General features: G+C 42.0%; 1 long non-coding RNA gene across 1 annotated transcript; it reads right to left on the bottom strand.

Moving 5' to 3' along the window:
- Window positions 1–8,558: 8,558 nt before the first annotated feature.
- On the bottom strand, window positions 8,559–47,737 carry LOC121282243. The gene is made up of 3 exons (XR_005944025.1): window positions 47,505–47,737; window positions 28,525–28,690; window positions 8,559–9,270 (listed from the first exon to the last, which is right to left on the bottom strand). It is a non-coding gene; the product is annotated as an uncharacterized LOC121282243 (long non-coding RNA).
- Window positions 47,738–72,089: the final 24,352 nt, after the last annotated feature.

Genomic DNA, 72,089 nt, shown 5'->3' on the forward strand with positions numbered 1-72,089 from the left:
GAGGGCCAATACTGATGAAGCAGTTGGGTGGGGTAGTAGAAGAGGGCGGGCATCTGCATCTGCTCAGCTGCGAGTGGGGGGGTTTAAAAACAGATGAATGAAGGGACGTGGATGAGGGACAACTGTGGGAGAGATTGGTGAACAACTTTAAAGTTACAGTTTAATCTGAAGAGTATAAGTCAGGAGGAGAGCCTGCAAGGAAAATTGCAATGTCCACAGGAGGAGCTGTTGGATACAGAGTCCTCAGGGCTCTGACAATCAGAGGATTTCTGGAAATCAGGATGATATTGAGCCCCAGACTGATGATGAGCCTCTGGAGTCGCCTATTAGGCTGCAAATGCTGGATGTCCAGTGGAATGAGCGTGAAGATCTGGCAGACAATCCTGAGGGTTTGCATGCCATGGCCAGTGTAATGGAAGAGTTCATGTGGAGTATGAGCACTGTGTTGACTCTCAGCTCTGAACACACAGCATCTTCCATAGAGAGTGTGGTGACTCTCATGGAGCAGCAGCTCCAGGAGCTCAATCAGGGGTTTCTGGGGTTGCGTTCAGACCTGCAAGCCCACACACTGGCAGTGACCTCAGCAGGTCACTGCCAATGTGAGAAGTGGATGAGGTTTAATGACTCTGCTAGCTGCTTGTCCATCTATGGTGAGCAGGGAGGTTCAAGCAAACCTCATGTTGGCAGATGACCTGCAGTTCCATGCATCTGGTGGCTCCTCTCAGGGCACTCCTGATGATGACAGCAGCTCCTCCATCCCTCTGTCAGTGACTGTCGTATCTGAGGAGACCACAATGACTGAGGAGTGTCCAGCGATCATGCAGGACTCTCCCATCCAGTTGGGATCCACAAAGGCCCGGCGACCAGAGAATGGCTGCCAAATTCATCAAGGCTGACAGGTCAACAGCCTGCCTCCAATGCAGCTGCCAGCAAGGTAGAGTATATGGACAAAGCACTTGTAAAGCAGATCATTAAATTAATATAATCACAGAAGTGCTATCACAGGTGAAATCTTTCTCATTGTCACTTGTTTCATGTTGTATATTGCAGTCACACATTACTATTAAAGTGTGATCTTATGTCAAATGCTCTTATTGTGTTTTATGTGTTGGTAAGATAGGAGGCCTGCAATACAGAGCAAGACATCGGCTGGGCAGGATAATGTATTTCAGGAGGAGGCACAGGACAAGAGGGTGCCAGGAAGGCTTCATGAGCACTGAGCAATAAAATGACTGGTTCTTTGCAATGATTTGGAGTCTTGACTTTGGAAGCCTCCTGGAGGACGCTTTGAATCAAAGCTTCCCTGGTCTCCCTGGCTCCATAAGCTGCCTCAGTGCTGGGTCATCATCACGACCCTGTGGCTGAGCAGGTTCTGCCTCAGAGTCAGCTCTAGAATCTTCCTCAGTGGATTCTGGAAGCACATCACTTTCTTCACCCTCCATCTGATCTCCCAGTGAGAGAGCCAGATTGTGCAGGATACAGAACGCAACCATAATGAGGGACACGCATTCTGGAGGATATTGCAGAGATCCTCTGGAGCAGACTGTTCTTAGCAACTGCACATCCCCACAGATCAAAACGTTAGCTCTGTTTCTCTCTCCACAGATGCTGCCAGACATGCTGAGTTTTTCCTGCATTTTTTGTTTTTATTTCAGATTTTCAGCATCTGCAGTATTTTGCTTTTATCCTCTGAGTGGTCCAGACAATGAAACCTCATTTTCTGGAAGCCTATGGGCCTCTCAATAATGGCCCTCATGGAGGCATGGTTTCTGTTGTACTTCTCCTCCACAGGCATCCTTGGATGTCTGATGGGTGTCATTAGCTACCTTTTGAGAGGATATCTTTTGTCCCACAAGCATTCAAGGACTAAGAACAGCCTATGCACTGGGAGTAACATAGAATATATGAATCATGGCAACTCCCAGGATATCTGGCATAAACCTGCAGGATTTGCTGTTGGTGATAGCACACAGTTGGATGTTCAGAGAATGGAATCCCCTGATGATTTACAAGGGGTTGGCCCTCGGCTTTCCAGCAGGTGCCTTAATGGATGCATGGGTGCAATCAATGGCTCCTTGAATCCTTGGGAAACCTGCAATAAATGTGAATCCTCTGGAGCATTCTGCCTGGCTGTCCTTGCCGGTCTTGTAACGTATAAAGGTGCTGACCCTTCTGAACAGTACATCTGTTACAAGCTTTATGAAGCTGCATGCTGCAGATTGTGACACTTTGCACAGATCCCCAGCAGACCCCAGGAACGAACCTGGGGCATACAAATTAAGGGCAACAGTTAACTTTTAGCACACTGCCATTGGGTGCCCAACTACACAATTGGAAGAATTCTTGGGGCCTATCCTGTCTGTTATGGCACAGTGGATGGTAAATGCTGAGCTGCTCAAATCCCAGGGGGAAACTTGAAACAGCTGCCACAATTGTTTTGCAACTTGTATTTCGAGATGAGTGCCTTGAATTCAAGTAATAAGTCCACTGAGACTTAGAGGCTTTTTACAAAACTAAATTAAACATTTTATTAATAAAAGAAAATATTTTAAGCACATACACAGGCCTACAAATTACTACTATAATAACCCCTAAATCCCCTAATTAATCTGGCTTCTAGTTACACCTCCAAGTAAAACAAATATAAGTTTAAACAGACCCGCCCAGGCAAAGCACAAAATACTCTGGACATAGATATTCAAAGTGAGTTTTCTTAGCTTCGGTTCCTGAAGACAGCAATTTGATGCACACAGGTTGGAGGCTTTTCATACTTGTGTTAGGTCTTAGAATGCCTTCTCCCTTACACATAACTTCATCTCCTTTATACATGTTTCTCCATTTTAATGTAATTTCCATTGTTCCAATATGTCTTTGCAACTTTATTTTTCTCATAATAAAAATCAGTAGACTTTGGGAAAAATAAGCACACTGTTTGGCTTAGCTTCTTTTAGTTAGGTGTAACATCCTACCATCTCTATGAAATTCAAACTATTCTAATTTGTCAAAAAGTGCAAATTTTCCTCACACCCCACATTCTAAAACTTCAGCCATGTTTATGCATTTAGCATTTCAAATCTAGTTTCCCTTTTGATAACTTAAAAGTTCTAGCCCAGCTGCCTCCAATTCAATCGAACCCCACCCCCATACACATCCACACAGAGAAGCTAATCAAAACCCCACTATAAACCTATCTTTACAATAAATCACAACAATATTATGAAAATTACCATATTTACATGACATATCACAGATTGAGATTATTATCTCCCTTGAGAGGCAGATCCTTCTTTGGCACTGGACTTTGGTTATCCTAAGGTAGCTGAATCTCAGCCTATAGACTCATCCAGCAGTGTATTGGCACCTCCTCCTGCCCCTTCTCCCTTGCAAGCCTTGTTGGTCTTCAATCCCTTCAGGTTGTGCTTTCCCTTCATGTCCTTCCTTCCTCACCTGAGGAGCTGCCTCCAACTGAATAAACAATGTCCATTTCTAACTTTCCACTTTGCAGAGGTTTAACCTAATTATGATGAGGCCTGTCTGTGAAAGCCACTGAAACGATTTAAGCCTCCTAACCTACATAGGAAGTGAACATGATGCTTCACTAATTAATCAGTAATGCCCAGACTTTTAACTAACTTTTGAACTCCTACCTCCTCACTTCCCCATTCCTTCTGAGTCTTATATCCTGCCTTGGATGTAGGAAGTGCGAAATGTGAGATTCTCACCTGCCCATTTTGCCTGTGCGCTGACAGTAAAAGTGAACGGGCTGCTCAAAATTGCTATTGATTTTGCCCTTTAATTGCCTTAATTGGCCTTTTAATTGATGTCTGACATTCACGCAACCCTGCCTCAGTTATGCGACGTGATGTGGCATGATGACATTGGGATCCCCTCTATTGGGAGTGCTGGGTGCCCACACAGGCAACGTTAAATTCTGGCCATGTTCTCCACTGTTAACACACAGGCTGCTATCATTGTCCCCAAGTGTAAAAACCTTGCACCTTCTTCCCAGTAAAGCAATCTGAGCTCCTTTGATCTCTAACAATCAAACCACCTAGACCTACTGTCAGGCAGACCTCAGAACAGGTCACATGACCCCCTTAATTTTACCTTAAATTAAAGACACAGTCCCAAAACATAACAACCTTATAAACCTCATAATTATAAAATTACATGCCTACTATGGGGATAAAAATCCTGTTCAATGTCTCACTTTTCACATCAACTTAAATAAACAACATAACCATACTTCTTGAAGAAATATAGATCAGCAAAGATTTCACAGAACCGACAGGAAAGTAGCCACTAGAAAAGCTATAGTTTCAATCATGGTATTGATGTTATTTTTTCAAAGTGGTTCCAGCCAGCAATTATATATCTGACCCAGCTGAACGTATAATTGTAAAAATAACAAATAACAAACATAAAAAAAGTATAATTGCCCTAAAAGCATGAATTTTTCCCATACATCTACCTCAATTCCACATTTTTATAATATTGTCATTTCTAGAGACTCATTTATGGCTAAGGGGACTTGAGAATCAATTTTCTTCCTTACCTGCATGGCTGCTTGAATTCTTCCCTGGCCATTGTTCCTGCCTTTTTCCCTTACCATGGGACCAACACGTGTGCCCAATTAAACTCAATTCTGGGCAATTTTTACTAACCTGCTCCTCCTTGCACCATAAAAATAGACCACTGCGAGGCTGGCCGCATACTCCTCCACTTTATCCACCTTATCTGTTTCCCAGTTCAGACATGTGGTTTGGCTCAGCATTAGAGATGGCCAGAATTCACTAAGTCGTGACCAGTGAGTTGCATTAGGATCTCCACTTGATACCTGGAACTTACCAGTTTAATTCAAATGAGGCTTGATTTCAAATTTAATCAGGCCTCAGGAAGACACAAAATGAGCATTTGGTTGGCTTGCTCTCTGTTTTTGCTGCAAATCCAGTTTCATGGCCTTGATCTCTCTATGCTATTTGACTCTTCCATCACCCAAAGGTTTCATTTCATTCATGGTTTTATAAAAAGCAACCTTGTAATAAAATAGTAAAGAAGCTTACTTTATACTCCTGGTTAAATGTGTCACATGGTATGCTACCCAGGTGCACAGATCAAGAAGGGTCTCAGGTTAAAATGTAGTTTTATGTTAACTCTTCACATTTGGTGAAGCAATTAGTCTGAGTCAATTGCCCTCTGATGTAAAACTCTTCTATTCTCACTAAGGGTGGAAGAGGAGCTGGCATAGCATACTTCCTTCTGATATTTCCTGTCTCTTATGTAAGAGCAAGAGGAAGAGAAAACAGGTACTAGAAGAATCAGACCACTGAGAAGAGAAGGATGGGGACAAACAGATAATGTACATGAAGTATAAGAGTGAGAAACCATACAAGAAATGGAAAGGGATATTATTCACCAGATCACAAATTAACTTTGAATAAGGTCTATGGCACTTTTGATCTAATTCTTCCAGAATAGTCATTTGGTAGTACAGATCTTGAGGATTGCTGAAAAGAGAGACATACTGCCAAAGCTTTTTGCCTTTCGGTCATCAGGACAAATGCAAGAATGCCAAATTTCAAAAGGTCACAACAAGTTATACAGGAGAAAAGTGCGCTGATTAGTTGGCAAGTTGACTCTGACTGACCAAGGTGTTACCATGGAGAAATCAATGGAGAACTATAGACTCTCTACGCTACTGTGTAATTCAAAAAAGGTGCAAGGCTTGAACATATTCCTTTTGATTGCAGAGAACAAGTCCCTGCTTATGAATGTATGCTCCTTCTAGAAATGTAAATGAGCAAGGTTATAAACTCAAATGATTATCTTAAATTAGTTGTTAGTGTAGCTATGTGTGCACTCAGGATTGCTCAGCAAGTGCCGTCCAATCATGGAATCACATCTAGCAGTGGATGTTTTGCTTTGGGTTTTGTAAGTGCAGGTCGAGCACAGTCTGTACTCTACCTATTACAAAAAGCCAAAGGAACACACTGTTTGATTCAATCAGTCAATCATTGGGATGAACACCTACACAGTGGCACAGAAATTCATACACTATATTACTAAATTGTCTGCTAGGCAAAATGTTGTTTCAGACTGATGACAGCATCCTGTTCATGGAAAATACCACTCACATAGACACTGCATAGTAGCAGCGTGAAACGGCTTGTTTAACCTGTTGTTCAAATTTTTGAGATATTTCGCCTTTCCAAGAAATTTGAGGCAGACTGGGCACTTATCATGTCTGAACATAGTAGCCTTTGGCCCATTTGCGAGTTTGCATGATACACATTGAGCAAATGATCTGACCGGGATAGCCATTGTCCCACAGGATAGCTTTGATGTGCTTTAACTGTGTGTCAAGCTTGCAAGGCACACTTGCCATTGCAAAGTGAGCTCCCCATTGCTTTCTCCATGGCAGTGCCTCAGCCAATTCAAATTGACTTAATAATCATCACCCTTTTCTCCTGTAGTATAAGTTGTTGCGCTCATTTGAAATTTGGCATTCTTGTGTTTGTCCTGAGTGCAAGACAAAAAGCTTTGGTAAATACTGCACTTTTCAGCAATTTTTCAGAATACCAATTTTACCATATTTCTATTACAGTATTGCATGGTTTCTTAAATATTGGAGACCAGTGTTTTGACCTAAATTACATGACCTGCTAACCCCATCAATCACAACAGACTAGATTCCAGTAATCATTTTTTGATAATTCACAGAATCACAGAATTTCAATGGCACAGAAGGAAGCCATTCAGTCGATTGTGTCTGTACCAGCTCTCCAATTGAGCATTATGACCTAGTGCATTGCCCTGCCTTTTCCCCATTCCCCCGCACATTGTTTCTATTCAAACAATCATCCAATGCCCTTTTGAATGCCTTAATTGAACCTACCTCCACCACACATCCAGACAGTGCGTTTCAGACCCGAACTACTCGTTGTGTGGAAAAGCTTTCTCTCGTGTCACATTTGCTTCTTTTGCAATTGTCACTTTGTATTTGAGATCAAAGTGACAGTGGTACAATGGAGGGCTGCGATTATAGCAGGCTTGCAAGCTGGTACTGCAGGAAGACAGGAAAGATTTTACATTTAGAGATTTCACTATGGAGTTTTGAAGATAGTGGGTAAAGCTCATGCCCTATTTTAACTGCTCTGCGTACATAAATGAGGCTTAGCTGAGAGCCCAGATATCTATCAGAATAAAAGAGGAAAGGTTTTCTGATTGACACCTCGGACACTCTGGCCTCTGTGGTAAATTTCACAATGCTTGTTTACATAACTCACTGGTTTCAAGTGTTTGTGGTTCGTGGGTTTTGAGACTTCAAAGGGCCTAGATGAGTGACACTTTTATTAGCTTGTCTAGACTTTCTTTTCCAAGCATAGGGGAAATTGATCAAAGGATTACATTTTTCAAAACTTTTTTTTTACACACAACTTTACACTGTGGTGTTCATTGGTTCTAGAAAGAATGATGGGTATGGAAGGGCAGAACCTGGCACAGGCAGCATGAGGTGATATGGGGTGGGTTGACGGGCAGAGCTTGGCATGAGGAGCATGAGTAGATGTGTGGAAGGGCAGAGCCATGCATAGGGAGCTTGAGGGGTTTGAGGGGGTGGGTGGGGCATTAGGTGGCATGGATGAGGCAGGGGGAGTGCCTGGAGGGGAAGGAGGTGTGAGGGGTGAGGGCTGAAGGGTCTTTGTATTTTTTCTCACTGGAATAAAGCCCCACAGCATTGAGGTGAGCCTTTTAAACAGACCGCCTCGGCTCCTGGCAACTCCTGTGGCTACCTCCACACTTCTTCCCTAGTCATCCGGCCTGATTCCAGCTCGCCACCCTCCGTCCCCCCACGCACACCCCCGAACCCCCCCCGCATCCTGACCTCGCCACCACCCCCATCCCCCAGCAATGAAGATCCCACCTTGGTGGGTGCTTGATCTCAAAGCGGGTGGGTCAAGCCAGGAATGTCCCTGACTCCCCCAAGCCCCACGAAGATGAAAATCCAGACCACTATGTTAAAACATTGCCTTTTAGTTGTGTAACCTGGAATCAAATCCAGTCTTGAGTTAAGTGAAAGATTCCCTTTCTCTCCCTTGGATTACATACAAAGGGGAACAGTTGATGGAACACTGTCTTTTGTAACCTGGAATTGCATTCAGCCTAGCAATAGAAGTTCCCTTGTCTTTCTGTTATACTTATTTTTGGGGACTAAGCTGTATCCTTGTTATAAAATACTTTTTTTGCCTCTGTGAATTGTGATCTGCTCTAGCTCAAACAGAAGGGAATGAAGATTTCCCTCTATCTGACCTCTGACAGTGGTTGACAGACATAAGCTAATGGAAATTGGCAACCTGATCTGCATGCGGTTTATTTGTTTCACTGCTCCACACACATTCATCAATTTAAATCCCTGAACTGTTGCCCATACTCAGTCCAGCATGGAGAAGAATGGCTGTTAAGTGAAAAGCCTCTAGAATATGAAGTGTGAGAACATCTAACTGTTGAAAGAAAGTTGAAAAAAAAAATTCAGGTACATGCAATCAGGCACCGAGGCTTTCTTTCATTTTCTTAAATAATTATATTCTTGTTTTATTTTCACAGGACTTGGGAGCCTCCCCTTCAATGACAATATATTAGCAGCACAACTCCTTAATATAATAAAGTGAAGCATTTTATTTTAATAATTATTTCTAAGCATTTTTTTTATAATTAGGATTAATTAGCACAACACAATCTTTATAAGAATAGACAAAACAGCTTATGCCACAAGCTACAGAAGTAATGTAATGCTCCAAAGAGCTAAGCATAAATTTATAATTTAGTAACAAAAATTAAAGTATTTACAGAATATCTTCTGAAGAATTAAAATCTTCCTTGGCCCTACAGAACAATAATAAGTTTTCCAAATTTAATACATAGGTATCAGCACAACTTTTTTGCATGTTGTTTTGTTAAACACCCTGAGATAGATGTGCTCTCCCAAAGGAGACAGCTGTGTTGTGTTAAGATAAAATCAATGTGGACAGGCCCTCGAATCACATGTTGCACAGTGCAGGGAGTGTCTGACAAGGTTGCAGGTCAGCTAAGCAAACATGGTCCTGTTCCTTTTCACTTCTGGGAGACATTTGTCTTCATTGTAGACACAAAGATGCTTGTAAATGGAGACATTGCTATAGTGAGGCTTGGGTGCTCCGTTTCTGGGGGTGAACTAGGTGACCTTGAGGTTTCAAAGGTAGATGAGCTTGAAAGGAAGGAGAATTTCAGGGATTCCTGGAAGAACAAGAATCACAAGACAAAAAATAGCGTTAACAAATTGGAGGATATGGAATTTGATGGTTTTTTTAAATTACCTCTTTATGTCTGGCTTCCCTGTGCCTCATTACGCTTCCAGCCTGGCAGGATGGCCAGAGCCTCCTTTGCCAGCACCTTCCAAACCTGTAACTCTTATCACCCATAAGGACAAGGATGCATGGGGACAGCACCACCTGCAAGTTTCTCTCCAAGCCACACAACATCCTGACTTGAAATTATATCACTGCTCCTGCACTGAGGCTGGGTCAATATCCTGGAACTCCCTTCCTAACAGCATTGTAGGTGTACCTACACCACATGGACTGCATTGGTTCAAGGAGTTGGCTTGCAAAAGCCTACTCAAAGGCAATTAGGGTTTGGCAACAAATGCTGGCCATGGCAATGAATGCAAAAAAATGAAATCAGCTCTTCCCATACCTCCAATAATGCTCCTCTGTACCAGCCTCTGTACCAGCTTCACCCTTCAATTTCCCCATTTTTCTCTCTAAGTATACCTGGAATTTCATAGAATTTTATAACACAGAAACAGACCATTCGACTCAACAAGTCAATGCCAGTGTTTATGCTCTACAAGAGCCTTCTGCCACCCTTCTTCATCTAACCCTGTCATCATATCCTTTTATTCCTTTCCCCCTCTTGTAATTACATAGCTTTCCTTTAAATATGCTTATGTGATTCCCCTCAGCTACTTCATGTGATTGGGACTTCCATGTTCTAACTATTCTCTGGGGAAAGAAATTTCTCCATTACAACTTTAAGACGACAGGGAACATGAGCTTTCACACAGTCTGCTGCAAGCATGGCAGTGTTGAGCATCCAAGCTGTTCCTCCCCTCCCACGTCTGCCTGCCCTTGAAATCTGCTGTTCTCTTTTTTTGCCTAGCATATTCGCCAGGCTGGTTTCCTCATCTTCTTGCATGCAAGCACTTCAGCTTTGCTTGTAGCCTCCCCTGGCTGAGATAGAGAATGGATTGGCTACTGAACTATGTCAGGCAGCCTGAAGCCAGCCACTGTATGGCACTATCCATTCAAACATCAATGTTTGGAGCCATTGATCCATCTATAAGCAATAATAATAATACATTTTCCATTATCTCAGTTAAATAAAACTACAAAACTCTTTTTGCTAAAGAGGATAAAAAGTTTATTGACCCTTATCTCCATTAGTATAAGGTTGATACATTTTAAAAGATCCAAATCGAAACAAGGGCAGTACAGGAGGTATCAAGGCTTGAATTAGGATATTTGTTCTTTAGATAATATAAATCGTTGAAATCTTAACTATTGGGGTAGATTTTTGTCTTAATTTCATGAGCAGTGGATGTTCTGCCCTTTAAAGAACCTGCCTGATTTTGTCTTCATTTCAATAGATGGGTTTTATTAAGGACTAGTGAATTCTGTCAGTTTACTGTCCAAACGGTGAAGATGAAAATCTACCGTGAATTGAATGCCACAAAAGGCACAGGCGTAAGTGAAAGGAATGAACATCGATTTTAGAAAAGTAGATTTTTGTGGCATGATTATTTTTGTAGATATTTTCAAACATTGCACTCAAAAGTCAGATCTAAAATCAGAGAAGCCACCCCGTTGTCTCTCAGATTGATCTACTTTTATGTAATGGATACCACTATAGATTCTCCAAAAACCTCAAGATGCTGACAGTTCAGATATTTTGAAAGCTGTACAGCACTCTCTGAAACCTAAGGGTTAACATGAAAGGAACAGAACAGCAAACAACACAGGACTGACTCAAAGTATGTCACCAGCTCCTCCGCAAACTAAAATCAATTTTTGCTCTGACAGCTCAAGCAGTCAGGTGCTTGACTCTAATCCAAACGGTCCTGAGTCAAAGACTTAGAGCTGCTTGTGTTAAGCTTGACACCTTCACCCAGGTAAGTTCACCATTCCCAACCTGCTTGCAAGGTAAAGCACTTTAGGTTAGCAAGATGCTCATAGGGTAAAAGTGACAGAATCAAAATTGCCTGGCACACACTGCCTGTATCAGGTTTCTTGCCTGTTAATCAAAGAACAGCATTTAGTTTGGTCATGGGAACCATGTTATTCTCCCAGCTGAGAGTAAGGACCCTGCCAAGAAAAAAATGGAGGAAAAATACAGAACAAAGGGGTAAAAGAGAGTGAATGATATTTGGCCTTACTGTAGGGTAACAAAATAGGAATGCAAATTAATTCTTAAAACATTGACTTCTCATTAGAATAGTCTAAGGCTGCCTACTGTGATGTAGTCTCCTGTGAATGACAGGCATATATTACTATATATTTTAATAATGTGAAACCAAGTTTCCAGTCTAATTTATTTATAAATTCAAATCCATTCATTCTTCTAATTTTCTTCTACAAAGGTTTTAAATAATAAGAAATTAAAGTTGATTTATGCTTTGAATTTGGTGATTAAATAAATGGAAAATATCTTGAGGTTGTTCTTGCCGTGGTACTGTGGTAAACACTGGGAGGTCACTGTGTGAAAGACCTTGCCCTGCAGCCTCATTCCATTGTCCCACAATTCAATGTGACATTATAATCCATTAGGAGGTTGTCATAAGGAAAATATTATTATCTTCTCCTCCTGGATTGGACTTATGAAGTGATAGAACAATGATCTAACTCATTATGGTTCCCATTCCTGCATCAAAGAGGATTTCATCATTTCTGTTTCAACTGAATTTGAACCCAGCTCTTCAGTTAAAAAGGCAGTGTTATATTAGTTAGCCTCTGGCTTTCTAGTTTCCCATGTTTGGGCCGGTACCAATTTTCAGAGCTAAAAATGTAGCATTAATCACTCTGGGCCATTCGACCTAATATTTATTGGCTTTATGCAAGCTCTCATATTGCCAGTTTTAAAACAGTTCAAAACAGTTAAATTTCTCTAAGGAATATGGCGAGATTTTAATTTTTTTTTTAAAGGGCCAGCTCATTTGGTATTAGTGCCAAATTAGCAGCTGGCAGCTGTTGAACTTTGATTAGGCCAGTTTGTTTAGTCCTAGATATGTTGTGATAGTTGGCATTGTTACCCTGTAGTTTGGTCGCTTTCCAAGGCATGTGGGAAGATATTACTTGTGCATAGAGAGTGAAACCAGCAGTGCTAGAAACAGTTCTAGCTATTAAACAACAGTAAGCAATTAAGTTCATATTCCAGTCTGCCAATCAAATGGACTCCAGGTATAACAAGGAAGCATGAAGAGAGAAGCAGGGCCAATATTAATAGGATGTATCCGACCTACCAGCTAAGGAAGTGAAACAAAATTAAATTTAAAGTATAATAATTGAAAAAGGGGGAACTTAACACTATGCAGACAACAAATAAAGAACAGAAGGCTGCAAGAATGAATAAAAATGCCTGATCAGAGCTATACACATGCTAACATATTTTCAATGCAAGTGATGAGGCTATTCACCACTAGACTAAGTGATAAAAGGTTCAGGTGAATTTGTTTGCAGGTTAATGGTAGCAGGTTGGGATCTATTTATGACATTAAACTATGTTATTAGAGTAGTGTGTACATTTCAAAGGAATTAATAAAAAATGCTCCGGTGTTTTGAAATTATGATAATGATCAGGTTTCAGCGCACTACCATTATTTGTTATTTTAGAAATTGGAATTTTTGTGAATGGAGGTTGATGTTTTCCTGCAAGTGCTCATTTAAAAACAACAGCCCGCTACCAATTAGGCAATAATCTTTTAGGTGAAACCAATTAAACCAAATCAACAAAATTGGGATAAATCAGGCACAGACCAATTAGGCAATACTGGACCCCTAGTTTCTCAGTCACAAAGTGCCATATGGTTGATCTAACAGTGATTGACAGTACTGGTGATTGTTTGATGAACATAAAGCATGGATTTCAGGTCAGCTAAATGGATCAACTAATTTAAATGAAAGTATCAATGTACATTAAATGACATGATATTGATATTAAAAGAAAGTACTAAAAATTCAGGAAGATTAAGGATTATCACTAAAATTTCACAAAACCAGGAAGTCACAAGAACTGTTTTCTTCAGTAAAACTCTTAGCTTTTCTCCCTTGTAATTTGGTTTTCAGAGACTTGTGTTACATCTTGGGCATATTTCCCTGACAAATATTGCTTGGTAACCTTTCTTAATGTTCTTCCTTCTTTCCGAAAGCTCTGACTCTCAGTGGGAAATAGCTCCAAATGTGCTGGTAGCCCTCCATACCTCATTGAAGTACCCATTATTTACATGTGAGTATAGATAGTGAGAATCACCCATTCCTTTGACAAATTGATTCAGCTGCAGCCAAGCCCAATTCAGTTCTCTTTCCAGCAGAAATCCCTGCATTACAATTAGAAATGAGAAATTTGGCTATTTTCTTTCCCTTCTTCCTTAGCCTAGAGGTGCTGAAGCTAATTGTAGTGACCCATTTGTTGCCTCAGCTGGGAATGGCTAAGTCAGCACTACGTAAGATCTATTGGGATAGACTGTCAGGGCGACCTGAAGTATTAAATAAAATGGGATGTTATGAAGACACAAATTCATCCTATCAAGCCATATTAATGATTTGAACCCTTTGGGACTCCAGCAGATTTGTATGTGCATGTCCAAGAATAACACAAGATTAAAATACTTAATATTTTTGCTTCCACAGGGTTCTGTTATACAGGACATGCTGGGCTTTTCAGAATGCCCTTATAGAAAAGAAAGAATGATGGACAGCACAGCTGTTTGTGAATGTTAACAAGTTGCCAGTGTCGGAGACGTGTTGTTTGAAACATATCCCTGCTAGCCATAGGTCTGGAAACATTTATTTTCCATAAAATGGAATGTATGTCATTTTGATTTGTGTTTGATGCACGTTATCCCCTGAAGATGTACAGACCCCTGGCAGATAAGTGAAAAGTCACTTTAGTTAAATTTTCTTTATTTTTTTTATAGGCAAGCATATAATAAAGAAACAAATTTTGGCCTATGCGGGGGATTAGTTGGGAATAGTTCTTCATAGCAGCTAACCAAGCTGGATAAGAGCCAGACTGCAGTTAGGCCCGCAAGTAAGCTGTTGATCTAATAATAGGCAATTACCTGACACACAGCTAGTGTTAGAAGAGCTCCCTATGCATGAATTTGTAATGGGTTTGGACATGTCAAAAGAACTGTTATATGTATGTGCGCAAATGACTGTATTCCAAAAACAAATGGATTTACTTGGATTGTTCCCAATGTCTAAGTTCTGGCATTCAGGTTGTACTTTTTTTGTTGTTGGCTGTCATTTACTGAATTTCATCTGTGTGAAAGAGCTACTGTCCACATGTTCTTACACAGATATACATTGTGCTAGTGAACTTACAAGGCCTTTGTTCACATAAAGGCATTTATATCTCCAATGCATTCTCAAATTGTCGCTTATGGGGAGAATTTTCTCCCCGTCGGGGGGTGCTGGGTGGGAGCGGGCGGGCGCGCAGCCGATCGCCGCCCGCAATCAGCTACGTGCCGCCATTTTACGTGGGCAGGCCAATTAACGCCCACCCATTGTGACGCGCACCTGGAAGCACTGAGCGCTCCCTGTGTGGGCGGGGGGAGTTGGCTGAGTCAGGGCCTGCGCTCTTTCATGCATGTGCTTGAAAGAGCGCAGAAATCTCCCTAGAGCAAAGAGCTACCTCAGGGAGATCAACTTGATGTTTAAAAATTTTAATAAAGGCAAAAAAAAATTAAGACATGTCCCCTCATGTGACAGTGTCACATGAGCTGGGACATGTCAATGAATTTTATTTAAAAATTTTATTAAACTTTAAAATCCTTCATGAAACCTCATCCTGCCCATGGATTAGGTTTCATGAAAAATGCAAAGGCCACCTGGGCTCTTCGCCTGCCCGCCAACCGGACGGACAGCTCAGTTAAGTGTGTTAATTGATTTTTAAATTGCCTTAATAGGCCTTTGACAGTTCGGTGGGTGTGCAGCCAACTCTGGTGCGTGCCCACTGAACATCTGATGGACGTGTGGTGATGTCGGGATGCACGCCCGCATCATCGCGTGTCACTTTACACGTCGGTGAGCAGGCTGCACCCCTGCTCGCCGACCTGAAGATTCTGCCCTATTCTAATACCTTGTGAATTCACATAATGCCCTTTTAATATTTGCCCAGTCTACATCCTCTGTAAGAATGGAATTTGAGGTTAATTAATAATGCAAAGTAGGAGTGGGCAGCTGTGGTATGGAGCAGAAGCATTAAACAGATGCTGGTTATTTTTGTTCTAGGTTTTTAATTATTATCAAAATGTATTTGAAAAATATTGGAATTTTGAAACTTTATTTCTTTCAGGAGGTTTAACTCCAGCATCTTGCAAGGATTTTAACTTCGCCAAGTGTTTTCATGTTATTAAAATGATTAGAGAGATGCTTGTTCAAATGAACGTGATCGATCTCATATTGCCCTATTCCAAAGAAAATGCAAGATTCACCTGATCTGATAGCCAATATTTCACATGCAAGAAGAATAGATTAAACAGTCATTCATCCCGCAGCAGCTTGTGTGTTTTGCCTACAGCAACCATTGCACTTTAAAATAATTCAGTGTGTGAAGCACTTTGAGAGGTTTCAATTCAAGTGCTACAGAAGTTCATTTTTTGTGTATTTAAAAGGTCATTGTTTTTTTGTGTGTTTTTTTCTTTTATTTAATGACTATTAAACACTATCCTAGTTCTCTCCAGTGCATTATATAAACCTTTCTTCTCCATTACTTCTGAACCTTGATGGAACATATGACAGCTGCTTTGACATGTTAGCTGAAGCTAGGCCTTGGGGCCAATTACTTTGAATCAAACCACTGTGGGTTCAATATCCAGCTCATCCAAGACAGGCAGGCTTTCTATGGTGTCTAGATCTTCCTTGGTGACGGTGTTCTCTCTAGAGTACAACTCAAGGTAGTGTTCCACCCATGTGTCTAACCATTCCTACAGTCAGTGATGACCTCCCCTGCCTTTGTTTTCAACTGAGCCATTTTCTTTGCTGATGAGCCTGTTGCCTTTTTGATCCCTTCATACATGCCCCTAGCATCCCTGTGTCGAAGGACACCTGATATTCTGGAAAAGCTGCAGCCAGTAGTCACTGGCAGATTGCCTAGCAGTCTATTAGACTTTGCTTCAGACGACTCTTAGTGCGTTCAGAGTCATCTCACTCAGATCCCTCTTGCAATTGGGGCCAAGCGGTCATTGTCATTAATGACAGGTTCCATCACAGCGATGTTAGCCTCGAAAAAGTCAGCAATTTTTCAGTTCTTGCTTCCCATATGTGGGGAGCGCTGCATCGTAGATGGTGCTCAAAATATGTTCCACTTCACTTCTACACTGTGTGGGAATTCCAGAGACCACCTGTTCAACCAAGTTGAGGAACTGTAGGCTTTTATCTGGGTAGACAGTGTGGCTGACAATGATATGAGGACGGCATTTCAGCTCTGAATGTAAAACACTTCAAGGGTTGTATCCTCACCCTCATGCATACCAGGGAGCGATCTGTATCACAGTCAGTGCTGTTACAGCTGCTTGTTTTGAGAATGCTGTTCAAAGATTCTAGTGATGATCATACTCAGTTGGTGCCAATGCCCTGATCTTGCATTTCTCCAGGACACCTTGTGGCATGGTTTGTTCTGAAAGAAGGTGCTAGTTACACAAAGCTTGTGGTAGCAACAAAGCTCAAGTGTTCTCTGTCCATTCTCACTTCTCTTTCCCAGGCCATGATGCCTTAGGCAGAAAGGACCATGCCCCATGGTCTGTGCTCACTCTTTCTTTGAAATGCCCCAGTAGACAAAGATGTTCAGATTTAGGGATTCAGCTAATAGCAGAATCAAGGTCCTCATAGAACTGGTCTTTTGCCTCTGTAGTAGAGCATAGATTTGGAGGATAGATACTCATGAGGCAGATGGAAGGAACACATGCTGAACCATTTGTGGGGGGTTCTATCATTGAGAGTAATGAGTTAATTTGCAGCAAAGCCTACAACTTGATCACACAGCTCCTCTGTATTCTTCCCCTTCCAAATGAACATGTAATGGTTTTCTTTCAGTAATCTGCTATTTCTTGTAGGGAAGCTATGTTGAAATTCAGTCTATGAAATTCCATGTCAAACACATGGCCAGCTGCAAGTTGTCTATCAATTTTGTACACATAGTCCTGATGTTCCAGTTTGCCAAAGAGTTGGCATCTTCCTTCTTTCTGTTTGTTTTGCTTGTTTGCCTGGTGTGATGGATTCCATCCACTTGTTGAGCAGTGACTCTTAACTCCAAACACCCATTGAAACAGATGGACCATGATGGGCCAGCATCTTACTAGTTGGGGGCTGCTCAACTTGAGATAGATAGTGGCTGACCAGTGGGACATGATGGTTCCTCATATTGTCGGAGACAGCCCTTAGCACCTGTTCACGTCACCAATCAAGTTGGACTTATCACTCGTAACTGCTGACCCCATGTTGTGTTAATGCTTTGCAGCAAAACTAGAATGTCCTCTCCAGGACGCAGGCCTTAGTCAAATTTATAGCAACTTCTGGGTCCCCCTGTCAACCTTGCCGGTTAAGTCCAAAGGAATGCAAAGCAGTAGATTTGGCACTGGCTTGGTTGCAGAAGTTGCTGGAAAGATGATATATTTAGACATCAGACCACCTTTGGGCTCTACTCCAGAATTTTTGTCCGATCTTAGCTTTCAATTCTCCCGAGGTATCCAAAAGGCAGTGGAGATATTCCCCTATAGCTGGGAGTTTGGTTCATGAGGACCAGGGTATGCACACTACATGTCTGGGGGCCAAACCTCACCCATGTTCCTCTGAAGCTTTAGCTTGGGCACGCTAGGGACCCACTTTCCGTGGGTCGCCTTGAGGAGGCACAGCTGATGACTTGCCGTTGAAGGAGCAGTGTACTGACAGGGAGAGACAAACATTTGGTTCAAAGCTCTTTTTCGCACTGCTCCTAGAAAGCAGTGCAGGCTGAAAGTGAGAAACAAACAAGTACACAACAGCAGAAAGCATGCTAACTCTCTTCACCCACAAACTAGACACATTACATCCACCTGTTGGACACACAGATTAAGTGAGTCGGCACTAATTTAACAAATGCAGTATAATGGGAGGAAATTAAGGTTATTCAATAGGAAGAATAGAAAAGCAGAATATGATTCAAATGGAGAAGGACCGTAGAATGCTGCGGTACAGAAGGATCTGGATGTCCTTGTACACGATTCACAAAAAAGTTAGCCTGCAGCCACAGCAGGTAATTAAGAAGGTAAATGGAATGTTGGCCTTTAATGCGGGGGGATGGAGTATAAAAGTAGGGAGATATTGCTACAGCTGTACAGGGTACTGATGAGATTACACCTCAAGTTCAGTGTAGAGTTTTGGTCTCCTTATTTAAGGAGGGATATACTTGCGTTGGAAGCACAGAATTGTTACATCTCAGAAGGAAGCCATTTGGCCTTTTGTTTCTGCAATGGTTCTCTGCATGAACAATTCACTTTATGCCATTCCCTCCTCCTCTCTTAACCCTGCACATTCTTCCTGTTCAGATAACAATCTAATTCCCTTTTGAATGCCACAATTTAACCTGCCTCCACCATATTCTCAGGCAGGGCATTCCAGACCCCAAACACTAGCTGTGTGAAAACATCTTTCCTCATATTGCTATTGCTTCTTTTGCCAATTACTTTAAATCTATGCCCTCTCATTCTCGATTCTTTCATGAGCAAGAACAGTTTTTCCCTATCTACTCTGTCCAGACCCCTCATGATTTTGAATATCTTTATAAAATTTCCTCTCAGCCTTCTTTTCCCCAAGGAAAACAGACCTAAATTCTCCAATCTATTTTTATAACTGAAGTTCCTCATCCCTGGAACCATTCTCGTACATCTTTTCTGCAAACTCTCCAATGCCTTCACATCTTTCCTAAAGAGTGCCACCAGAAATGGATGCAATACTCTGGCTGAGGCTGAACTAGTGACTTACACATGTTCAAAAGTAATCTCCGTGCCCCTTTACTCTATGCCCTATTAATAAAGCCCAGGATAATGTATGTTTTATTAACTGCCCTCTCAACCTGTCCTGCCACCTTCAATGACTTATGCACATATACGCCCAAGACCCTCTGCTCCTGTACCCCTTTTAGAGTTGCATCCTTTATTTTATATTATGGCCAGGATTTTTCCCTCGGTGATTTGGGGGCGGGGCCCGGTTGCCAAGGGGAAAATGACACAGGATGACATCGGGAGGAATCCCCGATGTCGTCCGGGCCCACTTAAATTTTTAGGAACGCGTGCGGACAGTGAAATCAGCAATTGAGGCCATTGACAGGCTATTTACAGTAATTAAAGACATGGCTGTCCAACCTTAAGCCTGGCGGGCAGGCCAGGAGCCCCAGCGGGCTCCAGATTATTGATGAAACTTCATCCACTGGCGGGATGAAGTTTCAAGACATTGTCACACGAGGGGGACATGTTAATAATTTTTTTATGTTTCTAGTTTTAATGATTTTACCACTGTCAGTATTCTCCCTGAGATAGGACTTTGCCTCAGGAAGAAGTGCGCTCTTTCGCACGCATGTGCAAAAGAGCACACTTTGACAGCTGGGGATTCCCTTCACCTCTCCCCCCCCACACGGGGAGTGCAAGGCACTTCCCATCAGGGATGCCGTTGGGTGGGCCTTAATTGGCCCGCCCACTTAAAATGGCGGTGGGCCCCATTTCAGTGGCAGAGGTTGGCTGCCCGCCCACTGCCAAACCAGTGGGGCCTGCCCGCCATCCAAGGGCAAGATTCTGCCCTATCTCTCCATGGTCTTCCTAATAAAATGAATCACTTCTCATTTCTCTGCATTGAACATCTTCTGCCACTGTCTGCCCATTCCACCAGGTTGCCTATGTCCTCTTGAAGCTCTACACTATCCTTCTCACATACACAATGCTTCCAGATTTCATATCATTTACAAATTTTGAAATTGTACCCTGCGCACTAAGGTCTAGGTTATCAGGAAAAGCAAGTGTCCCAACATTGCTCCCCCGGGGAATTCCACTACAAACCTTTCCCCAGTCCAAAAAACATCCGTTAACCACTACTTTTGTTTCCTGTCATTCAATTTCGTATCCATGTTGCTACTTTCCCTTTGATTCCATGAGCAATAATTCTGTTCACGAGTCTGTTGTGTGGCACTGTATCAAATGCCTATTGGAAGCAGCTCAGAGAAGGTTCACTAGGTTGATTTCTGGTATGAAAGGGTTGTCTTAAGAGGATAGCTTGAGCAGGTTGGGCCTATACTCATTGAAGTTTAGAAGGATGAGAGATGATCTTATTGAAACATACAAGATTATGAGGGAGTTAGAATAGGTTCTGAGAGGATGTTTCCCCTTGTGGAGGAATCTAGAACAAGGGAGCACAGTTTTAAAATAAAGGGTCTCCCTTTATTTGAGATGAGGATGAATTTCTTCTCTCAGAGGGTGGTTAGTCTTTGGAATTCTCTTCACAGAGAGCAGTGGAGGCTGGATCATTGAATATATTCAAGGCCGAGTTAGATAGATTTTTGACCTACAAGGGAATGAAGTGGAGTTAAAGCCACAATCAGATCAGCCACAATGGCGGACCAGGTTCAATGGGCTGAATTACCTAGGCCAGAATATTTTCCCCCATCACGGTAGGAGGGGGGGTGGGGGGGGCGGTTGTGCTTGGGCTGGCGGGGGCAGGCATGAACCCAATCGGCGCCCACAATTGGGTCCTTGCCACCTTTTACGTGGGCAGGCCAATTAAGGCCCGCCCATCGTGATGCATGCCCGGAAGTGCTGAGCGCTCCCTGTGCGCATGCACGCAAAAGAGCACAGAGATCTCCCTGAGGCACGGAGGTGCCTTGAGGAGATTTGTTTCAGTGTTAAACCTTTAAATAAAGGATTTTTAAACTTTTGACAGTGTCACATGAGCTGGGACATGTTAATGAAATTTTGGATAAAATTTTACTGATTTTTTAAACACTTCATGAAACCTCATCCCGCCCGTGGATGAGGTTCCTTGAAATATGCAAAGGCCGCTTGGGCTCTTTGTCTGCCCGCCAACCTTAAGGTTGGATGGGCAGCTCATGTAAATGCTTTAATTACTTTTTAATAGGCCTTTGACAGCTTGGCGGGTGCGCAGCTGACCCAGCTGCGTGCCCGCCGAACTGAAAATCTAAATGGCGCGCAAGGATGTCGGGACGCCCACCCGATGTCACTGTGCATCATTTTACATGTCGGTCCCGCCCCCCCTCCTGCTCACCAACAAGGAAATGCTGCCCCTAGCCCTACTTCTTATTTTTTATGATAATATGAAGGCTTCCATTGAGTGGCTGAGGGATTATTCCTGCTCCAGTTGGCCCACAAGAAGTGCTGGAAAAGGCATTTTGTGGAGCTGGCAGCTTCTGCCTCCCTTTCACTGCCTGGCTTTCTAGGCCCGGGAAACTAGTACAGCAATGAAATTTAAATCAGTCTTCCAATTGCACTGTGGATTCTGATTTAAATATATAAATGCAGTACCCTGACTGTCCATAATGGGTTACGCAGTCGCCTCGAAATAACTGTGAATATGGCAATGGGAGCATGCATGGCAGCTTAGGAACACAGATCACACAATTGATAGTTTAACCACCCTCTTCAACCTTCTCTCACCCATCGTGGGGCTTAATATTGAGGCCGATGATTTTTTGTGGTGTGAGCCAGTTACCAACGAAAGCAGAGTGTCAACCAAACATTTCATCCCTAAAACTGAATCCAAATGTTCCACAAAGAATGTGTTCCCTGAAACATTACATTAGATTCTATCTAAGCTGAAGAAATTCAGAGCTTATGGATGTTGGCTGTGAAACAAAGTATCTTTTGCTTCAAAGGCACTGTTCAATGGGAAGCAAAATTACTAAATACAAGCGATGTTGGAATCTGTAATGGAACTGTATGAATTCATTAAACATTCAAAATACCTAAACAGTTAGACAATACTGAACTAAATTAAACTTTGGCTGAAACATATTTCCATTATAGGTGGTATTCTCAGCATGTGTAATTTCCTTTCTGGCTGGCTTCCAATTGTTATATTGGGAGGTTTGGTGAATGGCCAAGCCAATAGTGCAGAGCAACACCAAGGTTGTAACGAATGTGAAATAAGGAGGAGGGAAATGAAGCAGTAGTGAATAAATGGTGTGAAACTTACATTTTAACAGCCTTAGATTGCTGACAGAGTTAGATTTTTGAAGATCTGGTGATGGATAAAAAAATTCCTGATCCTAATGGGAAAAATATACTTGAACAATGACATGTAATTTTTACAGAAGTAATGTTCCCGCTTGACCCATTAAGTTTGTTGGGCAGTCACAAACAGATTGAATTTGCCTTTGAACGTACCATTCTGCTTCTTTGTAAATAAGTAGAATGATGAAAGAAATCCATGCACCTTGTATCACGGAAATATTTCTAAGCACTTCACAGAATGCACTACTAATAGAGTGTGCAGTGATGTGTCATGTAGGAGTAAGGACAAAAAGCGAAACAAGTCAAAATTTCTAACATTCCATAGAAGATTTGTGGCATCAGCAAAATATATTGGTGGTTAATGCAAAATAAAAAGTGTGATTTTTTTGGCCTACTCAATTTTCATTCAGCTATTTGATGCCCAGGTTGACTTTGTATATTACTATCTGCGCAGATTGACATTATATAATAGTATAATATTAATAATATTATATAATAGTATCTGCAAAGACTGACATTGTATATTATCTGCACAAATTGAGGTTGTATATTATTGTCTGCACAGATTGACATTGCATGTTAGTATCTGTACAGATTAACATTGTATAATACATCTGAACAGATTGGCATTGTATATTATTGTCTCTAAATATTAATGTTGTATATTATTTGCACAAATTGACATTGCATATTAGTGTCTGCAACAGCTTCAGTTTAACATTGTTCAGCAAATGATTCCCAAAAAAATTATATTTCGCACCAAAGATTTGGTTTGAACTGGATTAATCATTTATCTGAAATTACCCGATGGTATAAATTTGCAAAGTTAAAAATTGCCTCAAAGAACAGATCAGCACCACCCCAGATTTAAAGCAAAGATTTTGCAGCTAAAATCTAACAGCTAAAACCTGTTAACCGGGGATAAAAAAATCTACTCAAAAATATAAAAATGCAAATTTTATAGATCCAAAAATTGGAACGCCAGAACAGATTCAGTATTCTCCTTCACAGTAATATTTACCGCCAGCAAAGTTATCTCCAAACCCTACTATGGAGCAGACCTACATGAGAGTCTATCAGAAAACCCTGGGAAAATCTCATGCTTTTACAAATATTTTCAAATGGCAGGGAGTTCTTCACACAAAACCTCCTGTGCAACACATACCTTCAGGTAAAGCGGTGGAAGCAAGAAACTCTTTGAGGAACAATTAGATACTATGATGGAGGGGGGGGGGGGGGGGCAGTGTGAAGTAACAGTTGACTGTAAATTCTATCTGGTTTAGCTTCCAAACTGGCTACTCACTTGTATGTGATATGTGATCTTGTATATTATTAGTAATAGAAAAAACTTTTAGGGTAACTCAACATGAAATGATATGCCTGAAGCCTACATATGTCCCACCTACAGGGTTGAATTTTATGCTCCCTAGGGGCGGGTTTGCAGGCAGGCAAGGGGCATAAAATTGGGTGAAATGCCATGGGCATTGTTCCCATCGCCTACCTGCCTGCCTTCCCAATGGAATTTTCAACGCAGCTGGGAAGGCGCCAGCAGCTTGCTCAACTGTGGGTCAATTGAGGTCCTTAAGTGGTAAAGAAATTAAGTGGTTTAGTGGTAAGAAGGGAGGAAAGACAAAAACTCTGGAATAGTTCAGCAAACAGTTCAATTTTGAAATGGGGACAGTAAGAAGGGTGTGTTACATATGCTTAGTTGGTTTGCTCATCTAATTTAGTGAGTAAAGACAGAAAAACTATATTTTTCAAAGTAGCAAAAAACAAAGAGGAAGATATAAGTCATTCAGACAGCCATATAGTTCAACCAGTCTTTATGGATAAAACTGGTAGCCACATTTATGATAGTGTAAATTGCTGCTGTAAAGCTTAATCCTTTCATGAATCTATTAGTACTCAAAGGTACTCAGAAAATGCTAAAATATTTGTGTGTTATGGATGTAATACCCTTTGTATTCAATCAGAATTATTATATATTCAGGATTACAATGCCTTGCTTGATCTACACTGGATGTTTTTTTCCAGGATAATAGACTTTCTTATCCTCATTTTATATATTTTTCTGTTTTGTGTAATCATTTTCTGCTCCTCCATATGAAATGCTACATATTTGTCTTTTGAAAGGAACAGTTTTGCAATCACCACCTTTCCTGATGAAGGGACATGTTGTTTCTGCCTGGAGCTCAATATCCTGCAGTCTGGCAAACAACTATCAAACCTCAATCTACTGAAGTAAGAGTTTGAGTGATGGGTTTATTCATTCCTGGCTGGGAGTCAGGACCTCAATCACTTGTGTTACTGGGGCTCCCCCACAGCGTGCCACTTGTAAAAGAAAAATAGTTAAAGAAAAAAATTGGAAGAAAAGGAACTAGAAGTTCAGTTACAAGAGCAAATTCTGTCTGGAGTCATGAGTGTTATTATATATCAAATTTATATCTAACACAAATAATAGAGCTTTGCACTCTTTATTCTTGGTGGTCACTGAGTGTGAAGGGAATTTGAATTATTTGATGTGGCTTTAAATTTTTAATATTTTAAAATTAAATTTGAATTATGTTTCAAAAAGAGATCCCTATGTTTCTTGATTAATTCTGAAAACTCTGCTGTGGGGATTAGGAGATGATAAATCTGATTACCACTGCAGATTTAGTAGTTCATCATGTCCATCTTCTTTGGATTAGATGATCTTCAAGCTCAATATCAGCCAACACACAGCATACACTCGGCAAAAAATGCATGCAAGTTCAGGGTGATTAGGCACCGCATGTTTCACACTCTGAAAACCAAAGGACTTATTTTTTATTTTTTAATGATGTCTTAGAGGCAGTGACTACCTGTGTGTGACAGCCTGCTCACATTAGCAACAGAGTCTGATAACAGCTGTAATATAGGATTTAATCTTGCAACCTTTGCACAAGAACAATGGATTGGGTTTGACATTTAAAGAATTATTTGTTTGAGTAACTTCAGATTTTTTTCCCTTGTCTTTAAAATGTAAAGAATTTGCATGAGTGGGTCATATTCTTGTGTGTATCAAAATATTTGATTTCCTACTCCTTTAATACTGAATCTTGAAAGACTCGGGTTTGTAACTGGAGGGAACTGGCACAGATCAAACATAGGTAATATTAAAATGAAGACATTGCATCACTATGCCATCAAACCTGTGGAGCCGTGCAAGTGAATCTTAGAGATCAAAGTCCTCTAAACAGCTCCCTTGATGGCCTTGTGGATAAATGCACTGTTTAGAACAGCACACAGCAATTGCTCTAAATTCAGGATTCAATCTGCTGAATTAGCTAAGCTCAGCCAGGACAGGAGCTGGGATGCTACAATAGTCCTCAGAATGCCTGGTTTGGAGATGGAGGATAATCAGTTAGCATCCCTACATCCTATTGTTATTTACTGATTGCTACTGGAAAGCTTGCCTGTCTACATATTGAATAGACTGGCAACCCTGTACCCCCCATGCTACTAATGAAGAATGGCTACTTAGACAAGGTATAGAAATGATACTGACTCAAAAATTGTCATATCCTAGGAGGAATTAATGTCTAGAGCAAATAGGAGGAAAAAATTGGAGATTTCAGAAGCCAGCAGTACTCAGGTTGAATTAGACTAGACATAGGAACAGGAATAGACCGTTCAGCCCCTTGGGCCTCTTTTGCCAATCAATCAGGTCATGGCTGATTTATATCTCAACTCCATTTAGCTGCCTTTGATCATATCCTTCAATAGTCTTACCTAATAAAAACCTGTCGACTTGAGTCCTGAACATTTCAATTAACCTAACATTTTTGCTGGGAAAGAATTCCAATTTCCCACTACCCTTTGTGTGAGAATGTGCATCCTGATTGTGTTCCTCAATGGCTTAGCTAAAATTTTAAAATTATGTCTTCTTCTCCTGGGGCAGGATCTTTAGGTTATCGAGCAGGGGGCGGGACCCACTCGCTGGCACATGAAATGACGCAGGTTGATGTAGGGCGGAACTCCCGACGTCACTCCACGTCATTTCAATTTTCCAGTCGGCAGGGGTGCAGCTGAATCATCTGTGCGCCCACCGACCTGTCAACGGCCTATTGAGGCCATTGACAAAGTCATTAACCTCATTAATGGGGTTACCCATCCAACGTTAGGGTTGGCAGGCAGGCTGGGAGTCCTGGTGGGCTTCAGAAAAAGCATGAAATCTCATCCAAGGGCGGGAGGAGGTTTCATGAGGGTTTTTAAAAATTTAATAAATGTTTGATTTAAAGTGATGGACATGTCCCAACTCATGTGATAGTGTCACATGAAGGGACATGTCAGGGAAATTTTGTTTTTATACCTTTACCATTTTTAAATTTGGAGCCAATCTCCCTGAGGCAGCACTTGGTCTCAGGGAGATCAGTGCACTTTTTCGTGTGCATGCAGGAAAGAGCGCACTCCCGGTGGAGTGAATCCCCCCACTGCCCGCACATAAGCCACATAGCGCTTCCTGGTGAACGTCAGGCTGGGTGGGCCTTAATTGGCTCACCCACGTAAAATGGCGGCACGCCTCCAATTGGATCGGAGACCAGCCCTCTGCATCCGCTCCTGCACTTCCCCCCCCACAAAAGGAGGAAAATTCTTCCCCCGGATTCCCACACTCGAGGAAATTGTTTCTCTGCAGCTACTCTGTTGAATCCTTTGATCATCTTAAACACCTCAATTAGGTCACCACCAACCATTTAACTTCAAGGGAACACAAACCAACCTGTCTTCATTGTTTCTGTTTTTAAGCCCTGGTATAACTCAAGTGAATCTGCATGTACCCTCTCGAAGGCTAACATTTTTTGTGAGATATGGTTCCCAAAATTGAACATAATACACCAGGCGGTGTCTGACTAGGGTTCTGTACACAAAGCATGATTTCCTCCCAGACTCAGTCCCTATGCCATTATTAATAGGCTATTAAAAATATGGGTGCTCTGTAAGGATTTCATTTAACAAAAGGAAACACATTGAGCCCTCTTACCAGAAACATTCTACTGATTAGATTTCTTTCCGAAAAGCAAGTTCCTTAGTCGAGGCAAAAGATTTCGAATGACATCAGTCTTTCGAGATTATCAATGTAAGGAATTGCACATTGTGGCTTAATCTATAGCATGCTAATGAATGGCAGGACATGCTTAATTCTTAGCTAGCGGAAAAACATTTAAATAAAAACAAAAAACTGCGGATGCTGGAAATCCAAAACAAGAAGGGTCATGAGGACTCGAAACGTCAACTTTGCTCTTCTCCGCCGATGCTGCCAGACCCGCTGAGTTTTTCCAGGAAAAACATTTAATGTTGGAGATTGGATTAACTCAATCAAGGACATTGCTGCTCTTGTACTTATCATTCAAACATTAGATCAATTATAACAATCTTAGACATTGTGACAACCATTTCAAAGTAATATTCCTGGTTGCAAGAGAAATTATAGCCTATAATGGAGTTCAGGCAATTAATTGCATTTTTTTAAAAAAGGCCTCCCTAATCGTTCTATGCTATTCAGAATATTCAATGGGAGGGTAGCTTTTGACATTTTCTTTGTACATTTTATGTGCCATTATGGATAGTTGCTGTGGGATTCATCTTGCAGTAACAATGGTTGGCCCCCAAACAATGTGTTCCAATTAGTGTGCAGGGTATTTGTATCAATTTAGTTCTTTCCTATTGTGTGATTGAAAAGCTTTAATGAATGCATTTGTTAAACTGCATTTTAGGCTACACTCCATTCTGTCTGGACAGCTAAGAGGGGGCACTGTGCAAACACAACTTGGACCACCCATACTGCAAGACATGTAATCATCTATTGCACTACAGCTACAGACATAAACCTTGTGATCCTTGTAATCATTACATAAAATAACTATAGATACAGAGGATGTGTGGCAAAAGATTGAAATAACATGAGCAGTTGGTAATCCTTACATGTTTCTATAAATACACAAAGCTCAGGGCACCAAGTGTTAAGCTATCTTTTCATTTACCTGACTCAGAAGGGCATAGGTCCTTTGTGTGAGAGTCGGGGTCTCAGCCTCCTGTATTTCTTCATTGGTACTTGCCTTTGACTGGGACGTCTGCCTACTTTTTGTACATAAGTTCTGATGCCACTCTCATCCAATGCTGACCCCTCCGACAGGACAGCAACCGGACCTGGGAATATGATAAGCAGGGTTAATAATGGAGCAGAGTGAAGATGCAGCAAATTGGGAGTGTGCATGGAGTTAATTGATGCAAATTGTAACAGCCAGAGCATGTTTGCAAAAATTCTTCTCCATAAACTGAAAGTGATATTTAAACCATTTTTAGCCACACAAATGGTACTTTGTAGAGCAGAAACTTTCAGCTTGAAAGCACAAATTCCTAATGGCATGGAACAGGTCAATGCTACATTCATGAACAAAAAGTTATCCACAAAATGTAGTGTTGAGCAGCAACTGGAAATCAGCATTTCCTCTGATGCCTGCTGCCTCCAGGTAAATCATCTACATATCACTTTGAAAGATCTGTTTCTCATTATTGCTTGAAATAAGATGAATGTTCATTTATAATAAGTTATCACAGTACAAGTACATTTTTGGTTTAAATTAGTACTCTTCACAATCAAAATCTGTCTATAAAATGTCTCTTTTTGAATATTTTAAAAGACACAAAGTATACTCTCAAACAATATCTGGTTCCTAACAACATACAAAAACACTGCTTCTCTTATTAGATGATCATCTCCCTGTTAACATTAAGTATTCATTCCCCACTGAGTAATGTTCTTCGCAACAGCTGTCTAGTGCTTCTTGTCCATTATATGTATTAATATTCATGCTAAGATATAAAAATGTTGCTCCTTGCCTACTAAAATCTAAAAATGTACACCTTGCTCGTTCAGCAATATTAAATGTTTTGCGTATAGGCAGCATCTCCTGTCTATTTCACAATTTCAATTTTATGTCATGACTAATTTTCATATTTAGTACACCTGCGTGCCATGTGTGTATTTTGCTTTTAATGTGTAGAATATTAAAAATGTTATATCTGTGCCAAATTCCTGTCTGTATCACTGGATGTCTTCTCGTAATGTTTTTGTGTCAGCTATAAATTCCAGTATCAGATTTATATGGGTTTTGCTGGGTAAATTTGTCACTCCAGCCCTGACAATGAAGACATCAACCTGTGGCCTAATTGGACCTCAGGCCTCACCTACATAAAACCAGTCAATTGCAGACACCAATTAGACTTTCTGACACAGCTTTTAGGTTGGAATCTAACGAATCCCAGCTGGCTCCAACACCAAACTGGCACATAGCTCAGCTCTACTCCAGCTTGTCCTGGTTCCACAAAAATAAAACTATTTACAAGTTTACTCACCTTTTCTTGCATGAACTCTAGTGGTTGGCTTATGGTTCCCCGAATTCCCAAATTCCACCCATTTGCTGACTCTGACTAATGTGTTTCTGCTGGGTGCCCTGAAAACCTTGAAGTCACTGACATCCAATGTGGCAGTTGGTGCACTCCAAGGGAAATCTGTGTCAAGAGGTCTTGACATGAAATGCAGCTTGTAGGGATAGAAATAGATCTCAGGTGGTAGCACAAAACAAGTGATATCAGAACAAAATCAGTCACCCTGTCTACAGCTCCCGATATTTGGTTCCATTGCAGTCCAAATGGGCGGCTGGTCTAATATCACCCACTTTGCACCATTGCCTGAGATGAATTTCTATCCCTCAATGTTGATTTAGCGTTCAACAAAGTGTATACAAGAACGTTGAATTTCTCCTTATAAACATCTTGGACTGAATTTTCTTTGGGGTTGAGACTCCAATGTTGGGATCAAATCTGGGTACCGACCCCACACCTTGAGGGGAATAGTCACCCAATAAGATTTTCAAAGGGTTAGCCAATTAGGTTGCTGCCCAATTAAGGATGGCGGGTGGCTCCCTGATGCTGGGTGTCAATAGGAAGTCCTCCAGCACAGAGAGTGACAGCCTGCCGATGCAGGTAATGAAGAGAGAAGTTGTCCCAACGTGGAAGAGCTGTCTCTGCACTTTTTACAAACTTTAAAAAAAGAAATGGCCAGTTGCCTGACTAGCATTTTGAAGGGGGAAACCATTGTACAGGGCAGGCTGGAGCCACAGCTGTAGCCATGTAGGTACTGTGGCTGCGGGTGGGGTTTCAAATCGATCCTGGAGTGTTGGCCGCCTCCACACCCCAACCCCTTCCCCCACCCCCCACTAACACCCTCTCCAACCGCCCCCACCCCACACTGCCCCGGTCAGCCAGCAGGAGGCCACAAGACCCCACAGGTTAACTGAAAAATTTAAGTCAGTTTCTGATCATTGGCCTTAATAGATCTTATCATTATGAATTATGTTATTGAGTTAACCACTTCTTCCAGGTAAGTAGCTGTCACTCTGCCTAAACTTCCTCCTTAAAAATGGCCCAGTGGCAGGACGATACTGGCAAACTGGCTGGCCAACTGGTGCCAGGAATTTCTGGGCCCAAATGCCTCCATCCTCACCTCCCTTAAATCTCTGCACAGTTATCGCTAACTTACTTTGTTATAAATTCTCATATTAACAAGTTGCCGCACATATATTTTATAGCTTATGGAACAAAGCAGAGCTATGCAACTTTAGTCACTATCTGGAAAGTAATATTAAATAGTATACACATTGTTTTTATATATACCATCCAGAAATAAGGGATCAGCTTAGCAAGGTTAGGAAAGTATTTGAGCAACTCATCACAACACCAAAGTCCATGAATGGCTCGTCAGCCAGATTATTCTGATGTTGTCAGCTTTGTCTGATGAGGATACAAATCTAGCAGGGTTAAACTGTTAATTTGAGCACTTTTACATGCACATCTCACAGAATGAATCAACAGTGAGTAAAATATAATGTCATTTTATAAAATCTGGTTCAAGGTCCACTGGTTTCTGTGTCATGACAAATAGCTCAGAATATATCCCCAATAGTTTTCTGTGGGAAGAATGTGGTCTTTACTTATTAGAATCCTTTCTCGCATAGCCTGGTCAAAATTAGGAACCAACTGTGTGTAAAATCACAATTTCAAACATATCTTATATGGCCCATATTTGGGACAACACCTTAATGAATGTCCTGTTTGCCAACCATACAATCAGAAAACAGAAAAATTGATTATACTTTTAATGTGTATTACTCTCTCTCAACAGACAGATGCCCAAGTACATTTACTCCATCCAAGGACAATGCTAATCCATAGTCTGCAAATTTTTGGCCAAGTAGAATCAGAATAAATGCATTTAGGAATTTACAGTAGAATGCAGTTATCAATGAGAGAAACAATCATATTAAGACGGATAAAGTTAATTGTACAATGGTCTGTCATGATTCAGTGTGAGAGTAATATATTCGTCACCTGCATTCACTAATACACTAAGATATCAATACTAATGAGCACCATATTGATTTAAGATCCACATGTGCCTTGACAATACTTTATAGAATTTGCAAAAATGAGTAGTATTGTCATTACATGGAACTCTTAATAATTGGTAGTCTACCTTATATTAATATATTACATAGAAGTGAGGGACCAGGTTAGCCAAGGTTAACTTGACATTGCTATTGTCTGTCCCATCACAATGGTACAGCCTATGAATGGCTAGTAAGAGCTATGAGTGCATCAAATCCTGATGCTTACACATTTGCCCGAAGTGGATTCAAATCCAATTGAGTAAAACTGACAATTTTGAGCACTTTACAGTTGCATCTTACAGAAAGAATTGACAGTGGAGAAAAAAAAAATGGTCTTATTACCTAATTGGGTCAATGTGCTTTATTCGAAAATCCAGTTACAACTGCAGTCCTTGATCAATTTAATTAGAAACTTCAAAAACTCCATTAAATTCGCAAACCACAGCTTGCATTCAACAAATCTGTACTTACTGTCCTTAACTTGTGTATTTCTAAGTGCTCACATATTTTATTTCAAATTATGGATTCTAAGAACCCATTTCAGACTAATTGGTCTTTGGTTACCTAGTTTATTCCTCTCTCTTCTTCAATATAGTATTTATGTTGGATAGGCTTCAGTCTCATTAAATAATTTAAGTAAGATTAAAAAATTGGCAAAAGCCTTTGTTCAGAGACAAGATAACAGAGGTAGATTGTTAATCCTCCTTAAATGTGCTAAATTCTTTCAAAAGCCTGTGGTGCATGCCATCAGGGCTGGATGACTTACCCATCTTGTATTCTGCTATTTTTTCAGAGCCATTTCTTTTTCTGCCATTAGTTCCATTAATCAACTATATTCTCCTCTAGTACACCTATGTTCTCATTTCCACAAGCATTTGAAATAACTGAAAAAAAATATTGGGCAGAACTTTCCGTTTGTTGGGCAGGCGGGCCTGACCCAATCGCGGGCGGGCATGGAGCCGATCGCCGCTAGCGATCGGGGCTGCACCGCCATTTTATGTGGGCGGGCCAATTAAGGGTCTCAATTAATGCCAAGTGGCCATTGACAGGTTAGCGGGCCCGTAGCTCATTTTGCTGCGCCCCCGCCTTCCCAAAAATTTAAATGGGGCGGGATGACGTTGGGGGTTCCGCGCAATGTCATCCTTATCATTTTAAGCGTTGGCGAGTGGCCCCCCCCTCCGCTCGCCGACGGCAAAGTTCTGCCCATTAAGTATCTCTCCCATACCTCCAACCATCACGATTTTTTCCTCTTTCTCGTCTCAGCAGTTCTACCCTCTACTTATCGATTCTTTTACTATTAATATGTTTAGAAATGTTAATGTTATTAACCCTAATGTTATCATGTGCTTCCTTTTTCCGTTTTTCTTTTTTTTTTAAACTTTGTACTTATCCATGGAAATCTACTCCTTGATGCACCCACTTATTGTCCTACAGAAATATTTATTTTGTATTTGAAGATTTCACAATACTGATCAATTGATCTGTTTGCAAAGTCTTCTGCCCAGTGACTTTGGGTCAGATCCCTTATCTCAACTAAACTTTGCCTTTTTTCAGTCCACACTCTTATCTATGGCTCTTCATTATCATTCTTTATTCTGACATTGAACCTAACTATGGGCAGAATTGTCCACTCCCATTTGAGGCAGGCGTCATAGCGGGCGGGGACAGAAAATATCAGGAGATCGCAAAAATTAGCTTCATGTTATTGTAAAACAAGTTTGCGATCGTCCGCTCCACCAGCCAATGGCAGGCAGTGTTTCCCGCCGCCGCACGTCGGGAACCTAATTTCAATACTTTATTGGCCCCACTCACCAGAATCATCCCCCCCATGCTGGATCTCCGGGCATCATGCCGATATGTCTCACAACTGTACATAAGCGACAAGCACCTGCAAGCCACACTTCACTCGGGAAATCGGGGTTTGTTTACCTACCTTGCTTCGGGCAGCACTCACGGTCATCAGCGCCAGGCTTCGCAGGCAGCACCATATCACTTTTATGGGGGCTCACAGGCAGGTCTCTATCTCCCAGACCAGCCATAAGGCAGAGGTGGCTTTTCAATGGCTGCAGAGCTAGGGCTTGCTTGGGGAGGTGGGGGGGGGGGTGGGGAAAAGAGATGGCTTCAGACAAGAGAAGAGGCTGCTGGGCAGGAGCTGGACTAGGGAAAGGGGGTATCCCAGGGTGTGTGTGGGGGCACATGTTGATCTGTGCAAGTGGCCTCAAGATGGTGAAGGCTAAGAAGGCAGTCTCCAGAGGCGATGATGCCAGATGGAGATGTGAGTGTGAGAGAGAGTGAGTGATGGTGTCCCTTGAATTGACAGTGAATGTGATGCCAGTGAACGTGTGATGGCCTTGTGAGTGTGAGTGTTTAGAGTGATGAGGTGGTTGCCTTTCCCCTGGCAGCACGGATGAGATCATTCATCCTCTTTCTGCATTGGGTGGCCAACCTCTTCTGTACAGCATTGGCACTGACCACCACTGCCATCGCCTCTCAAGCCGGAGTGGTGAGATTGCTTGACCTCTTGCGAACAGAGAGGAGGTGGAGGACATCACGGTGGGCCTCCAAAAGGAATTCCAGTGACGGGTCACTAAACTCTTCTTTGCTTTCAGGGCATGTCTTCACTGGAGCAGTCCTGGGCTGCAAGCATTGAGAACTGTGTACGTGGTTACTGTTTAGATATGGCACCCGAAATGAGGAATTGGTGAGGTAATGGTGTGGCGGGCAATTCAGAGGCCGCCCTCCAGCGAGACAGCGTGTTTCCTGTGGCTGTATAATTAATGAGACGGGAAGCAGACGATAAGGTGTGAAAACGCGCCATTGCGGCCAGAGGATAAAACATCGTTTTTCATGCCTGCTATCGCCCTTAGTGCAATTCTGGGACGATTCCACTCTATTTTCCAATTATGTTCCTACTCTCAACAGTTACTTGCTTCACTTCATTTCCCAGAATACATCAAGCACTGCTGCTTTCCTTAATAGAGTAGAGACATATTGATCTCGGAAGCAATCCTGCTTTCTAAAGTGATTCCAGACGTTGATCACATACATTATCTTTGTTTCTGTCCACATTGGAATAATTAGAGTTATCAGATACTATTGCCCTGCTGTTCTTGCATATCTCTGAACTACATGCAGATCTCCCCAACTATCCCATCTCCATCATTAGTTGGCCTGTAATGCACACATAAAAATGCATTATTTCCCTTCTTACTTCTTAACACAATCCCAAGACACACTTGAACTGCAATTGAACACTGTCATCTTATCCCCTTTATTATCATCCCTAACTCTCCTGGAAATGTTATAACTAGGAATATTATTATATTGTAGAATTTCAATTCTATTCAATCCTGAGACATGTTTCTGTTATGGCTATGAAATCATATAGGACCAGATCCTTCAATGCCAATAGCGGTGAGTGTTGAGACATTCGGCACTGTGCACATTAGAACTCTTTGGAAGTTCTGACTACATATGCAATAATTATCCAGGAAGTTTAAACTTCCAATGGGCAGATTTGCAGAGAATGTCTCTGACACAGACCTTAGTGCCTGAGACTCGAGCCTGTGGCGCAATACTTACCTGGACACTTACATCAGAAACTAACAGCAAGACAATACTAGGGTAAGTGAATGATTAACAGCTGAGCCCACCCACCAACTCCCACACCTCCTCGACTACCCAACCTCCCCAATCCAAGTACCCATCCTCCTGACTCAACTATCCACACCCTCACCTGCCCCCAGACTCACCCACACCCCGAATCACTCACCCACTAACCTCCATAATAACCCTAAAGATATTTTAACAGGTACCTGTACATGGCAGTTGGTGTCATTAAAAAGGGGGCATGGCCTATCCACTGCTCCTCTTCGCTATTGCCCTCTGTGGCTAGCTGCACTGAGGGATCGCTGCTGCAAGAAGAACCAACTACAAGTACAGATAAAGGTAAAGCCATAATTATCTTTGTCATCAGTGGCATTGCTACTGATCAGAAGATTTTTTTTTAAGCTATTCTTTCACAGGATGTGGACATCACCCTAATTGCCCTTGAGAAAGTGGCACTGAGCTGCCTTCTTGAAATGCTGCAGTCCATGTGGTGTAGGTACACCCACAGTGCTGTTAGGAAGGGAGTTCCAGGATTCTGTCCCAGCGACAGTCAAGGAATGGCGATATAGTTCCAAGTCCAGATGGTGTGTGGCTTGGAGGGGAACTTGCAGGTGGTGGCATTCCCATGTATCTGCTGCCCTTGTCCTTCTAGATGGTAGAGGTCGCATATTTGGAAGGTGCTGTCAATGGAGCCTCAGTGAGTTGCTGCAGTTCTTCTTGTGGATGGTACACACTGCTGCCAAAGTGTGTTGGTGGTAGAGGGAATCAATGTTTAAGGTGGTAGATGAGGTGCCAATAAGGTAAGCTGCTTAGTCCTGGATGGTGTCAATCTTCTTGAGTTTTATTGGAGCTGCACTCATCCAGGTACGGAGAGTATCCTATCACACTGCTAATTTGTGCCTTGTAGATGGTGGACAGGCTTTGGGGAGTCAGGAGGTGAGTTACTTGACGCAGAATTTCCAGCCTCTGGACTTTCTCTTGTAGCCACAGTATTTATATAGCTGGTCCAGTTAAGTTTCTGGTCAATGGTAACCCTGAGGATGTTGATATAGGGGGATTCAGTGATTGTAATCCTATTGAATGTCAAGGAGTGATGGTTAGATTCTCTCTTGTTGAAGATGGCCATTGCCTGGCACTTGTATGGCGTGAATGTTACTTGCTATTTCTCAGTCCAAGCCTGGAAATTGTCCAGGTCTTGCTGCATATGAACATGGATTGCTTCAGTATCTGAGGAGTCATAAATGGTGCTGAAAATTATGCAATCATCAGTGAACATCTCCACTTCTGACCTTAATGTCCTTTAGGGGAGGAAATCTGCTGTCCTTACCTGGTCTGGCCACATGTGACTCCAGGCCCACAGCAATGTGGTTGACTCTTAAATGCCCTCTGATCAAGGGCAATTATGGATAGCAATGCCCACATCCCATGAACAAATAAAAAAAAAAATGGAGGGAAGGCCATTGATGAAGCAGCTGAAGGTGGTTGGGCCTAGGACACTACCCTGAGGAACTCCTACACTGATGTCCTGGGACTGAGATGACTGACCTCCAGCAACCACAGCCGCCTTTCTTTGTGAGAATCTTCTTCTGTTGACCAATGTGCGGAACTGTAGAATTCTTTGTGTGTTCACATTTGTACCATTCGATTCTGACCCCCAACTGTTTTAAGACATTGTCTCTTGTCCTTTTCTCGTTTATATCATTTTATTTCTCTTTCTTTACTGATAATATTTTCTCACAATTTCAGTTAAAATTTTTGCTTGAACTCCCAACACTTTTAATTTCCTTCTTTCCCCCTCTCACCTTAAATGCAGGGCTCTAAGGATCTCATTCTGGTAAATTTTCCAGAATCACTCCAATGCCTTGAGAATGTGAACCCTTCCTCCTTGCACCAGCTCTGTAGCCACATGTTGGCCTTCCTAACCTTCCTCTCCTTATACTGTTCAATGCCTGGCACAGGAAACAATTTGAAAATCACCACCCTTGAGGTTTTCTTCTCAATCTAATGCCTAACTTCTTAAATCCCCCTGCATGGCCAAAAACATAGGTTGATTGATGCCACTGATTTCAACAAAAAGACTTTTGACTGCTCACCTCCTCTTCCCAGAGCTTGTTCATCCATTCCTTGATATCTTTCATTCTACTACTAGAAAAGTATCCTACTATTTGGGATTCCCAGTCATGACTGCAAAAAAGGCCATTTCCATGACTATTGAATCTCTCATCACCACCATGCCTCTCCTATCTTGTAATCTACTTGCTGCCCACTTTCTTGGGTAATCTATGTTCCACAGTTCTACAATGTCATTCAGGACCACTATGTTTTAAGTGACTGAGCATCATTATCTATCAATTAGATGGTTCCAGTAATTAAAGGTTCCCTACACCTCTGAGTCCTATCTCCTCCTCGTGGCCCTGCAGATGCTCTTTCTTTTTCTCTATCCCTCTGTCCTGAACTGTATGGTCTCTTGGACAACTACATTCTGAGTTTACAATCCAGTTTATCACTCCACTGCCGTGGACTCTGACTAATTCCTTCTCAAGAAAAGATCATCTGCTCCAGAGACTTTTCTGATACTTAAACCAAATATGCTTCCTTAGGATACACTAAGAAAAATCAAGCTCAGTCAATTTGGCAGTCTGACAAAAATACAGACCCACTCAGCCCAATTACTACTGAATTCTTCCTTTTGAAGTTTAACAGGTATTTAAATGAAAAAAATTCAGGTCATGCTTATTCTGCAAAAATGACAAAGTTGCATTCTCTTAGTCCACCAGTTGCAAATATTTTTTTAACAACCTGTAAAAATAACTAGCTGGATAGGGAAAATGCTTCAAATATTTGCATAATCCTTGGAAGACTGCAGGAACATTTATGCATAAGAGTTAGCTTATAAATTAATAATTATTTATAGCCATTTCAGTTGTTCATTTCTCTAATTATAATTCAGAATATTCATCAATAAAACATTATAGAAGATCTGTTTAACTGTAACCTGGCAAAAATTTCATCTGAAAGCTGCAAATGATACTCAGTACTCAAGAGCTGCAACACTCACCTTTCAAAAGGAACACACAGAGTCTCTGGTTCTCTTCACATTGTAAAATAGTAGAATCATATCATAATAATATCGATTGATACTGGACTACGATCTGCACAGTGCTCATGAAGGAGCTGTAAAAGAGTAAAGCACCTTCCCTAAGTCACTGTGCAGTTTAATATGGCCACCTATCCAGCTTTGAACCAGATGGTCCAAATTTGAAAGAAGATGACCATTTTGACAATCAAAAATCATAAATTGAAAATCTGCCTTTTGTTTGTCACATTAAAGAAAAGCACTATGCAACAATTTAAGCAAACTTGCCTTGCATTCAATCATGAACTCAATTCAAGTGTGCACTCATTAATTTTGAATGCCTCACTCCATCTGGTTTGGACAACATGTGACAGCTCTGGGTCAGCCCTGCTGAGTCTCAGTGACTGACTTTTGGCCCTCTTTCATTCTCTGTGACTTATACATTCTGCTCACTGGTTTGAATGGCTTATTAACTTGAAAGTTAAATGGACCTAAATCCAAAATACATTAGGAGTAATTTCAATCTTATCTGCCTGGCAGAAACTGGCCAGGTGGACAATTAAAACTGTTCCAGAGTCTTAACTGTTTCACATCCCTCTCCATATTCACTGTTTTCTATTTTAATCTGCTTTCCTAAGCAGGCAGCAAAGATGGCCACTTGGAGCTGGGCAAGTCCTTCTTTAAATATAAAGATCGGGGTCTGATGATGTCATTGGGCACTGGCTGCTAATTTAACTGGTGATCTGATTGGGGAAGACGTACTCACTTTCCCACCGTTAAAGGTGGGAAGAGGATCCAGAGGTAGAAGACCTGTTAGGTTTATTTTACTTTCCTTGTGTGGTTTGATGATCAATGCTTTGTGCTCACATGGAAAGTAGACCACCCCTGCTCTAGGCTCTTCTTTCCCAAATGCAAGATGCTTGTGAAGCCTCCTCGCCTTGACTTATCTAAGTGTTGGTGATCATTCTTTTGGTCTGGGTTGCTGCTTCCTGCTGTCCGAAAATCCTTTCCTGCCCATTAAGCTCCCATTTCCAGTGAACCACGGACTGGGGACAGGCCGATGACCGCTAGGAATTAATATTGCCCAGGCACCATGTTGCCAGGCTCAGGGGGATTTGATACCCAAAACAACCTCCACCCACCCAATTCCTGCCTTGAGTTATGACTCCTGGCTCACCCCTTCCTGTGACAGTGTTACACTATTTCACCACCACCAGCATATTGATGAGGTACAGAAGGATTGTTAATTCTGTTAGGATTCTATCTGTGCATTTGCAATTGGTTACCTGGAATAAAACACTGGCTGTAGTAAGTATTTGTAATTGAGGAATATCTTCCCAGGGGGTTGGATAGATTTCAGTCCAATTAACCCTAAACATTCTTTGTTACTTGACTGCAAAGGGCATAACAGCTGAGCTCAATCCCATCCTCCCAACAATCTCCCCAGTCAGTGCTAGCACCATTTAGTCTGCAGCTGGGTTAATATCAATTAGAACAGCTCAGACCAAAAAGGCCACATAAGGATCTCCCTAGCCATACAGTTCTGTTATTCATTGATCAACATGCTGAGCCACTGGGGAAGCCACTGATCTGGTGTAATAATGATTCAACTGCTCTCCAAATACCCATAAATAATGCTTTTGACGTTCAAACTCTCATTAAAAAATTCCAATCAGATTGCTTTGGCTGACATCAGGTTGATAAAGTCAATGCAAATGTAACCACAAGGATCATATCCCTTGTAACAAATCAGTTATCATGTACTTCATGCATTCCTTGTTTAAAACTAATTCTGTGAAAAATTAATGACTGGTCCTCACTGTGCATATGTGGTATTAAACCAAAACCATAGTGTCCATGTTCAGACCTAATGAAGTGCTTCCTATAATTAGTGAGAGGTTGTACACTTAGCACCATCCTCTGAGAAATTGCAGGTCAAAGTAGCCTCAGATTTAAGGTGAAAGAAAAAATCTAAATATAGAATATTTACCCTGTACTGAACAGTATAAAGAATATATATATATATATATATATATATATTGAGGCTGACTACACAATGGGAGTATAGCATATCATGGCTGAAAAGGTTGGGGGTGAGAGGGTATCAACTTAGTTGCCGAGTATATGCAAAAATATAGATTTTGGGGCAGGAAAATGGTGTCATTTTATACGCCGGGTTGCCTTACACACTGAGATTTACAGTCTGCATGTATTGTTGCAGTTAAGGATACTTCTCAATGTCCTTTACTCACATTCCCTGAAAAATCAGTTTCTGCAGGTAAACCTGTATCTCCTCTTTACTGAAACATGAGCATATCAACAAATATCTGGGACAGGAGGCCAGGGGCTGCACTCTTATATAATTGCATCAAGTATTCTGTAGGATACCTCCTAATCTTCTGAATTTTTGGAATTGACAGGAAAATACCATTCTGACAATCTGTGTAACTCAAATTAAACTATTAATTGGGTTTATTAAGCAGAGTATACGGAAGCACAAGTAGATCAACAGACCAAATAAGTAGCACTTGGTTTAACTTTTCTAAAGATGTGAATCTGTTCTGTGAATCTTACACACAATGGGCTGAATTTTAAAGGGGGTGCACTGCTTGACCCCCGCCCCCAGAAGAAAAGGCAGTCCCCAATTAACCGATTTTAAAGAAGGCCGTCCTGCAACCATAATGCACTCCAGGTGGCATGAATGAGGTGAGGGTTGGACATCCACCCCTCAGTGGGAGGAATTATGACCCTCAAGAATTGCCCTTGTAGTCCCAGCAGCACTGGAATCTAGTAGTAGGTGCTGCTGGGACTCCAAGGAGGCCTTGGGAAGAAAAGGACATGGCCTCCAGACTCATGAGTTTTGGACAGGGAGGGATCAGGAAGCCTAGGGATGGATGCGACAGTTGGAATTTGAAGGCCAGGCATTTAGGTACAAAATGGGGGGTTAGGTTGTAGGGGTGTGCCCCCCCCCCCCCCCAATGCACAAAAAGCACCCCCCCCCATAGGAGGTAACCTCCTTCCTTCCCACCCTTTCACCAAAGCTGGTGAAAAAACGGTCTGCCCACTCTAGTCTGTCTTCCTTCTGCTGGTTAGTGTATTATGGTGGCAGAGGTAGATTGAGGGCCTTAAGTGAGCAATAATTGGCCACATAGAGGATGCCTTACCCACCCCTTGTATAATGGGGATCGGATCGGGCGGTGGGTGGGAAGGCACTGGGCTAGCTACCCAAAATATTTTATGTGCCCCCCACCATCGAAAACACAGCTAGCTGGGAGTGGGAGGGTCATAACATCCAGTTCAATTAATAATTGAGATTTTAAGCCTCCATTCATCACTGTTCTTTTAATCACGTCAGCAATTTTCAGGCTCCAAGCATATGGGTTTACCGATGCAACAGTTGAGTTGCACAAACTAAAGCAGTTGTCAGAAGCTGTCATATTTGTTTGTGGGTTCAAGAAGTTTCTAGTTATCAAACGTTTTTTTAAAATTCATTTATGGAATGTGGGTGTCACTGGCTAGGCCAAAATTTATTGCCCATTCCTAATTGCCCTTGAGAAGGTGGTGTTGAGCTGCCATCTTGAACCGCTGCAGTCCATGTGGTGTAGGTACACCCATAGTGCAGTCAGGGACTTCCAGGATTTTGACCCAGTGACAGTGAAGGAATGGTGATGTAGTTCCAAGTCAGGATGATGAGTGGCTTGGAGGGGAACTTCCAGGTGTCAACCAAAAACTGAAAAAACAGACGATGGGTATAATAATGGCAGAAACTGGGTGGAATGGGCATTAAAAGCATGTGATACATTTTGCTGCTCAGATACCACCCTCTGCATGTCTTAATTGCCAGCCTCCTCCCATAAATAAATGCATATCAGGGTTCTGACTCAGGTAAGATTGATGAATGATTCTAACATCCTACTGGGGAGTATCCACCCTGACCATTAAAACCTACTGGAGAAGAAGCGGAAGGCCCTAAAGATGGGTGCAAAACCTACCTTTGTGGTGTCAGCTGGTCCAGGATTGCAGCTCAAATGGAAAGTTTGTCAATGCGCAATCTCACTCCCCCAACCTCTAACCTGCAAAACCTTCTTGAACCCCACCTTGCAACTTTGCTGAGTACTGGTGGGTAATCTCTGGGCCGCCTACTCTCTTGAGATATAAACTGGCACGCTCTTTACAGCTGTTCTGGACAAGGTCGCTGACTGGTAGCCATTAAAATCGACTGGGCCTCATATAGGAATTCCTAGGTAAGACGAGCAGTGCTTCTGCTCGGTTTTCTGTCCAGTAGTTTAAATCTCAACTCATGTGTGTCTGCCCCTCTCATAGTAGCACCTCCTTATTTGATCAGCTACCAAACCAAATAATCTGACCTGCAATCCCATAGTAACAAGCTTTTGTTCTCACCTGGTGGTCTTGAGAAATACATAGTGCAGAATTTTGCCCTTGGTGGGCGGGCTCCACCAGCTCGGCGGCAGGCAGACAGCCAACCCCCGCCACCCAAACGGGGCCCGCCACCATTTTGAGTGGGTGGGCCAAGTAAGGTTGCCCGACAGAAAGCGCTATGCGCTTCCTGTGCGGGGGTCGAAGGGTGGGGGGGTAGGGGGGGATGGAATCCCCAGCTGTCAAAGAGCACACTGCTCCCTCAGACTAAGTGGTATCTCAGGTAGATTAGTGACAGTGCACAAAACTTAAAAAATATAAAAATATTATTAACATGTCCCCCTCATGTGACAATGTCACAGGAGATGGGAAATGTTAATAAAAAAGGATATAACCTTTATTAAAGTTTATAACAATGGACATGAAACCTCATCCTGCCAGTGGATGAGGTTTCATGCTTTATCAAAAGCCAGCTGGGTCTCCTGGCCTGCCTGCCAGCCTTAAGGTTGGACAGGCAGGTCTTTAATTATCTTATTAGCCTGCCAATGGCCAATTAAGGCCATTGACAGGTCAGGGGGGTGGACAGCTGATTTTGCTGTCTGCCCGCCTTCCCGAAAATTTAAAGGGACCTGGATGACGCCAGGGGTTCCTCCCGATGTCATCCCGCGTCATTTTCCCATCGGCGAGCAGGCCCCGCCCCCAAATCACCGACAAAAATTATGGCCAGAATTTTCCTATTTTAACACTGGTCAGTCGAGAAAAGTTATTTGCCCATATTAGAAAACTAAAGACTAGATGAAGAAATAAATACCAGAATCTTTAATTGAAACAAAGATGGACTTTGCTCCATTATGACATCAGAACGTAAAAAATGCAATTCCCACAATAGTTCAGTAGTTACATTCACAATGTAGTGTGGTATTAAGCCAGACAGACAATTAAGGTTGCAGACTTTATTTCAAAATTATGCTGACCTCATATGAATTGGAAGTTGGAGCTGTATTAGCTTTGGAATGTCAGATCTAGATAAGTGAAACACATTACACAGGCTTCCTATTTCTGATTCCTCTTTAGTGGCTCCTCCTGGGAAGTGTGCAGGTATGAGTATTAGTTGTGAACAAGATCAGACTCTACTGTAATGCCTCAGTGTTTGAATGGTCTCTGGGATATTCTGGACTGGTGCATGAAAAATTGTCATTTGAGTGAGGTCGAGGAAGATTTCCAGTGTGTACCACATCTCAACAAGAATTAGTAAAGGCCAGGAATAAAATGGAGACTTTTAGGAAACATTATATCAAAAATGTGCAAAAATTGAAAAAGCATCACTTAGTTCCCAATTCATTCAAGAGTTACCCTGAGACCTATTGCATTGATACTATGAGCAACCAATGGGTTCATTCAGTACTGCCTATGTGGGAGTGACTGAACAGGCCGCAGCAAGGCCTTAATGGGTTAAATTAAACCTCACAACACCATAGCACTCTGCATAAATGGTGCATATTGTCCTACTGCACTGTGATTGAACTAGCATCCCTTGCTCCTATCTCGAGTGTTCTTGCTCTCTCCTTATCTAATTGCATTTTAATTTCAGATTATTTTACAAGAATTTACATTTGTTTACACAACCAAATAAGTTAACATTACTTGATGTTAGAATGCAAAGCCGTTTCTAATTACAGCAAGTTCAGGCACTAAGATATAGTGATGCCAAGAGCTTCATAGAGCAAGTGAAGCATCCAGACTTGTAAAACATCGATTCATGATGTGACAACAAAAGCGCCAAATTTTGTGAATCATTCTCATGAAAAAGGCAGTACTTGATTGATTCAGTTAATTCTTGGTTTCTCATATTTTGTACTGGCATAACCTAATTTTTACATTTGAACATAACATCTTCATGGCAACCGGGGGGATCTTATGACACAGTGGTATAGTGTCCCAACCTCTAGTCCAGCAGCTTTAGGTTCAAGTCCCATTTTGGGGCTTGATGACCATAGAAAGTGTGTTCATAACATGGCCAAACAGGTTGATTATCAGCCTGTAAATCCTTCCAATAGACCTGATGGCAGGCAGTAAGAGGAGGAGAGTTTCCCAGTCCGTCATTCAGCAGAGAGCAATGGCAAACCACTGCAGTACTTTACCAAGCATAATCATGGACCAATCTAATGGAAGTCCATGTTTACCAATGCTGTCTTGGGGCAATGTATAAGGAGGAGGATCTTCATAGCATCACTGAGCTTCAGGTTTGACATTTTCCTCAGTAATTGTTGTACCCAATGTCCACTTCATGAATAAGGGTATTCAGAAGAAATTCAATTTAGAAAAAACTTAATATAATTATTTCCAAAAATAATTATGCAAAATAAAATTGGCTCAATTTTGATGAATATTGATTTCAAACTCCTTCTCTGCTCCTCATGGGTAAATGTAATTACAGACATTCCTTGAAGTTCTTGATAAATATCATTAATCAGAATCCAAAGTTAAATTTATCACCAATGTGATTCACTCTAAAAATTAAGTACTATTAATTTATGCTCACTACTCAGTGATAACATCTAACCCCTTCCAATACTAATCACATCAAGAAACCTGCTTTAGTGTGAAAGAAATGTATCTTTTGCTCCTCTATGCCAATGAAAATGTTTCATCTAGCAACACAGCTGTGAAAAACTAGAACAACCACAGAGGCCAGTCAATAAGTCTTGGTCAAGGCTGGTTTGGAGTTGATGTTCTGAGAACAGAATCCTTCTGGTCCTGTGGAGGTGAGTTTGAATGTGGATCTAGGAGGATATTCAGATATCTTGGCTTCTAACCAGTGGGCACTCTTCCCCAAAGATGGATCACCACTGACAGAGACTACTCACCTGGCAGCAGCAGGTAGCAATATGAATAATTTACTGTACATTTGTGGGCTGATTGGGGATGCCACCAGAATCTTCCCAGCAGCAGATGACCATCCCTCCCACTACCCCCAGAGATGCCTCGAGGGCACTTGCCAGTAGTTGGCCAGGTGAGCCCGCAATGCCTCCTGCTCTTAGCTGCCTCTGAAGCAGCATTGATCAGTGGGCTGCAGTTGTGGCCACTGGCCATCCTGTGGAGGGATTTCCTCATCATAGGGGTGGCCTGGTAGCTGTAGCCAGAGTTTATTTTTAAACATTTCAAACCTCTTTAGAGTTCAGTTCCCATTCTGCAGAGATAGCGTCCACCCCTAAAGTGATGCTGCCATCCTTCCAACATTGCAGGCCCTTTGATTGGGACTGCAGACTCAGGAGCCCACTGGCTAACCTTAATTCGATCGCAAACCCACAGGCGGCTCCTTAATTGGTTGCCTCCAGGAAGATCTATCAGGTGGGCATGCTGACAACAATAGAAGTTCTCCCATTCCTTGATTATGTTTAAAGGGGTCAAGATTCTGCCCTGAATAACACTCCAGCACTGCTATTGGTAAATCTGTGTTTTATCATGCTTCATTGAGCCATTCAAACTTCAGCACAGAAGAAGGTATTTGTCCCATTGTGTCAGTACTGGTATTAGCTCCACGATGAAGCTTTCTGCTTTTATTCTATTTCCCTGCTCATACACTAATGAATAATTAACATTCAGATAAAGATCTTGGTTTGCTTTTTCTTGTTACAACTCTGGTGTATTCGTTGATTTTGTATATTTTGTTTTTATCAGATCCAATACAGCATCGGGGCAATATTGGCACATCCTGCAAAAACAACATTCGCATGATTGACAGCCATTTGAGATCCCCAGCCAGTGAATATCAGGATTTACCAAGTGAAACCAAAAATCATTAGATTTCTATTGCAGGCTGAACATTGGATTTTTTTAAAAAAATTAGGCTTAATCTCAGAAAACAAAACTGCCAGTAACAAAGCTGCATATTAGATAAGGTGCTACTTGTAAAGAACCCAGTTAAAACAACATAGTTTCTCAGTTATGAATTATACAAAAGACTACATTTTTAAAATCAAATTGAATAGTGACTATTCTCCCACAGGACAGGTTCCACAGCATGATGCAGAAAAACAGCTCAGTGAAGTCCATGATTTGAATGTGACCCAAATCAAACAACATAGTTTAAATAACTATATTCAATAACAAAATAATAATAATAACTATATTCAATATTTGTATAAATCTTTCAAGTTTTCATGTGGTCCAATAACTGTCATATCCACAAAATAATTTTGACATGCATGGTAAGCTTTGGACTTGCGTGGAGTTTGTATGCATCAAAAGCAATCTAGATTTAAATGTTATGCATTAATTACTGAGTCCCAATTATACTTTATCAAATGTTTATATTTATCCTGTGCATTTAATTACTAACAGGTGCTCTTCATTAATTCCCTTTATTGATAAAATATGTCACTGATTAACTTTATTTCAGCTTTCTGCAGAAAAGATTTGTTACTGAAACATTCAATAAATGACTTACCTCCAGCCACAAGAGTCAGAGAGACAAAGAGGACCAAGAGGACGAGTGTGTGGAACTTGACGTTCATATTCTTTGCACTGTGCCTTCAGTGTGAACTTGCAGTTGCTATAGAGTGATCAGTCGCTGTGAGAGGAGGCGTGTGTGTGCCTCAGTGCTCACTGAATGGCTGTTCAGTTCTCAGTAGCTGGGAGTCTTTGTGGGAAGCTCTGTCTTAAATGGATAAGAGCTCAGCTGATCATGTGGCTCACGTCTAATACCTCAGCACTCCGTAGGTCGTACAGGAGGGGCTAGCTTCCCCTCCACCCACACTGTGAGCTGTAAAATTGTAAAACTACCAGCCTGTCCTCTATGATAAACCAGAGGTTATTATAACAAAACAGTCAAACAAACACTTTGTGAGGGTTGGGATACTGCCAAGTTTGAGATGGAAGTCATTAACCCTCGCAGTGCCGCATTTCCTGCATGTTTGAAGGGGGAAGTCATTAACCCTTGGACTGCCTGGTTTCCTGTACAGCTGCTTTCCACCAAATTTAATCTTGGAATTTTTATTTTCTTTGGGAGTTTTTCTAGACGCTGTCTGATGAAAATTAACATGACATTACGCTGCCTTTGTCAGCTAAGATTAAAGGCTGCCTTTGGAAAAGTAAAAAGTAAACATTTAGAGATCCGGTCAACTTTGAATTTCCAACAGAAAAATTGTGAATGCTGGACATTTAAAATATTCTGCAAAAACATAGCAATTTCTCAGAATCTGAAAAAAGAAAAATAGGCTAATGGTCCATGTGGAGACTCTTTTATTTCTATTCTGATGAGGGACCTAGATTCAAAATGTTAACCTGTTCTTTCCCTCTATTAATACTGACAGCCCGGCTGTGCATTTCCAGAATGCTCTATTAGTTTTGCTAATTCTTATTTAATTTTTAAAATGTGTTAATTTTAGGGATGTAATTAAGAGAGCAGCACAATGATGAGAAGGTAAAGAAACAAACTGGTTTGAAGGAAACAAGGACTATTACAGAAATCATAAAAACAACATATCCATATAATTTAGACAGGGATAAAAATACACCTAATGACTCAATTGGTGCCTGGTAAAATTTACATTTGAAGAGGAGGTTTCAGTACTTATATTCCTTTAAAGCCTGAATTTAGTTTTGAAAATTCATGTGGACCCCTTATTAGACCAAGTGCACAATGTACCATTCAGCTTATCATTTCAAAAATTTTGATTTAGTGTAGAGTAAACTGTACCACATGATTTATTGCATGACATGGGGACACGTATGAAAATGTATGCGAGGTTAAAGAACAGAAATTAATGCCATCTTGCTCCTTGAACATTGATATAAAAAAGGCCTGTGTGCAGCTCTGTCTTAGTTAAGCTACATATTAGAATTCTTATTCCACAAAGTCAAAAAATGGTTGCAAATAAAAAGTAGATTAAACATATTTAAACTTACTATTTCTGAGTAGTAAGCCATTGAATCAACAGTAATCAATATTAAAGAAAGAAATTCCAACAGAAAATACTGCATTGACGAAAGTATATACCACCTTAGATGTGAAACTAGGTCCCCAGCATCATCCATTTTTCATACCATTCTATATTTGGCTTTTAAATTTAATACAATAAAAAAGATGCAACTGTGACAGGAACTTACTGCTAAAATATTCTTTTAACGGTATTAAATCTATTGGAGGTAGATATTGGAGATGCCAGGGCACCCTTTAACTGAAGTGACTCGAACTGCAAGCCTTTATGTTAGATTGCAGTGTCTTTACACAGATTCTGGGTAGCTGCCACTGTCTGGGGACTTTGGGGACTGCAGCAGAATTTCTGCACTACCATAACACTACAACGTCATTGCAAATGGTTCCACTTAGAAAGGAAGAATGCAAAGGACAGAGACTGGATTTTCTCCATCACCATAGTTGCTAATGTACATCAGCATTTTGTGAAGCTTGGAAGCACTAAAGAACAGCCAATACTTCAGGGTTAAAAGTTTCAAAATCAGGAGCTGGCTTTATATTAACTAACTTTTTCTGTAACTGGTTAATTTTGTGCTCTCAAATGTATAAATAAACATTTAAGATTTTCAAAGAGATTTAACAGTGATTTTGATGATTTTCTCCCTTCATTTCCCCATGGACTTTTTCAGGTTAACTCTAGCTTACTTATAAAGAAAGGACTTCTACTTAGTTAAATGAAATTGTACTGTTAGTATGCTCAAAAGAGGGAGAAGATTTTGTCTGCAATGATTTGCAATGCTGTCAGGTCAACCAGCTGGGAGGTATGTTTGAGTGGTGCAGGACTCTCCCTCACTGGTTTACTCTTAATGTGGAGACGTCATGCTGAGACCAGTCAAGCTTGTTCTCTTTAGCAAGTCTAATTGTAAACGCTAGTCAACACTGTGATTTGAACTCAGGCCTTCCAGCTTAAGAAGGCCAGCTTTCTATGATAGCAACTGCTATTTCAATTGCTTTAATGACTGATTTTAGAACATATGCTTTATGGGACACTTTTTTTGAATATTATTACTTTTCTACCCAATTGAAACCTTTTCCCATCCTCCATTAGTTTCTCCTCATGGCACACACCAGACTCTGCTAATCTGCTGTGTGACTAGAACATGAAGCACAGAACCATGGGTTGACTCATCCTTCATTTTTCTCTTCCTCCCTCTGCAGGTCCAGCCAAGATTGGAATTCCCTGCTCAAAGAATACCATCTGTCAGGCAGATATATTTCATTGTGTCAAACTACTTTGTGGCACTGCCCTTTGTGTCAAACTATTTTTTTGGCACAGCCCTTTAGTAAGCCAATATACTGCATGTCAATTTATGAAAATCAAATTTGAGTAAAATCCAACAATTTTATTTCTTTACTTTTGAAGTATCACTTCAGTTTAAATAATTTACCCATTAAAAGCATCACCTTTGAACTGCTTATTGTGAGGATGAGTGCTTCTGGAACAGCTTCCCAGCTTTCCTTATTTACTTAGCTTTGAACATAATCATTCCAAAAAAGTCAAAATGTTAATGTCCAATTATTTTGGAACCTTGTCGTAAAATAAAATGTCTTCCTTTCTCCAGTTATTTAATTTGACAGTCAATAATGAGGTTCAATTTGAGTGCCAAAGCAACAGTTCTTTACTAAGAGTAGAAAAAAACTAGTAAATCAAGGATGATGTTGTTGTATGGAACATTGCTTTTTATTATTCATTCATGGGTTGTGGGCTTCGCTGGCTGGCCCAGCATTTATTGCCCATCCCTAGTTTCCCTTGAGAAGGTGATGGTGAGCTGCTTTCTTGAACCGCTGAAGTCCATGTGGTGTAGATACACCCACAGTGCTGTTAGGGAGGGAGTTCCAGGATTTTGACCCAGCGACAGTGAAGGAATGGCGATATATTTCCAAGTCAGGATGGTGAGTGACTTGGAGGGGAACTTCAAGATGGTGATGTTCCCATCTATCTGCTGCCCTTGTCCTTCTAGGTGTAGTGGTCATGGGTTTGGAAGATGCTGTCTAAGGAGCCTTGGTGAATTCCTGCAATGCATCTTGTAGATTGTACACACTGCTCCCACTGTACGTCGATGGTGGAGGCAGTGAACATTTGTGGATGTGGTGCCAATCAAATGGGAATGCTTTGTCCTGGACGGTGTCCGGCTTCTTCAGTGTAGTAGGAGCTGCACTCATCCAGGCAAGTCGGAGTATTCCATCACACTCCTGACTTGTGCCTTGTAGATGGTGGACAGGCTTTGGGGAGTCAGGAGACGAGTTATTCGTCGCAAGGTTCCTAGATTCTGACCTGCTCTTGTAGCCACAGTATTTATATGGCTAGTCCAGTTCAGTTTCTGGTCAATGGTAACCCCCAGGATGTTGAGAGTGGGGGTTTCAGTGATGATAATGCAATTGAACATCAAGGGGTGATGATTGGATTCTCTCTAGTTGGAGATGGTCATTGCCTGACACTTGTGTGGTGAGAATGTTACTTGCTACTTGTCAGCCCAAGCCTGGATATTGTCCAGGCCTTGCTGCATTTGGACATGGGCTGCTTCAGTATCTGAGGAGTCGCGAAGGGTGCTGAACATTGTGCAATCATCAGCGAACATCCCCATTTCTGACATGATGGAAGGAAGATCATTGATAAAACAGCTGAAGATGGTTGGGCCTAGGACACTACCCTGAGGAACTCCTGCAGTGATGTCCCAGAGCTGAGATGACTGACATTCAACAACCACAACTAGCTTCCTTTGTGCTAGGTATGACTCATTGGCTTTGAAGCACTTTTAAACATCCCGTGGTCAGGAAAGGCACAATATAAACGTAAATTCCTTCTGTTGAGAGATATTTAAGAACTGTCTTACATTAGCCACACTCTGAGTCTCTCTTTACTTCTGTAGGGACAATCCTATCCTTTGCTTCTAACTCTCACCCACTCTGAAAATTTTGTGAAGCCAGGAATGTTTTCCCCCTGATTCCCATAGACTCCACTCTTGGTAGGGCTCCTTGATGCCACACTCGGTCAAATGCTGCCTTGATGTCAAGGGCAGTCACTGTCACCTCACCTCGGGAGTTCAGCTCTTTTGTCCATATTTGAGCAAAGGCTGTAACGAGGTCAGGAGCTGAGTGGCCCTGGCAGGACCCAAACTGAGCATCAGTGAGCAGGTTATTGCTAAGCAAGTGCCACTTGATAGCACTGTTGATGACTCCTTCCATTACTTTACTGATGATCGAGAGTGGACTGGTGGGGCGGTAATTGGCTGGATTGGATTTGTCCTGCTTTTTGTAGATAGGACATTCCTGCGCAATTTTCCACATAGCCGGGTAGTTGCAGCCAGTGTTGTAGCTGTACTGGAACAGCTTGGCTAGGGCCTTGTACCAATAGCCTTCATCACAAGCTGGACAAATGTGGATGTCATGCCCTATTGGCTCAAATGGTAAGCTCTTGGCTTCACAAAATTTTCAGAGTAGTTGAGAGTTAGAAGCAAAGGATAGGATTTTCCCTACTGAAGTAAAGAGAGACTCAGAGGGTGAGTCATGTAAGACAGTTCTTAAATATCTCTCAACAGAAGGAACTTAAATTTATATTGTGCCTTTCCCGACCACGGGATGTTTAAAAGTGCTTCAAAGCCAATGAAATACTTTTAACATACAGCGCCAATTATAATGTAGGGAGCACCCAATTTACCAAGAGTGAGGTCCCACAAACAGAATTGAAGTGAGTGACTTGATCACCTGTTTTTGTAATGCTGGTTGAGGAAAAATGTTGACCAGGCCACTGGAAGAACTGCCCTGCTGCTCTTCAAATAAATCCTTCTGATTTTTTAGGCCGCCTATGAGGGGAGACTCAGTATAATCTCTCATCTGCAAAATCGCACCTCCAGCAGTGCAGCACTCCCTCAGTACTGCATTAAGGTGTCAGCCCAGGTTATGTACTCATACCTCTGGACTGGAAGTTGATCTTCTGACTGAGAGGCTACAATTGAGTTGATAATAGGTGTGCAAAATATAAAAATGAAATAAAATGAGCAAATACTAATTATGGATGCGCCATGACTGGGCCAGCAATACTTTTCAAATGTTTTTTTTTAAGCTGGAGTTGTGGCTGGATGGAAATATTATAAAATTATTTTATAGTGTATTTGGGTAGGGAAGGTGAAGACTGGACCCAAGAGTATTTTAGATTTATGGTAGTCAGGACCAGAGCTTGAGGGTAAAAATCTGAGGAGCAGTGCTGTACTTGGAAGATTTTGCACACAGTGGTGGTTTAGAAACAGATGTAGGCTGGGAATATTTCAAATATTAGGACCTGTAAATGATGTTGAGAAATGATGTTTGGGAGTGGGGTAATGCTGGGGACTAGGGCTAGCTTGTGAATTACAACTTTCAATGCCCATTGCTTATGTCAATTAACATTATCTTTCTCTTGCTAATATCACACTCTGTTGCCCAAGATTTCTTTTGCTGTCACCCAGATTTGTATTGTCTGCCTGTGTCTGCAGAAAGTGATCGTCAGCCCCTTTTGGATACTTAACATCATAATTAGTGCTTGCCTAAAATTTGTTGTTCCTATAGCAAATAAAAGGGCAGCCACTTTCAAAACATTCATCTGCATTAATCATATCTTTTCTGAGTTTTTGTGTTGTCAGGTTTTTAAAACTAGAGTGGAAATTGGAGAATTTGTTATTAGAACCAGGCAAGTGAGATCGAAGATGTAAGTTTGAGAAAGAAGCAGTATAGAGTAGATTTTCATTTTCAGCATCTGAGTGATTATCTGGTGAAGTAAATTGACTTCGCTTCATAGGACCTGGCTGCTTTTTGTTAATTCAGTGGAAGTGAAAATTGTGAGGGTTGGAGTTAAAGAAAGCGGAATCTCCTACTTTCAATGGTACCGAGCTTGGAGGCGGAAAAGGCAGGTCATTAGGTGGAATGGTGGTGTACCGGGAACCTCTCGCCTTTCCCCTCCACCAGAATCAAGTTCTGGATGAGAAGGCCCATGGTCGACCTTCCCACCCCACTGCCTATTGAGGCCCTTAAGTGGTTAATTAATGACCACCTTATCCTGCCGTCACTGGTATTAGCCGAGTGGCAGAATCGCCTGTTGCCATGCGGCGTGCACAGCAACTAAAATTGTGCTGCCAGCTTGGCACCTCCTGGTGGGGCATCCCTCAATCATAGGCATTCAGTGCCTGATCAGGAAGCGGGGAGTCCTCTGAGAGCCACACCCTGGCCTTTCTGCCAAACCCCTGCACTCATTTCCCTGCGACTCGCACTCTGCAAAACCCCACCCTGTGACCTGGGATTCTGGTGCCTGTAATTCCAGCAGCAGCCACAACCTCCCCAGTGGCGATGCTGAGCACAAAAGCTGCCAGCCTCTGACTGGTCGACAGCTTTTGATGGGTGAGATTTCCGCCCCCAGGATCCTGATTCCAGGGGAAGACTGGCTGCTGGCCTTGCTATCACCTGATTGTATGTGGTTTGGTGGGCCTTCTCGAAAAAAGGCAGCATACTCTCTGCAAGCTCCAAGCCAGCAGGCAAGACCCCTAACACCTCAGCAAGATTCCACCCATAGATTGGATGATCCACCCCATGGGTTTGCTGTCCACGGGTGAAGACCAAAATCTAAAATACTCTAGATTCATTAGATTGCTGCTGGAATCAGTTTGAGAAATGTTTTAACGAATTGAACTATTTTCTTAATGATTGCCAGTTGTTAATAGGTAAATTCTTCATGCCCGCTTCTTCTTCATTGGTTGTTTTTGCAGTTTATTCATTGATAGATTTACAACCTATTTAGTCTTACAGGAGGCAATTTACCTCACTTTGTAAACAGTGATTTATTGTTGTTTGTAACTTTACTTGAATGAAAAAGGAAATATATATTTTTGTATACCTATGGTAAGTCAAAATGATTACATCAAATATGTCAAATGAGCCAAGAGAAGCAGAGAACATAAATCAAAACTAATGAAAAGGAGTTTTAGAGGAGAGTTTAAGAAAAACACCTTAATGGGAAGAATGATAAATGACTGAGAATAATCTAACTAGCAATAAAATAGAGTCAAAAACCCTGGGCTTCTTCAAATTGCAGTTAGATTCTGTGATAGCAATGTTAGCGTACGACAGCAATAAGCTTCAGTGGGCTAAATGACCGCTTTTTATCCATAAATTTTTTTGTGTTTAACAGGAAGCTTTGCAGGAGATAAAGTAGAAAATTTTACTGAGAAAGACAGTTCAAGGAGGAACAAAAGCCAGACTATACTTAGACCTGAAATTCATTCACACGCTCCACCATCCCTCACTTGGCTAAATCTCAAACCTAAATTATACACAATGATTACAACACTATATTATGGTAATCAGCTCTGCTCTCCATACAAACCATTTAAAAAGAAAAGTTTGGTCTTCCTGCTGACAAAGCTGGAAATCAGTATCACATCCACATTTGGCATTATTCTGTGTTTGTCAGAAAAGCCTTTCCTGTTGTCTATCAATGTTAGATACAGTCACAAACAGCCAAAAGTGTTCAAGATGTGGCCTGTGGGTCAACTTGGCCCACAAGTTCCTTTGATCTGGCCTGAAAAGCTCCTATTAATTCCATGGACAACGCTGTTTTCAGCTTTCAGACCCTGGGTCTGGGGGAGCTAGAAAAAGCTGCTCCCTGTTTGATGGATTTTGACCAGTTAGGGAATAGCTTTTAGAGCCCACCATGCTTGGGAATTTTAAAGAGCTGCAGCTTCTAACTTATCAGGTTTCAGAGGTTCAAAATGGTGAAAGGGATAACATTGAGGCCCGATATTTTCTGTAGATAGATCTTACATTTTTGTGTATAGGTTATTGTTCTTCATTTATATGGGGTTCTCATCACTGCATAAGCATGGGAATACTCAGTGGTTTAAATATCTGGGATGTGAAATTGGGATTGCTTGCACTTGTTTTTTTGGTACTGTCATTGAACTTAAACCTCCAAAATCGTATCTATGGCGCTCATGCACGCTTTTGGGGTTAGTCGTATCAGGTACCATATTGTTGAGGGCATCAACAAACAGGAGATACGCAGAGTAGGTAAACAGTGTCTAACACACCCAACAATATTGATTTGACACCTGCAGTGCCATTTTGAAACTCAACACTCTAGTTTACACTCTCTCTTAACTTAGTTCAGCAGCAGGAAGTCCATTCCAAGAGTGCTATTTAAAGAGATTATTAGCTGTTGATTGATTCAATTCTACAAGGGTTTGGTGCTTTCTATAGTTGTTTCAAGTTGAAAAAGTCTACAGGAGGTGGTTTGCAGGTGTTTAAAGAGTTTTTGCTGTCTTCAAGGATCTTGCACAAACCAGTTGCTCCCATCATGGGAGTATTAGTATGCATTCCTGTTTAGTACAGCATGACTTGGAGTATGAACAGAGGACATGAAGAGTAGGACAAGCTGCTGGAAGAGAGAGGAGGTGAAGTGGAAGGGTTCTAAACAGGAGGTCGTTTCCAACAAGAGAGCAATTGTACTACCTGAACCTTAGCAAAGACAATGCATCTGTGCCTCAGTAAGGGTTTCATGCTATCATGGCAGGGAAGTTTACAGGAAAATTGATAGCGGGGGGTTGCTCATTGATTAGTGATGTTTTTGTCTGGTGAATAAGACAGATGAACTGAAGGCACAGATTGACATGTGGACTATATTATAGCTATTACTGAAACATAGCTTAACGAAAGGCAGGAATCACAGCTCACCATTCCTGGTTACAGGGTTTTCAAAGGGATTAGTGAGGGGTATAAAAGAGGAGGAGGTTTGAAACATTGGTTAAATAAACAATCACAGCTGTGAAGAGAATTGATATTCTAGCGATATAAAATTCTGAGGGGGTTTGACAGGGCAGATGCTGGGAGGATGTTTCCACTCACTGGGGAATCTAGAGCTAGGGAGCACTGTTTCAAAATAGAGGGTCTCCCATTTAAGTTGGAGATGAGGAGGAACTTCTCTTAGTAGAAACATTAATTTTTGGGATTCCCTTCCACAGAGAGCATTGAATATATTCAAGTCATATCTGAGTTAGACTGACCTTCGATTGATTAGGGAGTCAAGAGTTATGGGGGGCAGAAAGTGGGATTGGGCCACAATCAAATCAGTCATGATCTTATTGGATGGTGGAGTGAGCTTGAAAGCCCAAATGGCCTACTCCTGTTCCTACTTCTTATGATTGCATGATCTTATGTACCTACACTCATCAAATTCTGTGCATTACTGATGTTAATTGCTCCATTATTGGTAGCCATGCCTTCAGTTGCCTAGGCCCTAAACTCTGGAATTCCCTTCCTGCACCATTCTGCCTCTCTACCTCTCTATCCTTTAAGACACTCCTTAAAACCTGCCCCTTTGGCCAAGCTTTTGCTCATCTAACATAATATGTGACATAATATGCCATATTTTGTTTCATAATGTTTCTGTGAAGTGCTTTGGGATGTTTTGTTAAGTTGAACGTTTTGTAATATGTCTTTAAAGGATAGCAGCATGACATCACTGGAAGGGAAATGTGTCATGCAGTCCAGTCTTCAGTTCACTTTTGCTTTTGAGCAGATACATATACACACAGCTCTGCTGCTGATATCTTCAATCTTTCTACTATGAATAAATGTTTCCACGTGCCTAGTCTAAATAAATGAACCCACAATCCCTTATGAGTTATTGGTGCTTTTATGTCATTTTAACAACATGGCTTGGTGCTCAGCTGTGGTCAAACAGCGTGGCAGCACGATTAAGTACAGGTGCGACATGGTGAACAGCCTTAGATCATGCTGTATGGCATGAAGCAACCCTTGACATTTTGGTCAGACTTCAATGGAGGCACAGTGTCAGAAAGAGTGAGAATGCAGCGGCTGACTGTGCAGGAAAGCTTTGAAGATATAGTGCAGAGATGGTGCTCAAGTAAAGAGCTGATAAGCAGATGGATTCTTTGTGGTGAGATTGAAATGAATAGGCTGTTGGTTTAGTAAGTGGAATAGCGCATTGAGAGGACTAACACCAGGTTAGCTCAGTTAGCATGTGACCAGGATGTGGGCTGGATCGATAGCGGATGAGGAGAGTCAAGCAAAAAAAAAATAAAACCATCATTAAAAATCAGGCCAGAGAAAGTTGCAATTATAATAGGCGTAGCTTCGGAAAAGTGCACAAAAGCAGCTAAAGCAACACTCGTCCCAGGTACAAATGAGAAGGAATATCAAAAGAATATTGTCAAAATTCCCCAGCTTGAACCGGGTGCAGCTGACCTACTGTCTGAACTCAAAATGTTTAAACAGCGTACAAAGCTATAGTTTCTTGATTCAGGTCAAGCAAGTCATAAAAATTCACCTAGCAATTTGGAATGAAGGTCTATAAATGCTGAACATGTCAGGATTAACAGAGATAAGCGATCCCCAGAAGATATGGGCCGGAATTCTACGGCCTCGTCACAATGTGGACTGGGCTGTAAAATGCAGTGAGCCATTCTAAACTCCATTTACTTCAGCGGGAACATTAAATCCTGCTGGCATTAAATTCAGCCCATGGACAACATTGGAAGACCAGTTCAGAATCAGGTTAAATTTCCGTATTCATCAACTGACGTTCATGTCCTTTAGACAACAGCTAAAAGAATCCATAGACCACTTTGTCAGCAGATGCAGAGAAAATGTAATTATTGTGGAATTGTCCGGTCCTGTTGGCATCGGGTGTCATGGCAGGTAGTTGGGTGGCGGGGGGGGGGGGATGGTGGGGGGAGCGTCAATTCGGCTTAAGGGGCAGAATTCATGTTGGCATGGAAGCACAGCGGGATCATCCGATGGTGTCCGCCATGACGAATCATGAAACCCAATAAAGGCCAGTGTGGACCCGATTTGCATCCCAGTAATGGGATGCAAAGTAAGAACCAACTGGAATCGCGCCCCCCCCATGCCTGATTTACCATTATGCCGGCAGGAAAACATGCCAGCCCAGAATACGTCTGGACAAGTGTGACATGCAGAAGTCACAACTTAACCATTACCATTGCTCAGATTGTGGACATACGAGGAGAACTAGATGTTGGAGCCCTACAGCTACCAGATCCTGGAAGAACATATTTATTGCAAGCTGGGTGGATTCTCATTGAAATGGCTCCACTGTGAAGCAGCTCTCGGAAGGTGGGGGTTCTCCATGATGCTTCAGTTATGCTTCGGAATATCATGGTCTTGGCCATGGGCTGCTACAAATGATCAGTGAGGGGAGGAGGAGAGGAGGTCTAGCTATGAGTGGGAGAGGAAGGTGTACCCGAGGGGTGGGGGGGGGGGGGTGAGGTTGGGGTGGGGGAAAATGAAAGTGTCAGGGGGTGAGATTGGGAGGGGAGAGGAGAGAGTATGGGGGGGTAGGAAGGTGTAATGAGGCAGAATGCAGCAAGTGGGGAGATAGGTGTAAGGGGGAAGGAAGGTGTAAGGGAGGAAGTTCAGTGTGGGGAAGGTGTCTGGTGGGAGGAGGGAATTCTGATAGGGTGGAGGTGAAAGGTGATGCCAGGGGGTAAACAGTGATGGGGGAAAAGGACATGGGTGACTGGGGGAGGAAAAAGGACAGAGGGGCTAACAGTATACTTCACTACTACCATGGTTGTCAAAATCAAAAGTGGGCTGAGCCTCGTGTTGCACAGGCACAGCTGCTGCATGGGAGTACGATCAGTGGGTGGGTGGAGATGCAGGTCAGCTCAGATGGACAACTGAAAGAGAACCCCAGCAGGCAGTAGTGAAAATGTCCTGGACAGTAAGATGAGTGTGATGGATGAAGCCTCCACGTGCGTGGGAGAGTGCTTGCATGAGGCTCCGAAGGGCCCTGCTCCACATATATTCTCTCTCCAGAATCACTCATATTCTGGCTAAGTGCAGCTGAACTGTTATTGGGGGGGTGAAGTGGGAGGACTCACAAAGCCTGTCAATGAAGCTGAAAGACAACATTACACATTATTCAATGAAAGTTAATATATTTTCAGATTATAAAGTGACAAAATGTGTTCACCGGTGCAACCACGTGTGATCAGAATTTCTTAACTTTTCTAGGTCTGCCACTTTTTCTAAGTGCTGCCCTAACATCCACAGTAGGGGTGGAGACAGCCTGTGTGGTTGGCCCTGTTGCCTCTGATGACTTCAGCATGTATCCTTGGGACATCCAAGGCCTGGAGGGACATCGAGGTGCCCTGTTTCCCTCTCATGTTGCCACTGCAGGAACTCACCCATGGCTACCATGCTGAAGCTCAGGTCTGCATGCATCTCTGCATTCTACTGGACCAGGGTCTCTATGGTGTCTACCATTCTTCCCATGGAGACCCTACTCTGTGCACATGTGGGCACCACTTCATCAGAGAGCAGATGGGTGCACTCATCTGACTCACATGCTACTCTGTTGAGCGCTTCCAACAGCTCTGCGTGATGTTCCCCATCTTCTGCTGACTCTCCACGATGAGTTGGAAGGCCGAATCCAGGGGCTCGTCATCTGACTTGGATCTCACAGATGCCTCTTTCCCAGCAGTCCTCCAAGTGTCGGGGAGCTTGACTGAATCTGCCTCCTCCTGCTTTGGACACATGTCCGTGTGTTGACCACCAGAATGTGAACCTGAGCCTGCTCTGGATCTAGGTTTCACTGAGGTGTGTGTCTTTGAGTTGGTGCAGGGTGTGGGTAAATGCTGTGATGGGTCTTTCAGGCTGCTTAATTCCAGCTCTTCAATGGAGGAGGTGCCATAGGGTCATAGAGGTATACAGCAGAGTTATACAGAAACAGGCTCTTTGGCACATCGTGTCCTCATGGCTAGAGGTGAAGACATGGACAGAGCTGAGGGACTGGCTGGCTAAGGGTATGTGTCGTTTGGCAGATCTCCTTGTGAACCAAAGTAGAGATAATTAGTGCATGGCAGTAAATTCAAAAGCAGGAGAGAGAGCACTCACCTTTGCGTTGAGAGAGGGATGATGTGGTGCAAGATCCTCATGTGAGTGTTCACTGCTGACCTCACTGTCACTGCAGGCACAGTCCACATCCTCACCAGTCAGCCCAATGGCACGCTCCTCAAAGGGAGTGAGGGGCCTTATGTTGGCCACTCCACTCCTGGTCTGGGACCTCTCGCTGCTGTTGAGCCAGCTTCTCTGCATGAAAACAGATGGAGAGAGTATGAGCAGGTCATATGGCATTGCATGGAACGTTTGTGTGGTGAGTGGAGCCATGAACGGGATGAGGACAGGAGCTCAAGAGGATTTGAGCCTGATGGCGATGTGAGGGTATGTGTGAGAGTTAGTGGTGTTGTCCTTTGAAGTGTGAGGTGCCTGCAGATGTGTGATGGGTTTGTGAATGTGTGTTGAGAGTGATGAGGTGGTTGACTTACCCTGGCGGAACAGATGAGATCCTCTTGCTGCACTGGATTATAAAGGCTGGTGCAGCTACAAAGAACCGTGTACTAATCCAAACAGGCCGTACACAATGGGTACGTTCAAGCAATAAGAATGACCATCTGATATCCTGTCAGAAACATATACACGAGGTGATTGACAAACCAAAACATGATGATGATGTGGACGACAAGACGAAGAGCAGGGAACACATGATTCACCCTGTTAATCTTGTGGAAAACATAGACGCCGTCACATCGTCCAAAGTGTTTGTCAAGATTAGAATTATCTGCCCTATGAAAGTTGGTTATTACTCATTATTGGCTAAGATTGACACGGGGGAGTGCCAAGATACTACCTCTATGAATTCTAAAAGACATGTATGCACAGACATGGAAGGCCATGGCAAAACGTATTCCTGCGCAACTTTCATTGTGCAACGGTTCACTAATTCCATGTGCAGGATCTATAGTCCTTGAGTGCAAGTACAATCAATCAATCCTCCTGGGGTCACAATGTTCTACATCATGGAAACTAAAGGCCCAGCGATTGTAGATCTACCAGCATGCCGTGACCTCACACTAGCAGTAATTCATGGAATTAGTCGGACATCACATGACAGATTAACCTCAAAAATGACTCCTATCACCTCAGTTCATGACCTAGCATTGAAATACCAGAATGTTTCGACAAAAATGGCAGTTTCTGAGAAGCTGCAGCACTACATTTGCAGGAGATTGCAAGTCTGACAATTGATCTGGTATATTTTGTGCAACGCAAATGTCAGCAGCTACAGGAAAAAATGGCAAAAGATTCTACACTACAGAAACTGTGGAAACCATCATTGATGAATGACTTGATTCAGTTCAGCATGTCCATGAATACATGAGACCATTCTGGCCTTATTGAAACGAACTTGGCATCTCCCAGGGTGTCATTTTCAAACGCAGGTGGGTCATCATATCAGAGTCTTTGTGACCTTATTTTCTTCAACAACTTCATCACTCACACATGGGCATAGATCAGATAAGAAAACTCACAAGAGAGACATGCTGTTGGTTGGATATGAACAATGACATTGAAGTCATTGTCATGGAGTGCAAGGCATGTCAAGAGCACATTTCAAGTCTGCACAAAGAACCATTGGTTCCACATGAAATTCCTACCCATCTTGGGTCTAAAATTGCATCTGACTTCTTTCATGTCCACGGCACTGATTTCATCACCATTGCTGACGACTTTACCAAGTATCCCATTATTTGACAATTGCCCAATATGTCAAGAACAACTGTCACAAAAACTCTAAATGCTTTTTTCAGTTTATTTGGTGTGCATGGAATGATCATAATGGATAACAATCTGCAATTTATTTGTAAGCCATTTTAGGATACATGTGAGAAGTGGAATATCGATCATACTACTTCTTCTCCTCATTACCCTAGATCTAACAGTCTAGCTAAATGAATGATTCGCAAGGTTAAATCCCTAATTCTCAAATGTAGACAGACCAAGCAAGATCTACACATTGCAATATTACATCTGAGAGCGACACTTTAAGTACAACAATTCCATCACCAGCAGAGCTCATGTTTGGCAGACCAGTGGGTACCAATTTATCTACTCTTATCCATACTATTTTCTCAGAAACTAGAGAGCAACTTTTCAAACTGCATGAGAAGATGACCAACAAGCATGATGAAAATGCGAGTATAGGATTGCCAAGTTTAGAGTTAGGACAACAAGTTCACATCCAAGATCCCCCAGAAAGTATGTTGCATCCAACTGAGGTGACAAAGATTGTTTGGTACCAAAGTCCGATGAAGTCATTGCACAAAAAGACGCAACGTTGAGGCGCAACCGAGGATAAATCAGACTCATTCCAGCTCCTCAAATACTGTACAGCCCAATGCAATGAGGCCAAGATCCCAAATACAACCAGGAACAACATTCAAGATTGACAATCCCACAGACCACTGTGAGCAATTAAAGAAACCTCTCGAAAAGGTTACCATTACAAGATCTGAGCGCACCAGCAGATTACCTTTATGAACATACGAACACACAAAATAGGAACAGAAGGAGGTCGTTCAGCCCCTCAAGCCTGCCTCGCCATTCAATAAGATCATGGCTGATCTGTTTGTGTTTCAAATTCCACATTTGCATCTACCTTCAATAAACTTTGATTTCCTGGCCTAACAAGAAACTATCTACTCTGCCTTAAAATATTCAATGCTCCTGCCTCCACCACCTTCAGAGGCAGATAATTCTCTGGGAGTAGAAAATTTCTCCTTGTTTCTGTCTTAAAAGTACAACACCTCATTTTAAAACAGTGGGCAGAAATTTCTCCCCATCAGGGGGGGTTGTGCGGGGGACGGTGCGAACACGATCGGCGCCCCTGATTGGGGCTGCACCGTCATCTTATGTGGGCGGGCCAATTAAGGCCCGCCCAGTGTGACGCATGCCTGGAAGTACTGAGCACTCCCTGTACAGGCAGAGGGCGGGGGGGGGAGAGATTCCTTGAGTCAGGGCCTGAGCTCTTCTGCGCATGCGCACGAAAGAGCACAGAAATTTCCCTGAGGCACAGAGCTGCCTTAGGGAGATTTTCAGAATTAAAGTTTGAATTAAAGTCAGAAAAAAATTATTTAGTCATGTCCCCTCATGTAACAGCATCATATGAGCTGGGACCTGTTTATCAAATGTTTTTAAAATTTTTTACTTAATTAGTAAACTCTTTATGAAACTCATCCCACCCGTGGATGAGGTTTCGTGAAAAATGCAAAGGCCGCCTGGGCTCTTCGCCTGCCCATCAACCTTAAGGTTGGATGGGCAGCATTCTTAACTACTTTAATTACTTTCTTAATGGCTTTAATAGGCCTTTGACAGTTCGGCGGGTGTGGAGCCGAGTCGACTGTGCATCCGCCAAACTGAAAATCTAAATGACATGCGGTGACGTCATGATGGCCTGCCCGACATCACCACGCGTCATTTTATGTGTCGGCAAGCAGGCCCCGCCCCCGCTCGCTGACCCTAAAATTCTTCCCAATGCCCCCTAGTCCTGGAATTACCTACAAGAGGAAACATCCTTTCCACGTCCATCTTATTCAAGATCATGTATACTTCAATCAAGTCACCCCTCACTCTCCTAAACTCCAGTAGAAACAAGCCCAGTCTGCCTAACCTTTCCTCATAAGACAATCCACTCATTCCAGGCATCAATCAAATAAACCTCCTCTGAACCGCCTCCAAAGCATTTACATCCTTTCTTAAAAAAGAGACCAAAACTGCACACAATATTTGAGATGTGGTCTCACCTATGCCCTGTATAACTGAAGCATAACATCCTAACTTTTAAGTTCAATTCCATTCATAATAAAGGATAGCATTCCACTAACCTTCTTAATTACTTGCTGTACTTGCATACTAACCTTTTGTAACTCATGCACTAGAACGCCTAGATCCCTCTGCATCTCAGAATTCTGCAGCTGTCGTCCATTTAAATAATGCTTTTTTTTTATTCTTCCTGCCAAAGTGAACAACTTCACATTTTCCCACATTATACTTCATCCGCCAGATTTTTGCTGACTCACTCAACCGATCTATATCCATCTGCAACCTCCTTGTATCCTCTTTACAACATACTTTCCTACCTATCTTTGTGTCATCTGCAAATTTAGCTACCGTGCCTTCATCCCCTCATCTAAGTCATTGATATAAATTGTAAAAAGTTGAGGCCCAGCACAGACCCTTACGGGACTCCAGTTGTCACATCCTACTAATCAGAAAAAGATCCATTTATGCATTCTCTCTGTTTTCTGCCAGCCAGCCAATCTTTTATCCATGCTAATATGTTACCCCCTACAGCATGAGCTTTTATTTTCCACAGTAACCTTTGATGTGGCTGGCACCTTATCAGGCGCTTTCTGGAAATCCAAGCACAGCACATCTACATGCTCCCCTTTATCCGCAGATCATGTTACTCATTCAAGGAATTCCAACACATTGGTTAAACATTATTTTTATATTCGTTCATGGGATGTGCGTGTCACTAGCTAGGCCAGCATTTATTGCCCATCCCTAATTGCCCTTGTTCAGAGGGCATTTTAAGAGTCAACCACATTGCTGTGGGTCTGGAGTCACATGTCGGCCAGATCATAAGACCATAAGACATAGGAGCAGAAATTAGGCCATTCAGCCCATCGAGTCTGCTCCACCATTTAATCATGGCTGATAAGTTTCTCAACCCCATTCTCCCGCCTTCTCCCCGTAACCTTTGATCCCCTTACCAATCAAGAACCTATCTATCTCAGTCTTAATTATACTCAATGACCTGGCTTCCACAGCCTTCTGTGGCAATGAATTCCATAGATTCATCTTTGGCTAAAGACGAGGTAAGGACAGCAGATTTCCTTCCCTAAAGGACATTAGTGAACCTGATGGGCTTTTACAACAAAAAACAATGGTTTCTTGGTCATCATCAGACTTTTAATTCCAGATTTTTAAAAAATTAAATGCAGATTTCACCATCTGCCATGGTGAGATTCAAACCCTGGCTCTCTAGAACATTATCCTGGGTCTCTGGAATACCAGTCTAGTGTCAATACCACTATGCCAAGCTTGTCTATAGATCCCTGAAGGTAGCAGGACAGGTAAATAAGGTGGTCAAGGAGGCATATGGGACACTTCCCTTTATTAGCCAGAGCATAGAATGTAAGAGCATGGAGGTTATGCTAGAACTAGGCCACAGCTAGAGTTCTGCACACAGTTCTGGTCACTGCATTGCAGGAAGTTATGACTGAACTGAAAGATGATTCAAAGGAGACTTACAAGATTGTTGCCAGGAATGGCAAATTTTAGCTGTGAGGAAAGATTAGATAGGTGGAGTTGTTTTCTTTGGAATCGTGGATGCTGAGGGAAGACAATTGAGGTGTGTGAAAATATGAGGCGCCTAGATAAAGTGGATAGGAAGGATTTATTAAACAGAGAGGTCAATAACAAAGGAGCCCTAGATTTAAAGTCATTGACAGAAGCACTAGAGAGGAGTTGAGGAGAAAGATTTTTTAGGCCAGAGGGGTATGGGAATCTGAAACTCACTGCTTGAAAAGGTGGTAGAGGAAGAAACCCTCATCATATTTTTAAAAATACTTGGATTTGCACTTGAAGTGCCATAACTGGGCTAATGACCAAGAGCTAGAAAGTAGGATTGGGCTGATTAATCATTTTCAACCAGCAAATTCACAATGGGCAGAATGGCCTCCTTTCCTCCTATAAATTTTCTTCTTTTCTGCTAGCCCAGGAATGTTAAAGACATTGGCCGGGATTTTCCACTCCCATCGTGGTGGGACCTGTCACGGGAGATTCAGTGGCCCAGCCAAAAGTCCAGTGTCGGACAGGGCCAAAACATCCCACCCAATGGTAGCATCCCTTTAGCATCCTAATTGCTGCTTCTGCTGAGATCAGTCAACATGGCTGAGACAGGACTGGGATCTCATTACTAGAACCAAGTATTTAATACTGCCATACTGTCCTTAATTGCATCAAAACCTATTTTGAGCACAAATATCTCTTCTAGAGTGAACTTGGAGGCAATGAATACAGGGTCTACAAGAAGGTTAGGAAGAAAGTTCTCTCTTCTCATTACTGTGGGTTAGGTGACGCAGTGAAATAACAATATGTATGCAGATCACTTTTGGGCATGTAGCATTTTACTAGGATCCACTTAAAGCATATGATTGGTGTTATTTTTACTGAATATCTATATTTTAACGGTTGCAAACCCATCCCACAGTAGCTGAATTTAATTCATTGCAATCCACCTGCTGGTCCATGCTGTTAACCTAGCTGCCACTAACAGGTAGATGAAAGACTTATAAACTAATTGACGTCTAGCTTGTGATTATGCATTCTAACTCTATAATGTCAGAGTTAATGAAGATGTTGTTTTTGCTAGGCTCAATGCCTAAGCATAAAAAAGCACATTAAAGGTAACAATGCGTTTTTCGTTTATATTAGAGAAGCAACTGATTCTAATTGAAAAATACTGTGGTATCTTATGTTGTATTCTCTAATACTCGATGACTGCCAACCCCTAACCCCCTTCTCCACCACCAACCCCCCACCTCCCATCTCTCCCTGCGACTGGGGATATTGATACTTTTTCCAATTAACTCTTCCAATTGCTCTTCCAATTCATAGGCTGCCAGCATTCGCTTCTAGTGGAAACTTCTGCATTTGTCCAGACCAGCTCTACTTCTCCTTTCAACTCAATATGTGAGAAATGTCCACTGTCCCCTGAATCTTCTGCTTTACAGTCTCAGGGTGATTTTACTTCACTCTCAGTGGCTAATGTTTTAGCCACCAAAATGAGTTTGACTTTCCTCACTCTCTTTCTGATATATTAAAAATGTGGACTTGGGCCTAATAGCCTTATCATGCCCCAAAAAATCTTCTGTTTTCCATATATGCATGATCTAACTTGGGGCAATCTGTTTGCAAACTGAATTATCAGCTGACCATCTTAAATAATACAGTAAACTTTTTGTTACCCGGCAGTCTACTAACTGGAATTCTCTACTAACTGGAATTTCTGATGTTTGTCTAAAAAGAATCGTCATTTTACCAGCTGAAACTCGGAAAGGTTCATAACTGTTTTCGGTTGGTAAAATGATGATTCATATTAGACAAACATCAGAAATTCCATTTGAGAATTCCAGTTAATAGAGTGCTAGAGTATACTGTATTATTTTATACTTTAATTTATGTACTGTTGGAGATTAGAAGTAAAAAGAATACTGTTCTTTACCTCCTAAGTACTTGCTTATTAGTTCATGCTACCAATATTGCACTGTATTCCATCAATAATTGGAACTCTCTGTTAACCGGCATTTTCGATTAACTGGCACTACCCATTCCTTATGCATGCCAGATAACAAGTACTTAGCTTCCTGCCTTCTAGCATGACTGAATAATTATAAAAATTCAAGATTATAGCTAAGTTTAGTCATATGGGGTTGTTTTTCTCAATTGGATCTTAGGTGAATAGCATTACACCTAGAACACCCTGTAGGCACAGCAGAACATAATCAGACTATGAACCATCCATCCTCTAGGAAGTTCAGGATTGGACTGGTTTTAAAAATCTAATTAACTCCTTCCTTTTCCTAAGTTTACAAGTTTAATGAAAAGCACTCAGGAGTGAAAAAAGGGCTACTTGACAATGATTCAAAGCAACTGAATGTTTAAGGATAAGCACGAACAAATGAATTTAGTAGGCTAACCAATGTCAGACTTGGTTTAGGGGTAGCACTCTCACCTCTGACTCAGTAGATAATGGTCTCAAGTTCCCCTGCTCCTTGCCAGATAATAGAGCACAGAATGTAGGCTAATGCCTCAGTGCACTATTGAAGAAGTGCCGAGGTAGGGTTAGGGTTAAATGCTCTAACCCTAGTAAGGTGGGCTTAAAAGATTCCATGGAAGAAGAAGGGCAGTGTTTTGGACAATATTTGTCCCTCAAGCAACATCACTGAAGCAGTAGGATTTGGCTGTGTGCAAATTGGTGGCAGTGATTCCTACATTACAAAGCGACTGCACTTCAAAATTACTTCATTGGCTGTAAAGCACTTTGGGATGTTCTAAGGTTGTGAAAATCACCATATAAATGCAAATTATTTCTTCTTTACATCTTCTCTCCACCGTGTTGATTGCAATATTCTGGCAAAGGTCCTGGACAACTGACTTGCCATGGTTTCTATAATACCATCTCCTGGCCAACTTAGAGTGACATCACGTATCAGTTTTCAAAATCATTTCCTCCCCTATTTCACCATATGTTAAAATTGGATACTACAATCGCAACTGCATCCCTTACTCTAAGAATCTTCATTATAGATTATATCTTCATTACAGTTTCGGTACTAAGCAGCAAACCCTCAGAGCAATAGCCCCAGAATAAGCCCATTGCAGCATTCAACAAGTGTCCATCACTGACAAAATTATGCTCAGAGCACAGGAGCAAATGAACAAATTCTGCAGGGACCAACTCTATGTTTTTCCTACCAATGATGTTTCCAGAAATATTATTATCTGTATTTGCCTCTAGCTGGAAGGATCCTCATGCCCATGTGCAAGAAATATTTATCAACATTACCTATTCCTTGCCTCTCTGCACCTTGGGAAATGTGGTCTTCCAAATTTGGGAGATTACAGTCTTTAGGCAGGATTAACAAATCCTGGTGTTCAGAATAATTGTCAGGATCTTCTGTGCCTGCCAGCGTCGGGCGTGTTCAGTGGCGTGAGCGGAAAATATGGTGCAATCGGTTTCACAACGGCATGAATCCAGTTCACGATCGTCTGCTTAGCTCGCCAATGGCGGGCCACGTTGTCCACCATCAGACGTCAGGAACCTTATTGTAACACATCAGCATATCATTATTAGGCCTGCATGCCCCAATCATTCCCCCTTCCCCACCCACACCGGTGGGAAAACACACCAACGTGTTTCACAACAGCACATAAGTAACGTGTACCTGGCGAGCTGCACTTCGCTTGGGACTTTGAGGTTTGTTTGCCTACCTTGCTTCAGGCAGCACTCGCAGTCATCAGCGCCAGGCTTCACAGACAGAACCATATCACTTTTAGGGGGGCTCACGGCAGCCCAGGGCTAGGGCTTGCTAGGCAAAGGAGAAGAAGCAGCCTCAGGCAAGGGAAGAGGCTGCAGGACGAGGGCTGTGCTGGGGAAGGAGGGTATCCCAGGGCATGTGTAGGGGCAGAAGTTGATCTGTGCAAATGGCCTCAAGATGATGAGGGCTGAGGAGGCAGACTCCAGAGGCGATGAGGCCAGATGGACATGTGAGGGTATGTGCGTGTGAATAAGTGGTGATGTCCCTTGAGCTGGCAGTGAGTGAGATGCCAGTGAATGTGTGATGGACTTGTGTGTGTGAGTTTAGAGTAATGAGATGGTTGCCATACCCTGGCTGCATGGGTGAGATCATTCATCCTCTATCTGCATTGGATGGCCAACCTCTTCTGTGCAGCACTGGCACTGATCACCACTGCCACCACCTCCCAAGCCTGTTTGGTCATGCAACTGCCCAAACTGTGGCCAGAGCTGGGGCAGAGGACATTGCGGCAGGCCTCCATGGCATCCAAACAGCTAGAGTGCTCTCCAGGCCTTGAAAGGAATCCTTGAGCCTCAAAAGACCCGCTTTGCCTCAGTAGGCTGGCATTAGCTGCCAAAGCTCTTGCTCAGTATTAACATTATAGCAAGGATTGCTGCTTTTGATTCATTGCATTATAAGACTCCCCCTCCCAACCTCTGATCCTTTTGTCAATCCTTCCAGTTTTGGGAGGAAAACTGTCCTATGTTATTTAACTGTGGACAAGGCCTCACATTAGGATCTCTGTGGTGATTCACCCCCAACTCCTGCAAACCTGCCTGCCCCAAACATGCTACCCACCCAGTAAAAATCAAAGCCTGTGTCAGCATTGAGAACTGGCACAGGTTAATTGCAGTGCAAAGCTGTCTTTAACCTGTTTTCGCACTAGTTTTCTGTGGCTGTGTAATATAATGTTTATGAGCTTCTTCATCTCTTGGAATCAGACTCATTAAAAACTGAGCTAAATCTTTTTTACTGAGGGTTGTTATAGTTAGCTTCCATTCTATCAGCTGAGCTGCAGCCAAATCAGATGCAAAAATTTTAATCTATAACTCATGCCTCAGTCATTTTCCATAAAGTATGGTTGTATGATCTTTGCATCAACCTGATGGTTAGTCATTTTTATTGAGAAGAAAGATTATAATAAAACTGACTTCATTAATTAACACCAATGACCATTTATGATAAAAAAAATTATACTACCTTTGGAGAGTCAAGTCCAAATTTTGGGGTGATCAGGTTCCTTAATCTTGAAAAATGGTTGATATGTGTTTCTTCTCTCCTCCCTATCCTGGATTCCACCTGATCCTTATATTTTTAATCTCTCTTTCTCATGTATATCCAACTTCGTTAGAAAGAGGTAGGCCAAAGCTGTTCCCAAGGCAAAGGGCATAGGCTAAAAATGTTGATACAATTGTCCTGTCCAATCCACTCATGTTGAACAATCTGCCTGATGTTTGTTCCACTAGAGTCACTAATTTACTGACCCAGATCCCCTTTATGTAGATAGCTACTGTCTTCTTTACTGATTAAATCAGTCCCAGGTTGCTTCAGTGATTAAATCAGACCCATATTCCTGCAAATTTCACAATCAGGTTCACCCTAGAGCTAATTAGATTAGGAGAGGTGGGTGTCAAAATTGACTCCTTACTATTCAGAAAAAAAACTCAATGAATGGTATCTATTACGTCTCACCTGGAGAAATGCTTTTGGTTGTTTAATGACAACAAGAAGAAGACACAAGAATTCAATGCCAGGAAAACTGGGAGATCAGCTGCCAACTTGAAACTGCCATTTTTTTTCTCTTTCATACTCCTCCCTGTTTCTGACCCAAAATGAGGAACAAAATTGGTAATCAAATTGTTTTGTACATTTACTTGTTAAAGCGTTTTGTTAACAAGTAAAATGTGACAGTTGGCTGTGGAGGGAAATTAATACGCCTGGCAGGAATTGACTCACCCACTGAGTTAGATTTAATTTAATCGTGGAACACTTAAAGTCTTTGGCAGTGTCCATTCAACATGGATTTTGCTAACATTGTACATTAACTGGTTCAGTGTTTGGT

The sequence above is a fragment of the Carcharodon carcharias genome, chromosome 9 (genome assembly GCF_017639515.1).
Source record: "Carcharodon carcharias isolate sCarCar2 chromosome 9, sCarCar2.pri, whole genome shotgun sequence".
In the NCBI taxonomy this organism is placed as follows: domain Eukaryota; kingdom Metazoa; phylum Chordata; class Chondrichthyes; order Lamniformes; family Lamnidae; genus Carcharodon; species Carcharodon carcharias.